General features: G+C 40.1%; 2 protein-coding genes across 7 annotated transcripts; one reads left to right on the top strand and one right to left on the bottom strand.

The window, feature by feature from the left end:
* The first annotated feature begins 20,408 nt into the window (after positions 1-20,408).
* On the top strand, positions 20,409-51,833 carry STK38 (serine/threonine kinase 38). Of its 2 annotated transcripts, none has more exons than XM_020795553.3 (14): positions 20,409-20,714; positions 22,131-22,275; positions 27,184-27,235; positions 27,380-27,502; positions 29,394-29,477; positions 31,884-32,007; positions 34,896-35,050; positions 37,534-37,636; positions 41,016-41,077; positions 42,941-43,058; positions 43,431-43,554; positions 45,289-45,384; positions 45,581-45,675; positions 48,179-51,833. In XM_020795553.3, exons 2-14 carry the CDS (start codon positions 22,145-22,147, stop codon positions 48,307-48,309), a joined length of 1,398 nt encoding a protein of 465 aa, XP_020651212.1. In that variant the 5' UTR covers positions 20,409-20,714; positions 22,131-22,144; the 3' UTR covers positions 48,310-51,833. The 2 variants fall into 2 exon arrangements, with proteins under 2 accessions (XP_020651212.1, XP_020651222.1); XM_020795563.3 differs by having other exon boundaries at positions 20,484-20,596.
* Positions 51,834-52,429: 596 nt separating this feature from the next.
* On the bottom strand, positions 52,430-68,402 carry KCTD20 (potassium channel tetramerization domain containing 20). Of its 5 annotated transcripts, none has more exons than XM_020795592.3 (9): positions 68,118-68,353; positions 66,204-66,307; positions 65,865-66,067; positions 64,428-64,605; positions 62,868-62,970; positions 62,109-62,229; positions 61,756-61,953; positions 58,830-58,940; positions 52,430-57,194 (listed from the first exon to the last, which is right to left on the bottom strand). In XM_020795592.3, the coding sequence occupies exons 3-9, from the start codon at positions 66,013-66,015 to the stop codon at positions 56,902-56,904; spliced, it is 1,155 nt and encodes a 384-aa protein (XP_020651251.3). In that variant the 5' UTR covers positions 66,016-66,067; positions 66,204-66,307; positions 68,118-68,353; the 3' UTR covers positions 52,430-56,901. The 5 variants fall into 5 exon arrangements, with proteins under 5 accessions (XP_020651251.3, XP_072853543.2, XP_020651235.3 ...); XM_072997442.2 differs by having other exon boundaries at positions 68,033-68,294; XM_020795576.3 differs by lacking the exon at positions 66,204-66,307 and having other exon boundaries at positions 68,118-68,402.
* Between the last annotated feature and the right edge of the window lie 3,687 nt (positions 68,403-72,089).

Genomic DNA, 72,089 nt, shown 5'->3' with positions numbered 1-72,089 from the left:
CAGAGTGCAGGACACGCAACAATGGGCTCAAGTTACAGGAAGACAGATTTTGGTTGAATATCAGGAAAAACTTCCTAACTGTTAGAGCAGTACAACAGTGGAATGGGTTACCTTGGGAGTTGGTGAACGCTCTAACACTGGAGGCATTCAAGAAAAACTTAGATAATCACCTGGCAGATGTGCTTTGATTGTATTTCTGCACTGAGCAGGAGGTTGGACTTGATGTCCTTGTAGGCCCCTTTCAACTTCACTTTTCTATGATTCTTTTATTTTATGAATAGGGCAATTCAACAAAGTTGGATTCTGAACTTTATGGATGGTTAAATGATCATGTGTATTTCAAAATGTGGTTTACCCACCTGGGACACATTTGGGAGTTTTCCTTTTTTTTTTTAAATGGTAGGTAAGACCCTGGGCCTCTGTACTAAATGCTGCTTTAAAAGTCCTACTCTTCCGAAGTACAGTATTACTTTCTCTCACACATACACAGAAACATATATAAAGCCTAGCCTGAAGAAGAGTCCTGCAGAACTCAAAAGCTCACTTGATTTTGATATTTTAGTAGTCTCATAAAACTTTTTCTTCCCCGCCCCTTGATTTCTATTATGTTAGAAATGGCATGACTTAAACCTGTCTTAAAATCATTCTATCATTCTATCAATGCCTAAATTTGTAAAAAAATTTAAACCATTTTTATTTTGTATATTATTTTTTACCTATTGTATCTGGATTTAAAGATGAGTTTGAAAATAATTTCAGGTGCAGTGAACCCTTCCTTCACTCTTCCAATTTCTTTCATAGAAAGAAACAGACACCATAAAGGTAGATTTCTTGTATGGGCAGAGGACTGGAATACATATGGTTTCAAATCCTTTTCAACTTCACAATTTTATTGAAAATTATTATCCTGAAATATTTAAATTTCATATTGGAATGCTAGGCAAAGTACCTCCATTTGTTCCTAGGGAAATGATTATGATGATCATCATCTTAGAACTGCAGTGCTGGAAGAGACTCCATAGATCATCAAGTCCAGCTCCAAGGAGGCACAGTGGGGAATTTAATTCCCAACCTTTGAGTCTGCAGACAGATGCCTAAACCACTGAGCTATCCAGCATGTTTTGCAACACCTCCATTTCCCTTAGGTATGATTTCCAAAGAAAACTTTGGCTTAAAACGAACCACATATCAAGAGCCAAAATAATTTCATCTCAATTGTGTTAAGATAATACCAGCTCCTGTGTACATCTGTTAGTGACTCTGAAATCAAGAAGCTTGCAGTATCATGAGCAAGGACCTACCTTAGCTACAGTGGGGTCTTGACTTAAGAACGGCTTGAGTTAAGAACATTTTGACTTAAGAACTGCTCTCATAGGAAAATATTGACTTGACTTAAGTACTTAGATTTGAGTTAAGAACTGAAAAAAACCCACGTGGGAGGCAGGGAAAGTGCAAAAAGTGAACTTTCAGTTAACTGTTGGCCAGTGAAAAGGGTGCCTGTCTGCTTCCTCACTCCTCCCAGCGTTTAGAGAGTGGATTGGGAGACAGTCTTCAGACTGCCTGGTACTTGTACTGCCTGGACTGTCTTTTCCCTGCCTTCCCTGAACCTTTCTTGACCTAAGAAAAAAAGAAACAAAATATCCCCCTCTAGTGGTCAAAGGCGGAATAGCAGCTTCCCATTAGTTTCTATGGACGGAAAAGAGCAGATACGGATCAAATGGTTTTCAATGCATTCCTATGGGAAGTGCAGATTTGACTTGAGAACTTTTTGACTTGAGAACTGCCTTCCAATACAGATTAAGTTCTTAAGTCAAGACCCCACTGTATGTGCATTAGTTTTCCTGAAGCATCTCCCCCAATGCTAAGGTCATTATCTTCTGAAACCTTATTTGGCCATATACCAAGTGGTATCTTCACCTCTTCATGATGAGGGTGTATGTGTGTGTCAGAGAAGCTGAGAGCAATTCCATCAGGAAGTTAGACTCTATTACGAGCCTGGACTCTTAGCAGGGTCACCCAAGGTGGAATGGTCAAAGTTGAGGCACTAGATTAGAGACATGTTACATTACTTTAAAAAAACTATTTAAATCAGGTTTAGATGGTTTTGAATCAGTATATACAATAAAAACAATTTAAAATATACACAATAAGAGTAGACTATGTCTAGACGGGCGGCATATAAATAAATAAATAAATAAATAAATAAATAAATAAATATTTTTAAAAGGCTGAATATATGACACATGTGAAAGTGTGGATTACCGTAATTTGACAGGGAAATCCTGTTTTTTGGAGTGGCAGCAAGTTTTTTTAAGCCTTCATCACAGGTCAGGGGTTTTTTTAAATGCAGACATGGAATTGATTCATTTAAATCGATTCCCCCAATCCCCCGATTCCTCTGTCTGAGTTAACTTTTAAGTAGCCAGCGGGAGGGAGCCACTTGCCCCTGACAGCCACTTGCCCCTGCTGTTGTTATAGTAACAGTGGAAGGTGAGTGAAAAGCCTGGTCATCAAGGAGCCCCCTGCAGCTCACTCACCCAAACCTTCATCCAGTTCTGGGGTGTGGGGCAGTGTCTCTTCCCTGAGCCAGCAGGCAAACCCCGGAACCGGTGGATGGAAGGCAGTTGGGCAAAACGCTACTGCTATCTCTGTCTTCTGCCGTCCAGCTAGCCAGTTTCAGCTGTGTGTGTACATGTTTTGTTTTCCTTCTTGGTAAGCAAGGTCAGTTTAAACCTGTGCATCTGCATCTTCCTTTGCCCCAGCTGTGGGCATGTGCAGAATGTTGCTTTGTGCATTTGTGGCATGTGTTCGCCACCCATTGCCTCCAGTCTCTCTTGCACGTGTCAGGATTCACAAGGTGCCCCTGTGCACACGAGAAAGCTTTTCTAGTACCAGCTTGCTTGGCTGTTTCCTTTTGCACTTCCCAGGTTACACACACATACACACCTGCCTGCTACTCTGCTCTGAGTTCTAGCCTTGGGTTGGAGATAGAGAACACATGTGTGGTAAGGGTATCCCCTTTGAAAACACAATATTTTTGCAAGGGAACACAAACTGTGATTCAAACACCATCTGGCTCTGGGTCAATTTAACTCAATTCCATTTGCACTGACACATATTTCAAATTATTGTTTTAATGTAACCTCTCCCTAAGATGCACCTAACCTCTTCAGGAGTAATGTCCACATTGGCAGAACAAAACCATGGTAATCATGGTGGTGGAGGTGGAGAAACATCTGGCGGGAAAATACCAGGCAGCAGTGGTTTGCAGGTGATGCTGGCAGAGGATCTTTCGCAGATAACGTAGGTGACACTCGAGCTAACTCTTATTAGTATTTCACAGAAAAAAGGAGTGGGGAACCACCGCTGAACCTTTCTTATCTTGAAAATCCTATGATGAGACAGACCAAAATGAAATAGGAAAATGAGACTCCCATGTCAGAAAGCACTCAATCAGCTCCTGGAAAAGAACAAGAAAAGTAGACATTGCATTATTTCTAATGAAGCAACTAGATCAAAGACAAAAGGAAAGCTAGTGATTGATGTGCACAATGCAAAAAGAAAGACCAATGCTGCTCAACCCATACAAATGGAAAATGTCATGTGAGAAGAACAAATCAAGGTAAACACAAAACTATAAAGCAAGTAACAGAATGTTTAAACATTAAAGTACTTCGTGTGAGCAACAACAAAGTGTTTTTCTCAGGTAATGACAAATTCAGAAGAAATGCAGTGGCTCTAATAGGCAAGATGGAGCACAGGCATGTAGGGGCTATAGTGCAATGTCTGACCAAATAATATCCCTCAAACATTAGGGAAAACCATATTGAAAGCAAATCAATTAGAGACATGTTACAGGACAATAAAAAATAATTTTACACAATGTTCTTTGTGGTCAGACTCAACTCTTAATCTCTGATATCCAGAAAATAAAGGCGCTACTAATGGCAACAAAGACCCTGAATTTTAAAAAGGAAAAAAAAAAGACACCCACGAAACACCTTTACTGTACATCATTTTATACTGCTTATCCATGGGATAGTTTCCTATTATTTTAATAATAATTGTGTGTTGACATCAATTCCGACTTACGGTTCTAGCTGGACCAGTATGTTGTTGTTGCTGTTTAGCCATTTAGTCAAGTCTGACTCTTCATGACCCCATGGACCAGAGCACGCCAGGGCCTCCTGTCTTCCACTGCCTCCCGGGTCAAATTCATGTTGGTAGCTTCGGTGACACTGTCCACCCACCTCATTTTCTGTCGTCCCCTTCTCCTCTTGCCTCCCAACATCAGGGTCTTTTCCAGGGAGTCCTCTCTCCTCATGAGATGCCAAAGTACTGGAGCCTCGGCTTTAGGATCTGTCCTTCCAGTGAGCACTCAGGGTTGATTTCCTTTAGAACTGATAGGTTTGCCATGCCAGGGACTCTCAAGAGTCTCCTCCAGCACCACAATTCAAAAGCATCAATTCTTCGGCCATCAGCCTTCTTTATGGTCCAGCTCCCACTTCCATAAATCACTAGTGGAAAAACCGTAGCTTTGACTATGCGGACTTTTGTCGGCAAGGAGACGTCTCTGCTTTTTAAGATGCTGTCGAGGTTTGTCATCGCTTTCCTCCCAAGGAACAGGCGTCCTTTAATTTGTGACTGCTGTCACTATCTGCAGTCATCATGGAGCCCAAGAAAGTAAAGTCTGTCACTGCCTCAAGATCTTCCCCTTCTATTTGCAAGGAGGTGATGGGACCAGTGGCCATGATCTTAGTTTTGTTTTTGTTTCTTTGATGTTGAGCTTCAGACCATTTTTTGCGCTCTCCTCTTTCACCCTCATTAAGAGATTCTTTAATTCCTCCTCACTTTCTGCCATCAGAGTGGTATCATCTGCATATCGGAGGTTGTTGATATTTCTTTCGGCAATCTTAATTCTGGTTTGGGATTCCTCCAATCTGACCTTTTGCATGATGTATTCTGCATATAAGTTAAATAAGCCAGGATACAACATACAGCATTGTCATACTCCTTTCCCAATTGTGAACCAATCAGTTGTTCCATATCCAGTTCTAAATGTTGATTCCTGTCCTACATATAGATTTCTCAGGAGACATATAAGGTGGTCAGGCACTCCCATTTTTTTGAGTACTTGCCATAGTTTGATGTAGTCCACACAGTCAAAGGCTTTTGCATAGTCAATGAAGCAGAAGTAGATGTTTTTCTGGAACTCTCTGGCTTTCTCCACCGCTGTGCGATGAGGTTTTTGCGATCGCTGTTGTGATCGCAAAACGATGTGTCTATGGGGAAAATCCGCTTTACGATGATAGGTTCCCTGCTTCGGGAACTGATTTTTCACTTAACGACGATCAAAACAGCTGATCGTTGGGTTTCCAAAATGGCTCCCCGCTGTGTTAGGGACGGATTCTTCGCTCTACAGGGAGCAGAACATGGCCGCCCTATGGAGGATCTTCGCTTTATGATGAGGTATTTCGCCTATTAGAATGCATTTATCGGTTTCTAATGCATTCTAATGGGCTTTTTACTTTCGCTTGATGATGATTTTGCTCTACAGCGATTTTGCTGGAATGGATTAACGTCGTCAAGCAAGGCACCACTTATGAGAAGAACATCTTTCTTTGGTGTAAGTTCTAGAACAGGGGTCTCAAACATGCAGCCCGGGGGCCATTTGCGGCCCGCCGGATGATAGTTTGTGGCCCCCGCCTTGCCTGCCCCCCCCGAAGCACCCACGCATCCTCTGCTGTCAAGAGTTAAAAAAAGCTTTGCCTCGCTCACTGGCTCCCAAGACAGCGCCTCTTGCACCCTCCATCCGGAACTGCAGCCAGCCAGCCTGCCTGTTTGCCGGCTGGCAGGCTGCAGTTCCGGATGGAGGGTGCAAGAGGCACTGTCTTGGGGGATAGCCGACGAGCGAGGCGCACTGCCGGCCCTTTTCCCCCCGAGCACTCGAACCGCCGCCGAGTGATGCCTGAGAGCGGAGCTCACTCCTGGCGCATCCTCGAAGAGCACCTCCAAGCCGCCAACAGCAGGTGCTGCCACCTCTTCCAGGGAAGCAACTCTCTGGCTCTCTTTCTCGGCACCCCCAACACCAGCTCCGCCAACGGCTGCTTCAGCACCTGGCGGTGCTTCCTCCTCCTCCTCCTCCTGCTGCTGCTTCAGCTGCCTCGGCTCTGGAGGCTGCCTGGACTTGCCTCACAAAGTTTGCTCCTCTGTCGTGGTGGGGGTAGCTGCTGCTGCTGAGTGTGCCTTTTTATGAGGAGGGCTCTCAGAGGAAGGTTGCTGAACATGTGTGTGTGTGTGTGTGTGTGTGTGTGTGTTTAATTCAGTTTAATTTCGCGGGTACTGATGGGGGCTTTTCTCCTTTGGGAAGGCGATTCTGTGAGGGCTTCCATTTAAATTTTAAGTCATGCCTTCCCCCCGCTAGGCGGTCGCCGGTGCTCCCTCCCTTCTCTGCTTCTTCGTCCTGCTGCTGCTGTTGGGGATGGTAGTGAAGAAGGAGCTGGAGGGGGTCATGGCTGGCAACAAGGGCACACCCAGCCTCTCCCTTCAGCGGCCCCCAGGTAAATTGAGTTTGAGACCCCTGTTCTAGAAGGTGCTGTAGGTCTTCACAGAATTGGTCAATTTCAGCCTCTTCAACATCGGTGGTTGGTGCATAAACTTGGATTACTGTGATGTTGAAAGGTCTGTCTTGGATTCGTATTGAAATCATTCTATCATTTTTGAGATTGTGTCCCAATACAGCTTTTCCCACTCTTTTGTTGACTATAAGGGCTACTCCGTTTCTTCTATGGGATTCTTGCCCACAATAGTAGATATGATAGTGATTTGAATTGAATTCTCCCATTCCCATCCATTTTAGTTCATGGACGCCCAGGATGTCAATGTTTATTCTTGCCATGTCCTGTTCGACCACATCCAGCTTACCAAGGTTCATAAATCTTACATTCCAGGTTCCTATGCAGCATTTTTCTTTGCAGCATCAGACTTTCCTTTCACTTCCAGGCATGTCCACAACTGAGCGTCCTTTCGGCTTTGGCCCAACCACTTCATTAGCTCTGGAGCTACTTGTCCTTGTCCTCCGCTCTTCCTCAGTAGTATGTTGGATGCCTTCTGACCTGAGGGTCCCATCTTCCAGCATCATATCTTTCAGCCTTTTGTTTTGTTCATGGGGTTTTCTTGGCAAAGATACTGGAGTGGCTTGCCAATTCCTGCTCCAGGTGGATCGTGTTTAGTCAGAACTCTCCATATGACCTGCCTGTCTTGGGTGTCCCTGCATGGCATAACCCATAGCTTCTCTGAATTACTCAAGCCCCTTCACCACGACAAGGCAGCAATCCGTGAAGGGGGACCAGTATAGTATACAGGGAAAAATACAACAAGGATTTCAGAAATAATAAGTGTTTTTTGTTGTTTTTGTTGTTGTTTTTTGTCATGTGACACAAACTTAAGTTTAGGAACACAGGCCCTCTCTTTTGCCTGGCTGTTGGGGACTCCAATAAGGAATCAGTACAGTCTGAAGTATTTGTAATTTTTCTGCTATAATGACTGAAAATGCAGGAGACAGAACTGATCTAGGTAGAGAGCCTTGTTCAATAAAAAAGTTCTTTTAATACAACTTCTCAAATGCGCTGGAATGGAGTAGTCATGGCAGTGGACTCTGTTCATGGTAGAATTCTTTAAGCGGTAATTCAATGAGTATATTTTAATATTGGTGGCTGATAGTCACTTCCTCTGATGAATGTAATAATAGTTCTTACGACAGTGCTAGTTGCCACTCAATTAAATGCCCATTAAATGCAGGCAGAGATAAAGGCGAAAAGTGAATTAGAACAGATGTTTCTGCCTTGACTTTGGCTAGCACTTATTAGTCCAGGAACTTGTAACTAGGAAGGTTTGCTGTCATGGAGAGAGAGTTTTCTTAAACTTTATGTGTATCCTGGAAACTAAAGAAGCCACAACAGTACCAATTTACCAACTTTTATTTAAATGTTTAATTGGTTACAGTTTAATTGGTGACCTTTTCAGTAAATAGCTCTTATGCTAGCAATTGAAAATCAGGCTACAAAGCTAGAGGTGAACAGTTAAGAAATGTAACCATCCAAAATAAGTAATCCTTGACAACAGATGGTACAATGAAGAATTAGTTTTGTTAATATATAAATATTTGGTTACAGAATGATAGGGTTTGATTGGGGTTATTTATTTGCTAATATTAATATAATTTGTTCGGGTACTTCTGTGGCTCAGGGACTAGTTTGGACTAATTTTTAAAGAATTATGCAAGATCAGTGGGAAAAAATATGGACGTATCCTGTAGTTATGGAACTACAAACAGTCCCCTGTGACTAATATTTTTGTGATTAAAGCCTTGATGGATTTCTGCAGCTCTATAGGCATAATGGGATACCCAATGTAGTGTAGTGGTTAGTGTGAGGGACTAGGTCTCTGGAGACCAGGTTTTGAATGTCCACTCAGCCATGGAAAGTCACAGGGGGAGTGGAACTAGTAAAACCACTCCTTAAATAACTCACCTTGAAAGCCCTATTAGGGTTGCTATAAATTGGTTTTGACCTGATGGCACATAACAACAACATAGGAATAATGAGGATAGGATGCATCCTTTAAGATGGTGAATGAGAAACAAGGTAGAAAGGTGGCCATTTTCCTTTTGGCTAAAATATTACCACAGCACATGGGAAGACCTCTCAACTAAAAGTATTGAAACATGACTTTATATCTGAGCTGTCTGTCTTTGAAATAATTTTGAGTACTCACGATCAGATACAGTGGTGCCTCACTTAACAAGTGCACTGTTTAACGACGAATCTGCATAGCGACACGTTTTTTGCGATTGCTAATGCGATCGCATTGCGTTGTTTAGATAGGCTAAACATTGCATTGCGATGATCGGTAAGCGTTTCGCTTACCGATCTTTGCATTGCGATGTTTAGAAAACAGCTGATCGGTGGTTCCAAAATGGCCACCGGGTGCAGAAAATGGCTGCCCGCAGCGTTTTCGCGCCCTGCCCTCACTTACCGGGCAGCGAAAATGGCGGCTGGATGAGGGAATCTTCGCTTACCAGTGAGTTTTCCCCAATAGGAACACATTAAACGGAGTTTAATGCGTTCCTATGGGTCCCCCCCGCATAGCGACAAATCCGGATAGTGACGTTAATCCTGGAACGGATTATCGTCGCTATGCGGGGCACTGTTTTCAAGTATTCTGCATTAATGTGCAGTATACATAGCTTTAGATCTTACTTCCTTTATATTTGTGGGTTGTTTTCCTTCATTTTCTTATGGTGTTTTATAGGATCTTTGTACATTCTTTACAAGCCACCAGACATTCCAGGCTCTACAGTATTTTCAAATTTATTTCAGTTCTCTCTTACATTGTATGTATTCTACCCGAGTTCTTGAAAAATGACATTAGAATTACTGTTCATATTCTAGACTGTTACTGTTCATTCTCAGAGCCAGTCTTGCAATTAAAGATGGTATGGCAGAAGTCAGGAATGGCTCCAGAGGGCATGGGGGAGGCATGCAGCTTTTCAACCCTCCACTGATGATGACCTGCTGGGCAATCCAGCCCTACCCTGATCCTGAAGAGGTTCTGGCAGAGGAAGCAGCAGGCAGAGGCAGGATGAACTTAGGGGACACAGGCACTTGCAGTGGCCCAGCATTACTGGCCCTCCTTGAAGGGTGACAACTGGTTGGGGTCAGTGTGGAAAACTAGGCCCCACGCTTAGAGATTATGTCAGCCAAGGGCCTGAAACTTGGGCCATGTTGAGAACTGCAAGCATCCAGGGGTGGGGGTGCTAGTTAACTCAGCCCCCTTGCAAACTGACAGGATGGGAAAATTTTAAGCCCAACCATCCTTTGCTATAGGGTTGTCTTAAATCCAGAAAACCTGGAGTCCCTTTATTGGAGGAAATATGGGGTATAAATGAATGAATGAATGAATGAATGAATGAAAAACTGCTAGAACTAGGACTATGCTCTACCTACCCAATCTCTGGTGAAAATCTAGATGAGAAAAGTGGGCTCAAACCCACATCCTGTTCAAATGCCTAGCCCAAATGTGTCTATATGAGAGACATTTTTGCAGTCCTATACCTATTCTATTTTGCCGTGCTCCATCTCTGTGTATTTCTGTTACTTGCAACACATGCTATTTATCTGTACTACATCCAAGGGGAAAACTACTTGTACAGTAGTAAGACACCATAACTTTGTGCCAGAATGATATTCTGGCGAAGTTTACAAGTTGACTTTATGTTGAAAAACAATCAGTGACAAGAGTTGTTTACATTTTAACTGGCCGTATTTAACTATTGAAAATAACTTGTAATCAAATTGTTAAAATTTATTTATTTATTTATTTAATATTTATTTAATATTTATTTATTTATAATTAATTTACAATGGCTAAATAAGGTTAATTACAAAGCAATTAATGAATTGATTTCATAAAATTAATTTTCTTAATGCTTTTAATGTTGCCAAATTAAAATTCATTAGCAATTTAATGACCTGCTTCACAAGTCTGTTATGAGGATAAAAACTGGAAGAACTTTGCAATCTATTGTAATTTCCTTAGAAAAAAGGTGGGATGGCTAAGAAATCCAGGATATGTGACAAACAACCAAATAAACTTTGAACAGTTTATAGTGTTATCATGTTAGCACTAAAATTAACATTTCTGAGCCCTGCTTCAGCCGCACACTCTGTATTTAACGTACTATAACGTTCACCTGTCAGTTGTGTGGGAGGTCAATGTACAGAAAGTTCCTTTACAAGCTCTCAACAGAAAATATATTATGGTTTATCCTCTCACATATCAAGAGCTGTAGTTCTGAATCTAGCACCAAGGATTAAGACTTGATGAGTCTGGATTCAAATTCAGGCCTGTTTAGTGAAATCTACGAGATTAGTACAAATGGGGAAATGGTTTAATGTTTCTACAGTATTTCCTTTTGTACTTTTCCTTCCAAGCTATTTACCTAAAGCAACATAATTAAAAGATTGATTTTAGATAACAACTCAAACACTTTCCTTTTGATATCTTTCTATATGATCCCTTTGTGTAATGTCACATTCTGCTGTGCTGCTATTGATTCACAGCATCATTGTGTAATGTTATGATTCTGCAAAAGTGGCAGGATCACTGTCACAAGATGAGCAATATTTCAACTATAAGAGGTGATAGTTACTTAATCATCAGCAGGACAGTAAACTTTGTCATCCAAGGTTTATCATTTTCAGAAAAAGCATGAATTTAATTTTTACAGGAAAAGGTGTTCGTCACAAGTGTGATGCTCAGCTCAGTTCTGCTCTATTGTTAATGTGGTTCCAGAGGAACTATAAAAGAAGGTGGGGTGGATACTTACTGCCATTGCAGCAGGAGTTTCACTAGAATTCTACTAGCAACCAGGAATACTCCAGTTGTTCACCTTTACTATATTCCAGTAGAAAGACAAATAGTAAGTATTTTTCATTTGAGTACAATACCTACTAGTTAAATCTAAAAAATATTATTTCAACTAGTATTTAATTAAAATATTTCCCTACTGTAGGTAAATATGAAAGGATATGGCATATTGCAAAGAATTTGTGACTACACTGTACGAGTGTATTATATCTTTCAGTGTATAACTTAAGTGTATTTGTGAAAAACCAGTTGTAATTCAAATTGCCATATTTACTTCCATTTCCAAAAGCATGCCATCTCATACTTTATGCCATCGGTTTCAAACTGTATTTTAATGTAAGTGAATACGGCACAAATATAATTGTGAAAGAAACACCTGGAATGCTTTCTTAAAATGATTTTTTCTCTTCTTTCACATCATTGTATATATATCGTCTTTGAAAATATAAATAAAAGTTATGATGGAATAGGACTTTCACACATTTATATATAGCACCTTCCAGGACGTATCATACTTTTTTTGTTTTCAGCAGTCCACATTAAGGAGCAAGGATTAATATTTTAAGTTATATGTTAGCTTAATCTCCCAGCATTATTTAATTTTACTTACTTCAATGTAACTAGAATATGATATAGCTTTATTTCAGCACCTATCATTATGTCTTTTTGAATAGTCTGCAAAACAGAAGATGCTTTTGACCCAAGGATGTCTACAATCAGTGAAAGTTTTGTCCATTTTTCTTCTTGCTTGTTTTGCAGCTTGTCAAGAAACTGAAAAGTAAGTCTTATTTTCACATGTTAACAAGCATTATTTGAAAAGGATGGGGCTTGTACAGTTATGCCTTGTTTTTCAGATGCAGAATTTACTGATAAAATGACTACTTGCAGAAATATATTAGCAGCTGTATCTCATTCAACTGCCCATCAATTTAGCTTTTTCACACATTAGGTAAAAAATAAAGTGATTTCTGGTTGTTGTGGGTTTTTCGGGCTTCTTGGCCGTGTTCTGAAGGTGGTTCTTCCTAACGTTTCGCCAGTCTCTGTGGCCAGCATCTTCAGAGGACAGGAGTAGCATCTTCAGAGGACAGGAGTAGCACTACTGTCCTCTGAAGATGCTGGCCACAGAGACTGGTGAAACGTTAGGAAGAACCACCTTCAGAACACGGCCAAGAAGCCCGAAAAACCCACAACAACCATTAGATCCCAGCCGTGAAAGCCTTCGCGAATACAAAGTGATTTCTCTCTCATGATTTATTGGGCATTTATTGGGCAAAATCCTGTTGCATAACATCATGCCAGCATAACCTGGTTGCCAGAAACATGTAATTTAAATTAATGGAAAGATTCCTATCTTTCCCCTTCGAGTTCTGAAGCTCCCTAGAGCTCCCTTTTGCCCTGGGGAAACCTTTGGGAGCATCAGGTTTGTGGGACGGAGACTGCTTTGGTCACCTTGGTAGACAACCTGTGCAAGGAACTGGACAGGTAGAGTGTGTCCCTGTTGGTTCTGCTGTACCTTTCAGTGGCTTTCAATACCATCAGCCACGATGTTCTTCTGACCCATCCATCTGGGATGGGACGTGAATGCAACACGATGCCTCTGGTCCTTCTTCTAGCAGAGAACAAAGGTGGTGGTGTTGGGGGACTCCCCTGGGCACTGGCCTGTGGTGTCTCTCTGGGTTCTGTTTTGTCCCATATGCTATTTAACACCTACATGAAAGCACTGGGACAGGTTGTCAAGAGTTTTGGGTTTCAGTGTCCCTAGTATGCAGATGAGACTGAACTATATCTCTCTTCACCATCTAAATCCGAGGAAGTTGTTCTGGCTCTAGAGCAGTGCCTGGTATCAGTAATGGGCTGGATTAGGGTGAATAAACTGAAACATAAACTAAACAAGACAGAGGTGCTCCTGGTCAGTCAAAAGGCAGATCAAGGAAGAAGGATGCACCTTGTGCCAGGCGGAGTTGCACTCCCTTTGAAAACACAGGTGCACAGTTTGAGGGTGTTCCTGGATTCATCTCCGAGCCTGGATGCCCAGGTTTTGGCCACGGCCAGGAGTGCATTTGCACAATTAAAACTAGTGTGCCAGCTGCACCTATTTCTGCAGAGGTCCAATCTGGCCACAGCGACACATGCCTTATTTACAGTATATCCCAGCTGGATTACTGTAAGAGGCTCTACATGGGGCTGCCTCTGGAAAGTGTCTTGATGTTGCATTTGTTTACCATCTTTTAGTGTTATATTTGTTTAATCCTTTTTAGCATTTATGAATAAATAAAATATTAGTTTAAAAATGCTGTCAGTGGAAATATATATTGGGAAAATGGCTGACGGAGGGAGCCTTGGGAAAAAAATGGTGTTAGCAAGACATACTAAAATAAGAAATATCTTTGCAACTGCATGAAGGGGGACACATTAAATGAAGTGTCCTATAGATGTTTGCCTGGATGTGTTCTCCTGAACTGAAGACTATATTCCAGAGTAAGAGCATGCAGAGCTCTAGCCTCACAATGTAATCTTGTATATATCTATGCAAAGTGCATTCCACTAAATTCTATGGAAAATCCTCTTAGGTAACTGTGTACAAGGTTGTAAAATTAAATTGAAAAATGTGCAATTGACTTGTAGGATTACATTCCAATTAAATAGAGAAGAAGGTCTAGTGGACACTGAATGGGATGGCAGTGACATACTGTATTCTTATTAGATTATTTGGGGTATGTCATTTTTATATTGATTAACTGAGTTCTAGGGAAAAAAATACTGCATGTGCCAGCCCTTCTAGGGATCCAGTTCAGATCCAAAGAATAGTTGGCTAGTATTTTATAGCAGACAGTCACGTAAGTCAGAAGGAACTTGATGGCACTTAACAACATCCTAAGAAAAAGTCTCTGGTGTACTGAGAATACAGGCTTTGCTGAACAGTGACTATATTTCTGCTCCTCAATAGTATTGGCTTTCTGTGTTTCAGTAAAAGAGCAGTGACAGAACACCAGCTCCTGAATGACCGAGGGAGGGCCCTTCAAGGATTAAAGCGACTGATGTGGCTTCACAATGCCATGACGGGAGTGCACACAGCCACTGACAGAGGGCGCATATCCCGGGCCCATATTATGTGGACCTCACCCAACAGCCAAGACCTTTCTGAATTCTATGATAGCATGGATAGGGAAGAGACACCAGACATGATGAAACAACTTTTACTGGAACAGCTGGAGAAGGAGTCGCCATTCGCTGTGCTAAGGAAAATAAATGTATTGCAATATCTAAAGAATGTAAAAGGTAGGCAGGACATGAAAGATCTTTCTGATTTATTTCATGTTGGAGACCAAGATAGCAAAAGAGCTCTTAGTGCTGACATATAGACACAACAGGACTTAGTGCAGTGTGTCCCATTACAATGTGCACTGATGTCTTGTGGAGGAGCAAAAATTAAAGTGAATTATAAAGACATTATTATTTGTGCCATTTAGTATTCATGAATGTTAAGAGACCAATATTCTCATCCACATTCTGATGAACTAAAACAAGTAAACAAGGATAACCCTGGTTCTACATTTTCCCTTCTGGAGAACACAAATATTCTATAATGTTGAGCACTCCCAAGGTACACTGTAATTTTTATTAGTTACCACACTCATTGATTCATGTCTTCTGAGTCTCAGACTATCAGATTCAGAGATCTGTAAATCCTGCTGGGGCAAGTGGAAAAGAAGGAAAAACCCCCATCTGCTCATTTCCTGTTTTCCCCTTACAACGTAATTGTATGAATTCCATTATGCTCATTTTCACTATCTCATAAAATATGTGGCTAAACAGGAAAGTAAGTATGCTAGTAGACTGTTATTCAGTTTCCACGTGAAAACATGTACTTCTTGAGCATTCACAGTCCTTTTTGCATGCTTATGTAGTCTTTGTAGTAGACACACATCACTTTAAGACTAAAGGTAGAATACAATACAAGAACAGAAACAGATGTTGCAAATAATTTGTAATTAGAAGTAAAAACATGTTAGCATTGGAAGATCAAGGCTCAGTAATTAAGGAATTACCCTTTCAAATGACAGTATAATATCAGTTTCTGCTGTTATAATGTTATACTGTATGCTTACTCAGAAGTAGGGTCTAGTGCAACTTCCCAGGTGTAAACACCCTTGTGGGCATCACTGGCATCATCCTAACTTTCCTTGGACAGCTGTTAAGGGGGATTAAGACTGCTCTGCCCATGGTAAAGTCAAATCAACATATTCTAGCTTAAGAAAGACATGGAATGAAAAGCAATCAATGCAAGCCATTGATCATATGTTTGAATGAACACATGAAAGACTATACAGAGATAGTATGATCCACATGGTGGAAAGCACAAAGGGTTATCAGAAGTGTTTATGAAATTATGTAGTTAAGAATTCATGAAGTGAAAGATGTCTCTTATTGGCTATAATATTGGGAACCATGGATCTAGTGTGGAACGGCAGGATGGGGATGCAGACTATTTAATTAAAACCTGAAAACAGTGAGAACATTTGTTATCTGTTGAATTTAGACTACTAATTTAGGTTCTACACAAGCACTGATACCATTATAAGTTGCAGTCAACTCTTTGCCACTTGTCTAAATATAAACCAGCAGTATATTTTCTTGAAATCCCAAAGCGAAGGGGTGGGGGCAGTACAAATCTTAGCAGGACAGCACCAATTGCACAGATAGTTAACTGAAAATCAGGAACAATGCTATACTTATCTTTACTGCACATGCTGAGGCAACCACTACAAAAATATCTGCAGTGGTTCAGATCATGTAGTTCTATCCAGAGAAAAATTACAGGAGACTGCATGGTTTGCTTACAGTTGGTGCCTGGGTATCAGCTTGTAAAGCCACTGCACAGGTTTGTGTTTTGGGGAACATTTCCTGAGTGGTCTTATGAGCTGACCTGGAGTAATATTTTTTCCTTTTTTCCTTTTTTTTTTTTTGCTTTCCCCCCTCTTTTTATGTTAAATATTTTTGTATTTTTCCTATTCACTGTCTGAAAGCTATCCAGATGGATGGCTCTAGTATTAATGTTCCTTTTTATTATGGGTAAAGACAGTGGATTCCTTTCTCAGTTCTCAATATATTTCAAAACAAATTACAGACCTAAACTGGTTCAGGAAAATCATACAGATCCTGAGTCATATCATCCTTGATATGGTTACTGTACTAGTGAATAAATCCCCTTAAACACAGTCAGGATGTCATGTATAAGGTACTAACAATGTTTTAATTTAATAATGGAAAATATACAAAGCCATCTTCACACATTTCAAGAGAGTAATAAAGAGTGCAAACATAGTTTATTTGCCACTAATATGTAAGAATAATCTGTTTCATGTGTCCAGATAAACTGACATTATAAGTGCTATATACACAAACACACATATCCTACGTAGAAATGTAGTACTGCTATATATATTTTAAGACAGTATAAGAAATATCAGTGTACCTACAAATGTAACACTTATGTTAAAATAATCTTCTGAGAATGATTACATGAAAATAGATGTGTATTACTGCTCTCATGCAATGGTTTATTTTAAGCAAGTTCGGTGTTCTCAGTGTCATGGAATATATAGACTTGCATTTTTCGCATGGAATGTACCAAAATGTTATATTTCATTTATCACAGACATTTAAATAAAAATAAAGCAAGATTACATTTTGTTAATAGATACATATGGGAAGTGAAGTCAACGTCACTATGGAAATGTGCTTGAAAGGAGACAACACTGTGTGCCTTGATAACAAGGACAAAATAAATGGCTTCCACTGATATGTATGATTTTGTTGCCCTTTTAGCTCCATGGCAATGATTTACTGTAGTTGTATTTAGAATAGAGGTGTGCAGATTTGTATTGTTTGACTAAAACTCCCAGAATTCGCTAGAAGGCAAAGGAATTCTGGGAGTGGCAATCCAAAAACAAATCTGCACACCTCTAACTTAGAAGCAAAATTGGATTCTTCATCCAAATGACTTCTTGTTTAAATCAAGAGTACTAGAAGCTGTATGGCACCACACAGAAAGAAGCAAAGAACAGATGAAATCCTCTTATTGAGTAACTTAAAACATCAATACTAATTGCTTTAAAATAATTTACTATATACCTTGTATGTCTAGTCTAATAGTTATTTGAAAAGTAAGTGCTTCAATGAACAAAATGTAACATTTTAATTTTTGAATTGGTTTTACTATAAGATACTGTAGGATTACAGTATCTGCTGGGGATTGGTTCCAAGCCCTTCCCTGTGGATGCTGAAAAACGTGGAAGTATTGAATGCTACACATTGTGTGGTGGTCGTTGGATCCCCTAGTGGCCAGTTCTGATAAATACAGTACACCCTAGAAATACGTACTGTATAAATATGTATTTCTTGGTGTTTTTTACTTAATATTTTCAGGCAGTGGATAAGTGAAGCAGTGGATACCGATCCCGCGGATGGGGAGATCCTATGATATGTTTGGCTCTACGTTTAGCATACACATAGGTTACCACTATATTTGTGAGAACCAGCCATCTAGAATCAAAATTTGACAGGACAGTTTAGTAACTATTGACTGTAGTGTCTAGATCTATCTGAAGAACCATAAGCTGCCCACAGCCAGTTTAGTGCTTGTCTTCTTCAAATCACACAAGAATATGACATCAGGCCTGCTAATCAAGACCAGTAACATTATCAAATCATATGCTAATTCTTCAATTATCCAAATAATGACCATCCAAAGAATCCTTTTCTCATGGAAGGAGGCTCATTATAGCAAAGAGAATTACTTTCCTTCCTTCTCCTGGAGATGCCATCTTGTTTCAATGAACTGCATAACTGAACTCATTGGATGCACAGCTCAATGTGATGCAGGGGTTTGACCATGTCAGAGAAACTGAGAGCAATGCCATCAGGAGGCCAGACTCCATAGGAATCTGGATCTTAGCAGGGTCATCCAAAGTAGCATAGTCACAGCTGGGATACCAGACTAAGATGCATCCACCCTCCTCAGAAATTACAGTCCCATCAGGCAGAAGGGAATTGATTGTTGCAATGATGATGGAGTCAGAAAGATAAAGGGCAGCTATTGGCCAACAACAGTGGAAGGTGACAATGGCAGAGGATCTTTTCAGATAACTAATGACAACCAGCTTTTGTTAGTACTTCCTAGAAGAAGTAGTAAATGACTTTTAAACATTTCTTATCTTGAAAAGTCTTATGATAAGCCGATCCAAAAAGATACCAGAGCTAGTGCTGGCAAATGAGACTCCCAGGTCAGAAACCACTTAATCAGCTCTTGGGAAAGAACAAAAGACAAGGAGAAATAGCATTGCTGCTAATGAGGCAACTAGATCAAAGACAAAAGGAAAGTTAATGACTCATGTGCACTGATAAAAAAAGAAAGACAAATACTGTACAACACATACAAGTAGAAAATGTAATGTGAGAAGAATAAATCAAGGTAAACGTGAAACTAAATAAAACAGAACATTTACACATTAAAGTATTTGGGGTGAAAAAACTAAATTGGATTGGAAAAGACCATTTTTTCAGTCATATAATTACAAAGTGCTTTATTCTGCCAATGACAAGATCAGAAGGAATTGTGACTTCTAATACTAAGGCAAGATTTAGCACAAGCAGTGAGGGGGTGTAATGCAAGCTCTTACTAAATAATACCAGATTTCTTAGGAAAACTGTATGATGCTGAAACAGAAGAAATTGAAAGCTTTTGTGACAGTGTCCAGGAAGAAATTGATCACACAAACCAAAGGATGATATATTGAATCTCACGTGATTAGAATACTAACAAATAAAGAAAAGAAAACAATGGCTTGCAGACAGGGAAATATTCAATAAGCATACCAATTCCCAAGAAAGGAGATGCCTAAGGGTATCGTAAATATAGGACCATTGCATTAATTGCCATGTAAGCAGTTTTTGCAGCAATTTTTTTTACTGTGCACAGAGCAAGAAATGCCCAATATTTAAAATGGATTCAGAAAACAAAGATGTACAGTACTAGAGATCAATATTATGAGCATTATTATTTATATGCCACATTTCTCCCAACAAGGAACCCATAGCAGCTCATAGAGATCATTGCGCATATGTGGCAGCTACTGATCCCCAGAGGGGATGGAAGAAAAGAGGAGAGATAAGAAGAGGAGGGGGGAAAAGAAAAAGGGGATCAGCTGTTGGTGTGGAAAGCCTCTCTGAAAAGCAACGTCTTTAATTGTTTCCTAAATGTCCATAGGGAGGGGTCCTCTAAAAGTTGGTTCTATAAAGCTGGAGCTACCGCTAAGAAGGCCCTACCTCTTGTAGAGGATTTATGGGCCTCCCTCCACCCGAGGAGCCTCAGCTGGGATGATCTTGTGAGTGGAGCAGATGACCTTAAGGAAAACAGCTTTAAACTCTCTCTCACACACAACCCGCCCGCCCAGGCACAGTCACTCAATCTAAACGTGTGTTTTTGGAGGTGTGCAGCTTCTGAAGAATAAAAAAAAACAAATTTAGTCTCAAAGGTGTTACAAGGACTTGTGATTTCTCTTAGTGTTGCACTGTCTCAACGAATTAACTGAAGCGGACATCTAAGTAAAGACTTATAGGTCAGTCTCCTACTCTAAACAACCACGTAACGAGACTCTTAAAAACAGTAAATATAAATAAAGCTTCAGATTCAGCCCCACTGAACTCAAGAGTAAACTGAAATCTAGCGTCCTGCACTCCCGGAGAGAGGAACGAGCGCTCTATAACTAAAGAAATACACGCTTCCGTGCAATTCTGCGCGGGATCGGGCTACCCTCCCCGCCTTGGGTCGAAAACGACTTTTTCTCAACTTCCTTGTAGGCAGATGAGCCGCCCAGAAAAGAACACGGCGCTCTCGCCGACTCCTAAAAGCGCATGAACCACTTACGCATGCGCAGTGCTTGAGGCTCGGCAAAAGAAAGCAGCCTCTCTCCTGCTGCTCCAAAGAAGCGAGGCAGCTTCGCCTCCACTGGGAAGGCGGAGCTGGAGGCGGGGAGGGCTCTTGCGCATGCGGGCTGGGCCAGGCTTTCTAGTAGGCGCTTGTCCCGTCAGAGGCTCCGGGTTTTCGGGGGGTTTGTTTTGTTTTTTGATGAAGGGAATGAGGGGGAGGAAGGACAGACCTAAGGTAGGCCTCTGGAAACTGCTCCTCGCTCGTGCTCGGGCCCCGGGAAGTAATTAAGCAGCGAGTTTTTGGTGTTTTGCTCACTGGTTACCCCCTTCCTGAGGTGAAAAGGGGGGCCCTGGTAAGTTATTCTTGTCCCCCCCCCTCAGACTCTCCCTCCACGTTTCCTGTCGCTTTCTCCCTCTCTCAAGCTGAAAGCTCTCCCTCTATTTCCATCGTCGTTTTCCCCCCCCTCGCCCCACAGCCGGCTTCACTCCTTCCCGGCCGCCCCCGCCACATGCCAGGCTTCCCTGCCCGAGGCAGGAGCTCCTGTCCCGGCCATTCAGTCGCACAAAGCCTTCAGGTGCTCCCGAGCCCCCTCCCCTTTCCCCCCTTTCATTTTCTCATCACCCCCATTTCCATTGCCACTTAGTTTTTAATGTGACTGGCACCTTCTGGCCTCTTGTTTTCTTTCTCTTCATAACTTTTTGTGTGGGAAATGGACCACATTATGCGATAAAGTCATTAATGCTTTTTCTGCAGGAAGCCCTAGTGCCTTTGTGAGAGTTGCTGCCAAGTTAATGTGCATTGGATCACAGCCCTGATTGCTAAGGGGTGTGTGTGTTTAATGTCCTCCAGTCTCCAAAAGAAGGAATTTTGTCGAGTTTTTTTACAGGGTGATTTGGTTTTTTAGTATAATTTTTTTTGACAGCTACCTCTGCTAAAAAGGAAAGGTGATTGGTTTTGTGCCTTAGAGGAAAATGTGATCTGATGTAAATTATTTCAAAGAAGGGTGCAGTTGTATTTATGAGGCCATATGAACATAGGATGCCTTTTACATAGAACTGTTTAAAAATGTCTAACTAACTTTCATTGGGTTCATTTGAAGAAAAATTCCAATTAAATGGGGCAAACCCTTAAAAGCAACTACACATAAATGTGTTTTAGGCTGACTAGTTGCATTATGTTAGAAGCAGCATGATAAGAGACTCAGGGATTTTATTTCTGCTGTTAGTCAAGTTACTGTAATTGTTAGGCAGCAATTCTATGTAAGCGTTATTAATTAATTTATTTATTTATTTATTTATTTTATACCCCGCCTATCTGGTCATTGCAACCACATTTTGGCTTAATTCTAAGTGACCCAGAGGGTTGAGTTGTAAAGCTGTCAGTAATGAAAGAAAGTTCCATTAATATCAGAACTTTAAAATGCTTTAAGGTATGTTACCTGGAAGTGCAATTGTTTAAACCACGTTGGCAGTATTTTAAAAGACTTACATTGGAAATATATGGGAGGTAATGTATATCTTATAACCTGTAGATGTGAATTGGAGGTGTACTACTCACCACATTCATTTCCTCCTTTTCATAACATATGTACAAAAACAGGAAGTTTGACTTGTACAATTATTTCGTAACATTATGGTCTGCTGCTGCATTAGGAGCTTCCACTTTGGACCACTCTATGCAAAACTGTGTTTGTTTAACTTTTAATGATGTCGCTTAGAATTTTGTTCAGGGGTGAAATGATAAAATATTTTATTTTAATTTTACCTAGCCTTACCAGAAACTATGGCAATGACTGGTCCAGCACCTTGCTCATCTATGAGCAACCATACCAAGGAGCGAGTTACAATGACAAAAGTGACATTGGAAAACTTTTACAGTAATCTGATTGCACAGCATGAAGAACGGGAGATGAGGTAAAATTCCAAGAATCGTGAATATGGAGACAGTGCTGTTTTCTTAGTCTCAGATTTTCTTAGTCTCAACTGGAATGCCCTGCTTGTATTGAACTTGTCTTATCCTGGTAGACATTTCAGTCTGTAAAGCTGTGAAACTTTTCAGTCTGTAAATTCACTTGAATCACCTTGTTATAATGCTGTAATATTTCTTGGTTACTTTTTTCTGATGGTGCATTTTAATAAAGGCATCATGCAGCAATTGATTGATGAAAATTAGTAGAACCATTTTTCTTGAATAAAGCTTATTTTTCTGTCTAGTTTGACATTTTCCTTTTATTTCACTGTGTCCATTGTAAACACCAGCATGCATTGCAAAGCACACTTACATCTGTTGAGAATGATATTCAAAAATCAGCTCCACCAAAAATGTCTTAAGGATTGCACTTTTTTATATCTGTGCTCATGAAGTGTTCTGTTGAAGAGGGCATGCTTGGCTTTTTTACATTCAATTTTTAAAAGTCCAGGTAGTTAGGAGTTCTCCAGTGTGAAGTGCAGGTCTGCAGTTCTGTGCCATCTTTACTGTCCTGGAGGCAGTTGGACACCATATGGAGATAGTGGGAAAATCATGGCCATGATTAGATAGAGAAAGTCAGGTGCCTAAAATTGTGATGATTGTAAAGGACTGAAAACAGTAGTGAGGAGAAGTAAAAACCATGTAACAAGTCTGTGGAAAACAAGGGAAGGAGTGAGTGAGTGTGTACTCCTGAAAAAGGGGAAATGAGTGACTTAGAACTTCTTGCTGAGCATGTTGAGCAAGTATATCCTCCATGCCCGTGGTTCTTAACCTTTGTTACTCGGATGTTTTTGAACTGCAACTCCCAGAAACCCCGGCCAGCACAGTTGGTGGTGAAGGCTTCTGGGAGTTGCAGTCCAAAACTCCTGAGTAACCCAAGGTTAAGAACCAGTGCTCCATGCTATGGATGGAGATAAAAGTTCTACAGTACAGTGGTGCCTCGCTTAACGATGTTAATTGGTTCCATAAAAAAATCGTTATGTGAAAACATCGTTAAGTGAAACACCATTTCCCATAGGAATGCATTGAAAACCGGTTAATCCGTTCCAGTTGGAACAGATTAATGCTTGCAATCATTAGCCCACCTCCAAAACCTATGCAAACTTAATTTGGTGTTGTTCTGAATCGTCGTTAATTTTTGGTGATTTTTTTTCTCTCTCATTGAAAAGCATTGGACTGTCCGTCCAATGCTTTTCAATGAGAGAGAGAAAAAATCACCAAAAATTAATGAAGACTCAGAACAACACCAAATTAAGTTTGCATAGGTTTCAGGAGGCGGGCTAACGACTGCAAGCATTTAAAACAGGCTTCAAACAGTTTAAGACACTTTTACAGGAGCGAAAAGGGAGATCGCAAAGAGCTTTAAAAGGGAAACGGAGATCAAAGAGCCCTTTCCCATCTCCCTTTTCGCTCCTGTAAAAGTGTCTTAAGCTGTTTGAAGCCTGTTTTAAATGCTTGCAATCGTTAGCCCACCTCCTGAAACCTATGCAAACTTAATTTGGTGTTGTTCTGAGTCTTCATTAATTTTTGGTGATTTTTTGTTTTCTCATTGAAATGCATTGGACGGACAGTTCAATAGAGTTCAATAAGGGAAAAAGAAAAAATCACCAAAAATTAACAACGACTCAGAACAACACCAAATTAAGTTTGCATAGGTTTCAGGAGGTGGGCTAAGGATTGCAAGCATTTAAAACAGGCTTCAAACAGTTTAAAACACTTTTACAGGAGCGAAAAGGGAGATGGGAAAGGGCTCTTCGATCTCCGTTTCCCTTTTAAAGCTCTTTCCGATCTCCCTTTTCGCTCCTGTAAAAGTGTCTTAAACTGTTTGAAGCCTGTTTTAAATGCTTGCAATCCTTAGCCCACCTCCTGAAACCTATGCAAACTTAATTTGGTGTTGTTCTGAGTCGTTGTTAATTTTTGGTGATTTTTTAAATTCTTCATTGAAAGCCTTTGAACGAACCATTCAAAGGCTTTCAATGGAGAATTTAAAAAATCACCAAAAATTAACAACGACTCAGAACAACACCAAATTAAGTTTGCATAGGTTTCAGGAGGTGGGCTAACGATTGCAAGCATTTAAAACAGGTTCCAAACATTGTAAGACACTTTTACAGGAGCGAAAAAGGGACATCGTTAAGTGAAATTCCCCCATAGAAAACATTGTTAAACGATGGGGGAAATTCCTCAAAGAAACCCATCGCTGTGTGAATTCATCGTTGTATGAAGCAATCGTTGCGCGAGGCACCACTGTACTTCTTTTTGTTTGCCCATACCCATCATGTGACCAGCCATGCCTGCCAATGTTTTGGCTGAGCACCCCACTGTGTTAGCTGTTTTGCATAGGTTCCAATGATACTTTTTCAAACTTCCAGATTTATCCTTTGAAGAAGACACTGTAAGACCACCAACTAGGTAATTGTGCTATTGGGTTCGGGTGAACAAGGTGTATGATCATGGAAGTGATTTGGAAGTGTTGATTTAAATATGAGGAAAAATCAGAGCTGCTTCACTAAGGAGGAGGAGCAAATTGGTAATCTTACCGTGTTTTCCCGAAAATAAGACAGGGTCTTATATTAATTTTGCTCCAAAAACACATTAGGGCTTATTTTCAGGGGATTTTTTTAAAGGTATAACAATGTACAATTTAATGTACAATTCAAATGCAGTCGTGTCATCATCTTCTGGTTGCTGCACAATGGTGGAGAGCAGGTTTGCACTTAACTAGGGCTTATTTTTGGGGTAGGGCTTATATTACGAGTATCCTGGAAAATCATAAGGCTAGGTCTTATTCTCAGGGAAACGGTATAAATTCTTAGCTGTAAGAAACAGTTTGCTGAATCACACCACTAAATCCTTAGCAATTCCATGAGAATGATTATGCAATTCTTTAGAATTTGTAAACCCCACCCAATATTACAGTCTTGGAAACAGTAATTGGAATAACAATCCCTTTCTTTTTCTCTGTGGCCCTTCCTTGCACTGCTTGTTGTAACCAATATGGAGTATTTTTTGTAGGAAAGAGCACCGTGGCACTTAGAGGGCAACATGAGACAGGATACAGAATGATAGTTCTTTTGTAGCTGTCTTTATCAACAGAAAAGTATATCGCTCTCTTGTTTGCCTTTTCTGTATTTAAAGGGCCAGAACAGACAGTTGGCATATGTGCTATAAACCTCTTTTCAACTGGGGGAAAAGTGCTGCATTGGCTGTGTGTTTAGGTTTTTGTCTCTCTTTGCACTGGATAGTTGGCACCCACCTTTGGCAGGCAGGTACATGGTAGACTGCAATACTGTGTTGCATTTCCAGTTGTAGTCATTTTTAGTTTCAGGCTTTTCTCAAAGGACTGTTTAGACAATAGTTGAAAATCTGTGGAGGATTTCAGTGAAAAAATACATAGTCGTACTTAAAAGCTTCTTGGAAAAGATGTGTAATACTGCAGTGTGTAGCCATGTAGGATGTATTTGGATATACTGCCAGTTCACGGTAATAACAGTAAGACCAGCATAGTTGTCTAGTATATTGGATATGTATATCCTAGAATGTGCCCTAAAATTCTCTGCAGATTGTATGGTTCTTTGGAAATCTGACTTACTGAGATGTACTGCTTTAGAAGAATGGTACATTGTATTGACAGGCTCTTATTCAGATGCACCAAATTTATTATTTTCTATGTTCTTCAGAAATTTGTCCAACTGTGTTATGATGATAATTTTCACATTTTTTCCCTCTTACAGTTAAAAGCTCCTTTTAAATTACACTTTTCATTTATCATTAGAGAAATTACTGTATTACAGTTTTAGTTTTCTTATCCTCTTCTATTGAAAAATGCTTTGGAAATGTGATTTTCCTTATCTGCCATTTCATATAAACTGTTTGCCTGAGGAGAGTATATTGTCGAGCTGAGATAGAATCAAGGACAGGGTTTAAATCTCTCTGCTCTGTTGTGGAATATCTGTTAGCTGAGGCTTTGTACTGACAGAGGGTAGAGTTGTATCGAGATGTACCTTAAGTTACAGCAAATTCATTCTTTCTGAAAAAGCTCTGTACTTAAAAAGAATATAGAGTGAAAAGAGTGTGCAATAATATCAGGTTCATTGAGCTAATAGAGCCAGAGAGTGAAGAGGCTGCTCATCCTTTCCATAGGAATTGGTTTTAATTCAAACTATTAGACAACCTGATATTGTTTCACATGTATCATTTCTTAAATGTTGGACTTGGCACAGTCTAGGAGTTCTTCTCCACCCCCACCCCCCAGGACTTGGAAACCCTGTAGGGCTCTATCAAACTTTCTATGTGGCCCTGCAAGTGTCCAGAATGTTTATCAGAGTGTAATTAGAGTTCTGTCTACTTTCCACATTGCATTATCTATACTCGGATATGATAACACCTTGTATTAAGTGGGTCTTAGACATGCTTCTGTAGTTTTCTAGCTGCCTTCTGGGAGCCTCTTTTCACAACAGCCTCATGTTAACCAACACAGCAAGTTGTTTAGTGACAGATCTAAATCAAATCTAAATTTAAGTTCCTAAAATTGTCTGTCCTGCATGTTGCCTGCACATTCTTCTTTGTTTACAAGTAATCAAAAGGTAAATGATCTGTTTGACAAAAGACAAATTATCTTAATATAGTTAGCATATGGCATAAAACATGATACAGAAAAATGTTATACTTATTTCAGAGAATTTTTTAAAAAATGTTTATTCTGCTCAGTATGGTTATTGAATATGAAGCCTTTGAACCTGAAACTTCTCTTCCTAACTTTCTTGATAGCTTTATTAGAGGGTGAAATTGAATGTGGGTAAACATGATATTATAGAAGTTTCCTCATGAACAAAAATATTTCCATTTTTCAGACAAAAGAAGTTAGAAAAAGTGATGGAAGAAGAGGGCTTGAAAGATGAAGAGGTATTGCATATATTTAAAAATTGTTTGTTGTATGTAGCAACTTCCTATTAAATTTGTTTCACTGAACATTTTCTGTGAATAATTATGGTTTTGTTGTTGAATGTTTTTTAAACACTATATTTTTTAATTTTTGAAAAATAACAGAAAAGAATGAGGAGGTCAGCACATGCCCGAAAGGAAACAGAATTTCTGCGCCTAAAAAGAACAAGGCTTGGTTTAGAAGATTTTGAGTCTTTAAAAGTAATAGGCAGAGGAGCATTTGGAGAGGTAAGAGGCCAACAAAGTAATGCTATTAAAAAGGCTGATTTTGGAAAGCCATAAAAACAACAGACTACCAACTCCAGGTTCTGAATCCATCATTCAAATGTTCAGTTATAGTAAGAGAACTGTCATGTCCTATTAAAAAAATGATTTTTTCACCACGTAGCATTTGGCCACACACGTTTATCCTGTGTTGATGCAAACTTATGTGTATCTCACCCTGCCATTTAAATCACTTCTGTAGTTTACACAGAAATGCATAATTATTCCAAGAAGGTGCATTTAAAGTATCCACACATCACAGAGCCTTCCATTGTCCCTCACCTATGCCTACCATTAACCCTTTGGCTGGCATTTAAATCCCTTAATTTAAAAAAAAGTGTTTAACAAGTGAAATAGAACTGAATTGACGAGACATGGTAAGCATCTGATCTAATGCTGTATCCTAGCTATAGTACTAAACCAGGAGCAAAATGTTTTTATAAATACAATTTACAAATGTTATTGTTGTTTTAGTCCTTACCAGAAGCCAGGAAAAAGGAGTGGAGTTCATTCCTGTGCCATGTTCGGCTCTGGGCATCATAAGTGATGTCATCTGGACAAGACCAATAATGGCCCTAGAGCAGAGGTCCCAAACCCCTGGTCCGCGGCCCGGTGCCAGTCCATGGCCTGAGCCAGACCAGGCTGTGGAGGCAGACCTCCCCCCCCGCACTCACACCCGCAGAGCTGATTTGTGCATGCGCGCCTGTACGAGCGTCGCACCACCTTTTGTGCATGTATACAAGCATGCGTGAGCACCGTGCCGCCGTTTGCACATGCATGCGAGCATGAGCGTGCCTGCATGAGTGCTGCACCACTGTATGTGTGTGTGTGCTTGTTCATGCGCGTGTGTGAGAGAGAGCACTTGTTCATGCATGCGCGGGGTGCCCTGCCTTCCCCAACCGGTCCGTGGGGTGAAAAAGGTTGGGGACCCCTGCCCTAGAGGATGAATATGGAACGCGCTGGGGCTTTAAAAAAACAATGCCATAAATAAATAACGCCGCAAGCCCCAAAGGCGCTGGGGCTTTAAAAAACAAACCCAAAAATAAACAACAGAGCAAGCCCCGAAGGTGACCAACGGTTAGCAAATTTGAATTCCCCACCTGGAAGTCCCTGCAAGGGAATCATGCAAGACCCATCAGAAATGGGGGGAAAAACCCCAAAAGCAACCAAACCCCCTAAGATCCATCGGAAATGGGGAGGAAAAAACAACAAACAAACAACCCCCCAAGACCCATCGGAAATGAGAAAAAAAACCCAACAAACCCCCAATACCCATTGGAAATGGGGGAAAAAAACCAACAAACCCCCAAGACCCATCACAGCACAGAAACATAACCTCCCCAGCCCAAAAACACGCTGCAAAAACAGTTTTTTAAAAAGCAGAAAGCAGCACCTTACATTACCAGGCAGCCTCCTCTGATCACACACTCTTTAACTGCTGGGGCGAAAGAGCTACAAAGAAGCAGTGAACTCTAAAAATCAGCTAACAATGTGAATTGTTAAACATGACTTTTGTTGCTTACAACCGATGGCTGAACTGCTGCGTTCTGGTAATTAGCATTCTTTTAAACGTTATCTAAATACATTGGACTGCATCTCAGGCCAGCATCAATGATGTGTATCCTGAGTATATTTTGTCACAACTAATTATGAAGGATGCCACTGTTATGCATATTATCTGTGAAATAAAAATAATAAGTGCCCATTGTTAGAGAGAATTGCTCCCTATGGGATGTGAAGCTAACTGTGCCGAAGTAATATAGAGGCTGGAGGTTGTCTATTTTTTCTAATACCTACTGTTTTTCATAACCAGCAATTCTAACTCAAACAAAGTGGGTTTTCCCGTAACTTCTAGGTACGGCTTGTTCAGAAGAAAGATACGGGACATGTGTATGCAATGAAAATTCTACGCAAAGCAGACATGCTTGAAAAGGAGCAGGTAACTATAGATTATAAATGGTGGCCCTAGTAGATTCTCATTTTTTATTTTTGCCTAATGTGGAATTTGTATTTTGTGCTGGATTTGCAATATAGAATCTAGAATAACCCTGTTTATGGGATGAATTGAAATTCCTGGGAGATAAGATATAAAGTTGTTGGTGCTCATTTATTTATCATCATTGAGTGAATAATTTCAGTTTGGATTTTAACATATGCTTGCTGTTGGGAAATTTTTGAATCTTCATCCTGCTTTGCATCTTAGTCTAAATACATTGGTGCCTCGCAGAACGGGCGCCTCGTAGAGTGATGAATTTGCTCTACGAGGCCTTTTTTGTGATCGCAAATGCGATCGCAAAACGGTGCCCGTATAGGCAGGAAATCGCAGAGCGAAGGTCGGTAAGCTGCTCGCTTACCGACCTTCGCTTTGCGACCCGACAATCAGCTGTTCCGCGGCTTCAAAATGGCCGCCGGAACAGCCGAAAGGGGCCGGGGCGCAGCGTTTTCGCACCCTTGGTAAGCAAGGGGAGGGCGCGAAAACGCTGAGCGCAGCCATTTCGGGGCTTCCGGCAGCGTTTTCGCACCCTCCCCTTGCTTACCAAGGGCACGAAAACGCTGTGCCCTGGCCCCTTTCGGCTGTTCCTGCGGCCATTTTGGACCCGCCGGACAGCTGATCGCAGCCATTTTCGCGCCCTCGTTCTGCGAGGAGAGGGCACAAAAAATGGCTGCTGGCATCGCTGTACGGTAAGTGGCTTTTTTACTTCCGTACAGCGATGTTTCACACAGCGAGGGTTAATCCGGAACGGATTAACCTCGCTGTGCGAGGCACCACTGTATAACATTTAATGTTTGTCGTGCAATAACTGTTCCATATACACTTACTTGGGAGTGAGAGTCTTGTTGAATGTAGCGGGATACATTTTAGTACCCCTGCTAAGGATTGTGTTGTAAGTCTTATGTTACAGCTCAGACATAAAAAAATGTTTTTCCAGTTCAAACTTCTGTGTTTATTCAAGTGAGTATGTGGAGCTGTGGAAGGCAAACTAGGTTCAGAATTTTCCCACGGATTATTGCATTTTTTTTATCACTGCAGCTTTTGAATCCTGTGAATGAATCTAGGTGTGTGTAAATAAAAGCTAGCCACTGAATTGCAGGACTGGCTATTCTTTGTTTCAAAGGTGATGTAAAGGTTATGCTGTATGGCAATTTTTAGAAACTACTTCCCTGTATAGGCATTCTTCCAGCTTATTGTTGAAACAACTCTCCTTACCCTTGTGGATGCAAGTGATATTTAGTTACTTTGAGATTTGTGTAATACTGTCCATTCAAAAAAAAAAAAACACACACACACAATAATAATGAAAAAGTAACCAACAAGATGTAACAACTAATTAAAAAATCAGTGACAGTGTCAATGAATATTCACAACTTAGTAATAAGCGGTAAAAATAGCAACTAAAAAAAGCCTTCACAAATGAAAGTCTTGTTGGAAAAGTGGACGAACAATAATAGAAAAGTGGCAGAGTAGGCTGTGATATAATTCCTGGACTGAGGGAGTTTTACATACCGTATATGCTGCCGTACTAGGCGACGGGCCGTATTAGACGACCCCCCAAAATGCGGCGCCGGGAAGAGGCTTGGGGGGGGTCAGCGGCAGGAGGAGGGGGAGGAGGAGGAAGAGGGAAAGTAGGAGGGGCGGACGCGCGAGCATGCGGCTTCCCTCCCTTCGCCTCCCTGCCTCCCTGCCTTCGTCCCTCCCCGGGGGCGTCAGGAGAAGGAGGAAGAGGGAGAGCGGAGGAGGAGGAGGAGGAGGGAAAGTGGGGGGGCGGACGACGAGTGCGTGGCTTCCCTCCCTTCGCCTCCCTGCCTCGCCGCCTGCCTTCCTCCCCGGCCAGCGCAGCCCCGCATCACTCTCGTGGCGGCGGCGGCGGCAGTTCCTTCCTGGTACCCGGCGTACAAGACTGGCCCCCCACTTGGAGGCATGTTTTGGGGGCCCCAAAACTCGTCTTGTACGCCGGCATATACGGTACTAGGTGCTACTACATAAAAATGCACAGGAGGGCTGCACTAATCTCAGAATGTGTAGACTTGTATGAAAAGAAGCAGTTGTTATTTGTCCTATTCTGCTGAAGGCTTTAAGGTAAAGAAGCAAGACCCTGAATTATACTTAATGGTAACCATGGTGGTGCGTAGGGACTGCATGCAAGTTGGTTGGCGCTTTTTAAACATTAAACAGTGGCAGTGTTGTTGCCCTTATGGAGCTTGCCAGCTCAGATCACTAGTCTTTAAAAATTAGTTGCTTTCTGAAGCCCAGAGGAGTCTGAATACTATTCGCAGATAAATACAAATGAATCTTTTGTTACAAAGTTGCTGTTATTTAAAAATGTGCCTATACATTTCTTTCCAGGTTGGTCATATTCGAGCAGAGCGTGATATCCTAGTAGAGGCAGACAGCTTGTGGGTTGTAAAAATGTTCTATAGCTTTCAGGATAAGGTAAACCTCTACCTAATCATGGAGTTTCTACCTGGAGGTAATTGTTTAAAAGTAACAGGCTACATCTTTTGTTCTGAAACTGACATTTAATACTATTTATCCATGTTGCAGGTTCACTCTATGAGCCCAGATTCTGAGCTGTACCTATACAAGATGCGTATTTATATCATACGAAACTCATTGCTTGGGCAGGGAGTGACATATAAGTTTGTTTTTGCCAAGGGCAGTGCATTTGTCAGGTAGTGTTTCAGAGAGGAGATGTAACTAAAGCATGACTATTTGGGCCAAAAGTCTTGCCAGCTCTACTGCTTAATAGCTACTTCTTCAGAACTATAACAAGACTTCTATTTTCCATTCTTCTTACGCAGTAGCTGTAGAAGTACGTTGAAGATGCTTATACAGAAATTTGGATAAAACTGTGTTTTTTCCACTGTAATTAGAAATGCAAATTCACCTGGTTAAAAAAAAATTTTATAGAATGTGTGAAATTAAAGATATGTTCAGACAAGTCATCCTGCTGTTGTAGTCTACTATAAGTATGGTGTGGTTGTATCTACTTAGTGGCAGTTGCAAAGGTTTTTTAAAAACTATTATTTTTTCAAGAACCAGTATTGATGGCATAAGAACATCATAAACTTATTTGTATAAACTAACCTTCCCCAGCCTTTCGTATTCCATATGTACTGGGCTGTGGAAGGACATATGGTGGCTTCCTGGATAGGAAGAATGGGGAGTTGTAACACATTTGGAAGGTGCCAGTTTGTGGATTGCCTATGTAAACTTATTAGGAAGTAGTTAACTGAGTTCTTATATTCTTATTTGTATTGTCTTTTTTCCTTGATTTTATTGGGTACCAAATGTGCTTTTAAAAGGTTCTGAATGTGGTGGTGGTGATGATTATATTGTGTTGTTAAAAAAACACCAGGCACAGTCAATCAAAACTATAAAAACATTGAATGGTATTATATAACAGATAGAAGTTTTAACCAAAAACGTAAGTATCTGTTAAATGTTCGTGCAGTATGCATGCTGTTCCTAATATTGTCATTTTTTGTAGTTCTGATGGTGTTATTTCTGAGATCTGCAACTGCTTATAATATTCTGTGAAATTTCTTGATATTATTCCCAAAGCCCCAATGACTACAAGGACCACTGAACTGTGTTTCATCCACAAGCGAGATGTTTCAATTGCCAGGTCTCTGTACTTTGTTAGTTTTTCCAATTCTTCAACTCTGGCATCCCTTGGAATTGTAATGTCAACGATCGAGACATTTCTTAACAGCAACAGCAACAACATTGTGCACACAAAAGTTAAAGAACTGACAGAAAGAGAATATATCAAAAGACTGTGGAAAATCTTAAAATCAAAACTAAATGGGGGAAATACAAAGCCATAAACACATGGGCCGTTCCAGTAATTAGATACCCAGCTGGAATAATAGATTTGACTCAAAACGAATTAGAAGAATTGGATCAAAAAACATGGAAACTAATGAACATGCATCACACACTACATCCATAAAGCGATGTGGACAGATTATATTTACCACAAAAAATCAGAGGCCATGGATTACTGCAAATACAGGAGGTAGTAGAGGCAGAAAAAAAGAAGCCTAATTATATCAGTAAAAGCAGAGAAAAATTACTGAAAGCAGTGAACATGGAGAATATTTTGAAAACAACAGAAACAAAGGCTCAATATAAGAAATAACAATTTGAAAATAAATTAAACAGCTGGAAAAATAAACTACTACATGGACAACACCTGAGAAATATTGATTGAAAGTATTATCATAATTTAATATGGGCATGACTAAAACTAGGGAGCCTTAAGAAACTGAAGGCTTGATTTTTGCTACATAAGAACAAGCACTCCAAACCAATGTGGTGAAAGCTTGTGGATGAAACACAGTTCAGTGGTCCTTGTAGTCATTGGGGCTTTGGGAATAATATCAAGGAATTAGTGCTAACAGCAAATGTCAACTCTCCCAAGAAAAAGATGAAACTGTGCCTCACCTCATCTTTGAATGTCCAAAGATTGCACAAACAGATTACAAGGTTAGAGATGATAGAGTAGCAAAGTTAATGCACTGGTCATTATGCAAAAAATATAACTTGCTGGCCTCCATAAACCTGTGAGAATATCAGGTAGAGAAGGTGTAATAAAATGAGGAAGTCAAGATCTTGTGGGATTTCTGGATCCAAATTGAGAGACACTTTGAACTTAACACATCAGACATAGTAGTAATAGAAGGAAGAAATATCCGGATCATTGACATTGGACTTCCAGGGGATGCCAAAGTTGAAAATAAAGAATAGGAAAAACTAACAAAGTACAGAGATCATGGCAATTGAAACATCTTGCCTCTGGAAGAAACATATTTCAGTGGTCCCTGTAATTATCGGGGCTTTGGGAACAATATCAAGAAATTTTACACAGTACAATAGGCAGTTGCAGATCTCAGAAATCACACCATCAGAGCTTTATAATTTTGACTGTGCCTGGTGTTTATAATAATAATAATAATAATAATAATAATAATAATAATAATAATAATAATAATAATAATAATAATAATAATAATAATAATAATAATAAAAAATATACTGTCAAGTCAATTCTGGCTTATGGTGACCCTTTTCAGGGTTTTTCAGGTAGACAGTACTCAGAAGTAGTTTATCAGTCCCTTCTTCTGGGGGCATCCTCGGACTGTGCAACTTACCTAAAGGTACACAGGCTGGCTGTACTCATAGGAGGCACAGTGGGGAATCAAACTCCCAACCTGTAGCTCCACAGCTGGATAGCTAAACCACTTAGCTATCCAGCCAGCTTCTGAACAGAACACACCATGTATTTTTGAATTTAGTCTTAGCTAAAAACTACAGAAAGGAGCTAAATGCAACTTACTGTTTCTGTACATACAGGTGATATGATGACTTTATTAATGAAAAAGGATACTCTGACAGAAGAAGAGACCCAGTTTTATATAGCAGAAACTGTGTTAGCTATAGATTCAATCCATCAACTGGGTTTTATTCACCGTGATATCAAGCCAGATAATCTTCTTTTGGACAGTAAGGTATGCACTTTATGGTATTCTCTGTCTGAGATGAAGTAGGTTGTTTTGTGTCATAGCAGTGTTGTATTTAGTTTGGAAAGTCGTAAAGCAGTAGTTCCCAAACTTTTTTGATTCACAGCTCCCTTTGCTTACTGCCCACTGGCTGTGGCTCCCCAGTACAGTAGGACTGCTGTATCCAGAGGATCAGTACCTGCAATTTCACTTTTCCACTGCTTGGGAAAAAATTAAATAAGATGATGATGATGATGATAATAATAAGAATAAGAATAACCTTCCCAGGGTTGCCAGGACTGGCCACTAGATGCAACCGGAGGCTATGCTATATACAGGTGACTTAAAGCAGTGGTCCCCAACCTTTTTGGAACCATGGACCAGTGGGGGAGCGCCATGCACAGGGGGCAGGAGCTCACGCACACTTGCAGGTGGGCGTCTCACACTCACGGGTGAGTGTGTTGCACTCACGAGGGGGCAGAGATCTGTCTCTGTGGCCCAGTGCTAGGAAGCCCACGGACTGGCACCGGGCCACGGACCGGGAGCTGGGGACACCTGACTTAAAGGAAACGCCGTTGTGGCCTGACTTCTTGCAGAGAAGCAGCTTCTGGAAAAATGGAGAAGCTGCGTTTTTTTGGGGGGATGGGTAGGGGCAGACATGAAAGGCTCCCTTGCAAACAGGAGGGCAGGAAACCCAGTCCTGGGTCAGGATTTCCTCTCTCCACCACGCACAGACACCAGAAAAACTGCAAGTACAATAAGTGCTGTACGATACTTTGGGTGAGAGGGGAGAAGGGAGGGCTACAACAGAGCCCCTGGATAGATTTCCCAGCGTCCCATGGCACCACAGTGCACAGTTTGGGAAACACTGTCTTAATGGCTTGAAATACAAGAGCATTTCTTAAATAGCTGGATGAAGTGAATCTATAATTATCTAAAATTGTTCTGATCCATAAAACTTGCTACTTTAAAATACTGTTTCATAACAATATGTCAGAAGTAATGGATGAGCAGAGAAGAGCAGTAGCTTTTCCTTTCCCATCCTCAGAACAAGAATGTCCAGATTTCCAGACTAGGTTGATATTCCGGGCATTTTTAAATATATACACCAAAGTTTCAGGCGTTGAAAAATTCAATGACAATTCAGTTACATTTGTTTTGAATTAAATGTATTATTCTGATGCCTACTAAACATTAAATAAATAACTACATTCAGGGTTTTCTCATCTGTAGCACTCTGGTTGTGGAATGCCCAGCCCATTATTAATTGTACCCCTCCCTGAGATCTTCTGGTATAAAATGGATTTTGTATGTGTGTTGTGGTTGTCAAGTCAGAAGCAATTTACAAGGAATCCAATAGGGCGTTCAAGTTAAGTGAGATATTTAAGGAGTGGTTTTACCAGTTTCGCTTTCCCAGTGAATTTCCATGGCTGAATGGGGATTTGAACCCTGTTCTCTAGAGTCATAGTCCGTCCCTTTATTCACCACATCACACTATGAATCCATAAAATCGGTTAGAAATGCATAAACTTGATGTCACATGTAGGGTATGGATTTATTTAGATATTTCTGTAAAATTGATTAAGAATACCTAAATAAATTCATATCCTCCATGTGATGTCAAGTTTTCTTCTCATTGGTATAGTATAACACTCTTTTGATGTTTGTTCCTACATTATGTGCCTCATAACTGACTTTATGTGCCTCATAACTGACAGCTAAGAGTTTATTTTTTCAGTTTCTCAATTTTTGCATTCATGATTCTCTGCAGAAAACCAGTATTTGATTACTTCTCTCAGAATTCTCTAAAAACTCCCCAGGAAGAATTCTGAGAATTCCAGCCCACAGAAAACACAGACAGATGCAGTTCCAGCCCACACCAGCTCAGACTTGATTTGATCTAGGATTCCCTTGTTTGTCTTTCAGGCAGTCAAGGGTATCCGTAAAGCTTTCACTCGCCTGGACCTAAGCCTACCTAAAACCTTTCTTCCTGACTCAGGTGTTGCATCCATTTCAAAAAGGAAACTGCTCCAGTGCTTCCTGGGAGGCCTAGGTCTTTGTCGGAAGTGTAGTCTCACTGCCATTAGGTTCTATAGAAAACTTCTATAGAATTTTGCTCCCCACAAAATCCCAGAAAGCACCAGAGTGGTTTCCTTTTTGAGCAGGAAGCAAGACCTTGGGTACAGTCTCGGTCCAAGTAAGTGAAATGTAGGTGTGTGTCTCTCAGAATTCTGTGTGGGGAGTTCTTGGATAATTCTGGGAGTTCGCAAGTTAAAAAAAAAATCAGTGACACACTCTTGATACACAGTTTCCCTTTAGATCATCATATAAATATGCAGCTCTTTAGTGATGCTGTCATAAGGATTAATATCAAATGTTATGCTTTTTCTCCTACTATGAATGTAGGTTATACCCATGTAATCTGAGCATGCTTTTGTGTCCTATTTCCTATTTGGTTTTTTTGGTTTTGGTTTTTTTTCTGTGATGTTTAGGGCCATGTGAAGCTCTCAGATTTTGGTCTCTGCACTGGATTAAAGAAAGCACACAGAACAGAATTCTATAGAAATTTGAGCCACAATCTTCCAAGTGACTTCAGTAAGTAGTGTTATATCAGTATATAACATGTTTTGGGCAATTTGTTGTCTTCACAAAACATGATAAACTCCTCACTTCTATTAATTCCCAAATATTTATGTACAGTGGAGTAATCCTTTTCTCCTTTATTGTTTCTTTACTCTAATTGTTTTATAATTTGTTGTTTTATTTTATTGTATTTTATCTTTGTTGTTGGCCGCCTAGAGTAGTCCACCGTGACTAGATAGGCGGGATATAAATTAAATAAAATAAAATAAATAATAAAATAATCCCTTCAGAAGATCATCTGTTCTCTCTCCAGTCCACTGTTGAGCCTTCCTAGAAGAATATCTGGAAGTTGAGTCATGGCAACTGGACTTCTTTCTTATTAGGTTGAAACATTTCACTATCCAAATAGCTTCTTCAGTCTGAAGAGAGTTGGTAGGAGATCCCTGATATATCCTCTCCTGCCAACTCTCCTCAGACTGAAGAAGCTGCTTGGATGAGTAGCGAAACATTTCAACCTAATAAGAAAGTTGCCGTGACTCAGCTTCCAGATAACCTTACCTGGATGACTGAGAATCTTCACAAATATGTTTCTGAAAGAATGTGTGATAAGACAAACTTGTTCTTTCCTCCTCTGAGACTTGAACATGTATTGTTTATTTTCTTTATTTATTCAAAGCAGTTTAATTGAATTGTTTAGCTAAATGACTTATATAAGATTGGTAGCAATCAAGACGGTCCTGGCCCTGTAATTTTATAACTGAAAAGATGTGACACAAATGAAAAAAGGAATAGAAAAGGAAGATGATGATGATAATCATCATCTTCATCTTGGAAATATAGTTTATCAAATCCAGCTTCTATCAAGAAAGCATAATGGAGATTTGAGCTCCCAACTTCTGGCTCTGCTACCAGATACCTAAACCATTAAAACAAGCAAATAGAGACATCAGTTTTGAACACTGCAGATTTCTTGTGCTGAGCCTGAAAAATATAGTTGAGGAACAGAGGATCCTGTTAGAGCTGGTGTCTCTGCAGAGGTGACCCTGTTTCCTTTGTCTTCCTGTGGCATCAATTGGCATTTTAGTATTTCCAATTAACTTGGATAATCAGGATTGAGAACCAGTTTTGTTAAGATGCTTGCTTTGATTGAAAATACTTGCTTACTATATACCATGTTTCTCCGAAAATAAGACAGGGTCTTATATTAATTTTTGCTCCAAAAAGCGCATTAGGGTCTATTTTCAGGGGATGTTTTATTTTGCAGTCATGTCATCTTTTTCTGGTTGCTGCACAATGCGGCACAATGACGGAGGGTGGAGTTTCACTTATCTGGGACTTATTTTTGGGGTAGGGCTTATATTACAAGCATCCTGAAAAATCATACTAGAGCTTATTTTCAGGGTAGGTCTTATTTTCAGGGAAACAGTATCATTACCTGTGAGATGGTGTCTTAAAAAAAAGAGACTAGTTCTTTTAAATTTGCCTTCTCTTTCTGCTTCCACTTGTATTTTTGTCTCTTTCATTATTCATACAATGCAAATAGGAAAGGAATGTTTTGCTCTTGTTTGTAGTAATCCCTGATTACCTTTTTTTCAAAATTGCTTGACTTACGGTGGAAGAGATAAGTTCTGAATAATAGGTTCTGAGGCTCCCTTGGGTTCTGTGGGACATGAGGGGAGTCTTTTATTTCTAAAAATTGCTGCCACAGCTGATGATAACAGAAGCATTATGCAGTGTAAAGTTGCTCAACAAGATTTCAGCCATTGGTTTGCAGTTAAAACAGAGCTTTTCTGAGATCTTTAGTCATGTAGTAAAAAGGTACTGCCGAATTATATCTGTAGATAAGACACTCCTGCTTATAAGGATATTAAGACAGATTGTTTGTTGAAGTCTAAAGCTACAGTCCTATGCACACTTATTTACACAGATGTTCTCCTGAGTGAAGAGGAATTTCTGGCTAAAAGTATGCAGAATGTACAGAAGGCAGGGGGCATACTGTGCAAAATATTGTTTCTCAGTGAGATGGAATGCCAGTGTTTGTGCTATTAGTGGAGTCATTCATAATTTTGTTAAATACAGTATGACCCATACATGCTCTATGAATGATCTTGGTCATTATAGGGAATAGAAACTTGTACAGTGGTGCCTCGCATAGCGAGGTTAATCCATTCCGGATTAACCTTCGCTGTGCGAAAACATCGCTGTACGGATCAAAGAAAGCCATTGGAACACATTAAACATCGTTTAATGCGTTCCAAATTGGCAGAAAACTCACCGTACAGTGATGTTTTCTGGGTCTGGCAGCCATTTTCGCGCCCTCAGTAAGCAAGGGGAGGGCGCGAAAATGCTGTGCGCGGCCATTTCTGCCGCAGCGAGACCGCGGATCAGCTGTTCGGCGGGTCAAAAATGGCCACCAGAACACCCGAAATGGCCGCGCACAGAGTTTTCGCGCCCTCCCCTCGCTTACCAAGGGCGCGAAAACGCTGCCCGCGGCCATTTCGGGTGTTCCGGCGGCCATTTTTGACCCGCTGAACAGCTGATCCGCGGGTCGCAAAACGAAGGTCGGTAAGCGAAACGCTTACCGACCTTCGCTATGCGAATTTCGCCCATTGGGGCCGAGCGATGCCTTCGCATTAGCGATCCCGGAAGAGGGATCGCTATGCGAATTCATCGCTGTACGGGGTGCTCGTTAAGCGAGGCACCACTGTATATGTATTCCCAGTAATGAATTAGTAGGTGGGCAGAAAGTCCACGATAATAAATACAATAAAAGAGAGAGGAGTATCTAGATACGTAGGAGCTTGATAGGTTCTTTTTGAGACGTAGCCGTAGGGGCAATTGATTTGTATTCCATTGCATTTCTTGGGTTCCTGATTCAGATGCCTTGCACCAGGTATTCTTGGTATATTCCGTTTGCTTTGAGTAAAACTGAATTTAACTATTTTATTTTACTTCTTCAGTCAGTTATTCTAGCCATACAGAATATTGCAAAATGTAGACTGCAAGGGCAATAGTACTAGTCAGAAATATTATTTTTGCCCAAAATTGCAGACAATCAAATGCCTACAGAAAACTGATTGCTACAAGAAAGAAAAACAAAGAAGGAAAAAGAAAGGAAAAGAGGGGAAAAGCAAATTTAAATATGGAGCGGTTTATGAAATGTATGCATTTTATCCTGGACGCACGCCAATCTTTTAAAAAAAGTATTGTCCTTCTCTTTCTTTCTGGTTATGGGGTGGCTGGGGACAGAGAGGACAATGGAGGCCGTAGGAAATAACCAGTTTTCAATTCACTGGTTTGAAAAATGTTGAATTACTTCAAGACAACAGTAAAACAAAGTAACTGAAAATGAAAGAAATCTGCAATATCTGTGCTTTGAATTTATTTTCAGCTTTTCAGAATATGAACTCTAAAAGGAAAGCAGAAACTTGGAAACGAAACAGACGTCAGCTGGTAAGTACTGATATACCAAAGAATTATCGTACATGTTTCTATTGACAGCATGTTTGCCCTTCTATTCAGCCAGAAAGCTTCTCAGTTCAGCTTATATGGGATAGATAGATAAAAAGCAATTCCTGCTTATAGACTCTTGAGATAAAGGTAGAATACAAAAGGTGATGGAAGAGGATAGGAAAACACACACGGGTACTTAGCCTGAATGTAGGGATGATAGAAAGTTCTAGAGTCCTGTCTTTTACTTGACTGCAGCCTTGTAGCAGAGTTCGTGTACTGTTTATACTTTAAATACTAGCTAACTTGACTCTGAAAGAACAGTAACAACAGCAATTGCAGGTGTCTGTTCTTTCCTCTGCTGTTAGGAAAATTCAAATGAATGCTCTGCAGTTAAAAAAGCATGTGAGAGGGACACAGGGCCATGTGAAGCAACCCTACACCCATTGCTAGCAATCTCTGTGGCCATGTGCCTGCCTGCATGACATCAAGTAACTTTACATGTGTACACCTCTTCTGTGGAAAGGGATCCTGGTCCATTCAGGCCCTCTTTTGCATGAAAGGGCACTGTGCCATCAAGAGGCTGGACAAATATGTGGAAAGTGAGCCTACTGTGTGCCTTGATGCATAGAGCAAACACAGAAGAGTCCCTTGTGTTGTTTTATGTACTTCTTCGTTGTGCATGTTGCAGGGAGGGTGTAGGTGAGTAGCCATTGTAGTATTGTGTGGGGAAATGCTAGTGCTGATACTATTTGAGTACCATAACTCAACTTTACACTTCATTTCTCATCTATTTTTAAAATAAGTGTATCACCAGGCACTTGTATAATTGCAGAAAATAATTTTATTCTTAACTTTTCTTAACATTTAATTTTAGGCTCTCTTTTAAAAGTATTGTAGCTAGCATGCTGTACAGTTTTGCTTCAGATAGCTGCTGTCTGATTATGTTAGGAAGCAGTGATGGGGAAAATAGTGTAAATAAAACATGAGTTCATTCTTGCATTCTGTCACTCTTAATTGTTAGAGCTATGACATTTCTACAAGTGTTGAAGACATGGAGACTTATTTTCAGGGAGTAGTTGAAAATCTGAGAACCAAAACATGATAATTAAGAATGAGAGCAGACAAAAGAAAATATTTCTTTACCCAGTGTGTTGTTAGTTTGTGGAACTCCTTGCCACAGGATGTGGTGATCGAATCTGGCCTAGATGCCTTTAAAAGGGTATTGGACAGATTTCTGGAGGAAAAGTCACAGCCATGATGGGGATGCATAATCTCCAGGCTTAAAAGGATATTACCTGAAAATGCCAGATGCAGGGGAGGGGTATCAGGAGACAGGTATCTAGTTGTCTCGTGTGCTCCCAGAGGCATCTGATGGGGCCACTGTGAGATACAGGAAGCTGGAATAGATGGGCCCTTGGCTTGATCCAACAGGGCTCTTCTTATGTACTTAATGTGAAATGTGTTCTGTAATTTGGTGCATAAAATTGCACTAGATAGCATTTTTTTTCTTTAAACTTTTCTCCATCCATCTAGTTGTCAGGCCACTACTCTGGGCACCTTACAATAACATAACGTAAATATGTAATAAAGCTACAGTAATAAACTAATAAAACATCACACAAAACCAAATCTTTAGAAACAAAATAAGATGGTGGCAAAATAGTGACAGTTATTCCAAAATTTACGGAGTATAGGTGATCTGAAACCAAGTTAGACTGAGGTAAAGCTCTGAAAGGCCTGCATGGACAACCACATTTTGAGTTGTTATCTGAAGCTAAGGAGGGAAGAGATTTTTCTGTATTGTCGGGTTGTTTGTTCACAGATAAAATATTTTGTAAAAAATGGCACATTATTCGATTTCAGGCCTTCTCTACTGTGGGAACTCCAGATTATATTGCTCCAGAGGTCTTCATGCAGACAGGCTACAACAAACTTTGTGACTGGTGGTCACTTGGGGTCATCATGTATGAAATGCTGATTGGTAGGGAATAATATTTTAATTTTTTTAATTTTCAAACTTAATAAGCTTATGGTTTTTTCCTCTTTCTGTGTCTTCTTGAACCTGTGTGTATGTGTGTTCTGTGCCGTCAGATTGGAACTGACTTACAGCAACCCTAATAGGGCTCTCAGAAAGTGGTTTTACCAGTTCCACTCCTCTAGTGAGTTTCCATGGCCAAGCAGCAATTCGAACCCTGTTCTCTAGACTCCTAGTGCATCATTCTATCTGCTACATCTCATTGGGAATGTGCAGTGGTAGTCTTGAACCTAGATCATAGTTTAAGACAATGAGAGTTGGAAGCTAGATATAACTTTCATTAGTCACTGTTCATGACCTCTGTAACTTATTTCTCAGGTTACCCACCTTTCTGTTCAGAGACTCCTCAAGAAACATACAAGAAAGTGATGAATTGGAAAGAGACCCTTATATTCCCTCCTGAAGTTCCAATCTCTGAGAGAGCCAAAGATCTTATTCTAAGGTACAAGTTCAGTAATTATGTCTATCAGTACTGTACGTCTTAGAGCATGGGGTAATTGACATCTCTTTGTGTTTTCATAATGCAGGCTTCAAAACCTTTTAGCATTCCATCTGCAATAGTTGAGTCTGTCATTATCATAAAATCATAGAATAGTGAAGTTGGAAGGGGCCTATAAGGCCATCAAGTCCAACCCCCTGTTCGATGCAGGAATACAAATCAAAGCAAATCTGCAAATGATTGTCTAAGTTTCTCTTGAATGCATGCAGTGCATTATATGAACTTTTAAAATATTTTATGACTTCTATATTTTAACAAGTGACCAAATAGCACACTGTCATTTGGAATGAATGCTCATGTTACCTTTAAATGGTATAACAAAGCAACCTATAGTTGTTTCTGTTCTTTTCCTATATATTTAATTTGAGCCCATGGTCTACTCTAACTCTTCAGTCAACCAGACCACCATTGCCATTTTATATACAAATTCACAGAGGATAAGACTACTAAATGGCTGCTAGTAACAATGGCCATATATTATATCTATTATTTATATTTGGCAGAACGCCTCTCTCCTACCAAATAGCTACCTGTCCCACACAATCGTTGCAGTCCTTGTTGTTAAAAATAGCAATACCCAAGGAGGCCAAAAACATCAACTCTAGGAACCGAGCTTTCACAGTCGTAATCCCTTCCCTCTGGAACAACCTTCGTACAGAGGTTTGCTAGGCACCATCCCTCTCAGTTTTTAAGATGCTAATTAATAAACTGCCTTCTGCTAGTGTGAATATTGTCTTGAGATGTTCAAATTAAAACCTATGTGTGTATTTTTATTTAAAGGTAGTTTTAGCTAACAACAGAGTTTATTTTATTTTATTGTATTTATTGCATTTATTTTATAGTGTATGAAATCATCTCTAGCATCAGAAGCAATACACCTCTTTATGTCAACAGACATGGTGCTGTTGAACTTACCTTTTGTTTATGGCTTCTGATTAGCTGTTGTGAGAATGGAGTGCTAGATAGGCCTTTGGTCTAATCCAGGAGGGCTGAGTTCTTACAGTGGGCTCCAGACATGTTGGAGGCCCTGGAATTTCACTTGTTCTTCCTCCTGCTTCATGACCAGCTGCATGAATTGAGATCTTTCCCTCAATGTTTTCAGTGTTTTGCTGAGGGCTAAGCAGAGGAAAGCCATTCTTCCTTCCATTAAGCTTTGCATAGCATCGATACAGTCTCAAGCAAATGGAAACTTGTTGGAGACAATTGGGTGGGGGTTACTTTATGTTGTACTTCCTGGAAGTGCATGGAAAAAACAGCATTATTTGACATGCCTGGAAGTCTGGTACAAAGATTCTAGGTTTGTTCCATTACTTTTCTGTAAGATGTGGAGGAGTTAGAGGACATATGATCTTTCATGCTGCAAACATCTGATAGATAATAGAGGTAACAATTTCTATGGTCTTTCAGTCTTCTGAGGTACTATGAGATCCTATCCCTAATTCTGGTTCAGCTGGAATTTCGTTGAATATAATATGTGACACAACAGCTGGACGATATATCCAGTAACAACATCAGCACTGATGGCTGGATTTTTTTTTAGAGCACTGGAGGCTTGCTGTAGGAACAGTTCCACTTCTTTTGAATTGTAGACTGCCAGGAGTTCCTTTCCCCACTGAGTAATTTACTGTATTACGTTCCTATGTTTGAACCCTTTGTGCTCACTTTCTTTCTCAACAGATTTTGCTGTGAATGGGAACACCGAATTGGTGCTTCAGGTGTTGAAGAGATTAAAACAAACCCCTTTTTTGAAGGAGTTGATTGGGAGCATATCAGGTACAACATCCTTTTCTTCTCTGGTAGTATTATTTTATTTCCATTCCAACAGTTTAGTACATGAGAAAGAAGATCAGACAGTGAGGGTTTGTGAAATTGGAGGATCAGAAACAGACATAACCTTGATTTGAGATTGAATTTATGATTTCTTTCCCTTTAAGTCCAATCAAGACTGATTTATTTATTTTTCACCCAGGGAGAGACCAGCTGCAATATCCATAGAAATAAAAAGTATTGATGACACATCCAACTTTGATGAATTTCCAGAATCTGATATTCTTAAACCAGCAGGTAAATGTTTCCTTTTTTTAGTCTTTAAAAAAAATCTGATTTTGGTATAGAACCTGTTAAGGAGTGACATCTTGGATTTCACATTTCAATAATTCTCCCTCTACTTCAGAGCTACAAGTCAAAAATCTAAAATAGTTCAGTATGCTTTCAAATTAATATACGTTGATGGATTGGATTCAGAGAACAGCATGGTGGCTGTGAGCTGCTGGAAACTGATTTCCTGTTTGTGAGAACTGCCATCATCTGAGTTTTGAGGACCATCTTCTGCCTCCCCTTCTCCCACACCATGGTCTAGTCAATCCATCATGGTTCCCTTAACATTGATGGGACCATTTTTGCATGGTGAAGGTGTGACGCTTGGGGAGATGGGAGTAGATTCCTAAGCTTCTAGTAAGTGTACCTTTCTCTGGATCCCACCCAGTAAATGTGAGCGAAATCAACTTAGTTTAATTGTAGCCACAGTGCATCATGCTCAGATGTCAAACTTTTTTTCTTCTTTTGACTTGGTGAAACAATTTCCCTTTTGTTGATTGCCAATTTTTCAGTGTGTGTTTAGATAAGATAGTGCAAGTTGAAACAGTTTTGGAAGTGACACAGGATTTGCTTTGGGGTAAAATAAACCCTCTACAATGTAGTTAAAGATGTTTTTACAATGTTTTTATGAGGAAGCTACTGGAGAAGCAAATCTCAACTGCATGTTTATATGCTATTCATGGTCTGTAATGTCATAGAGATAACATCAGTTCTCCTGTGTCAGTCTGTGCACATCGTAACAATGCATGTTGGAGCTACATAGGAGTATATAATTCAGGGGTATCCAACCTTTCACCTTCCCTGGGCCACATTAGAAGATGAAAAATTGGTTTGGGCCGCACATAAAATAAAATAACAGTAATGATACCTGATCATCAAAAAAAACCCATAGAAAACATAGTTAACATATTAAACTTTCTTGCTACTGTTCAGAGTGTTTATATTGCCAGGTTCGGCTTTGTGCTGTATTTATCGCAAACCACCCAGGGTAGGAGGGCTTCAACACGCATTGGGAGCGCAGTAAATAAATAATTAAAGAAACTTATTTATTTCTGGGATGGAAAAAAGAACTGGGGAGGGACGACAATGCCCAGAAACACGCACACACGCACACAGACCCCTGCAGCAGCTGCTGGGGAACTTGGGAGTTGTAATCCCACTGCATCAACTTTCTCAGCCTCTGCTTCAGGATCACACCAACAGCAACTCAACCAAACCAAGGATGATGCTCTTGGTAAGGGGGGGAGGTTTCCTCAACCTTTGGGGGGGTGCTCTCCAACGCCTCCTTCCTCACCAAAGGGTCCCCCTCCCACCAAATGGTGCTTTTTCGAGAGCCTCCCTCCTGGGTCGAGGCCACGGTTTCCCAATGGGCGCGCATCCCCAAACCAACCCATCCTCTCCCAGTTGGTTTGGGGGGGTACCTCCTTCTAAGAGCCTCTCTCAGCTCCCTGTTTTCCCACTCCGCCCCACCCGCTTCTTGCTTCCTTCCCCCCGAAGTGGTTTTCCACCTCCAAAAAGGCATCCTTTCCCACCATAAAGCCGGGGGGAGGCGGCCGTGCACCCCTTCCCCCAAGAGGGATCTCCGGGTGCACCCTGGCAAGCCCAGCCCGGCCGGCCTTCGCACGGAACATCCATCCCGCCTCTGCCCCCGCACATCCAACACACTTACACACACACTCGGAAAAGCGGCCCCAAACTTTGTGAGGATGTTTTCCCCCCCCTCCAGGCAACCCCCCTCGTCCCCAAACCACAAGCTCGCTGCGATCGCCTGGCGCCGACGGGAGCTCCACGTGTCGGGCAGATTCCCACGTGCGGTGGGAGGGAAGCGAGTCAGGGCCGGGGGTGGGGGGCAGACTCGCCTCCAAGACCCGAACAACTACTGTACTTGGATCGCACCGGTTGACAAGATCAAAACAGAGAGAGAGAGTAGGTAGAGGGAAAAGGTGTTCCTCCACTTACCTGGTGGTGCCCTGCGCGCACGGGCTCCGTGGGCCAGCGGATGGCGGGGCGCAGAAGTAGCACGCACACCTGGAACCTCACGGGGCACCTGGAGAGCGGCAGCCGCTCAGCCGTCACGGGATTTAAAGCCCGGCTGGAGTTTCTTTTCCTTGGCCTTGGTGGCGGCCCAGCCTATGGCGGTGTGCCTCAGAAATTACAACAGGCCTTGCGCTCCGGCCCCCTGGGGTGGGGAGGGGCGGAGTGGATCTGCCAGGGAGGCCCTGGCTTGGAAATGGTTGCTGGCTGCCTCCCCTTGCCGGGAACTGCAACTCCCAGCATTTTAAAAAATAAAAAATTGCACTGGGCTGCATTATGAGCCAACCTGGGCCGCCCGCGGGCCGCGGGTTGGACTAGCCTGATATAATTGGACTTAGGGTTTTTTTCTATTTTACCTGGCAGTTCTTGAATAGTGTCAGCAAAAAATTATATGTTGATCCTTCATCTGATTTTTTTATATGTTGTTTTTTAACAGTCACCACAAGTAACCATCCAGAGTCAGACTACAAGAATAAAGATTGGGTCTTTATCAATTACACCTACAAACGTTTTGAAGGCCTGACAGCGCGAGGGGCAATACCATCCTATATGAAAGCAGGAAAATAGTGACTCATGCTGGACCTATTTCTGGGCTGTCGTTCTTGTTTAGTGACTCAGTTTTTTCCTACTGCTGTTTAAAAGCTTTACCTGAAGGCTGTGAAATCTTGAAAGTGATGCAGGATAATATTTTATACACTCTGTTTACATTACAATGGATTCATCTATAGAAGATTTACATAAGCTCTGCTTGTCTGCATTTATGGATTTTATTATGGATTCTGGCTTCAGTTGAAACTCTTAAGACTGTTACTTCATCAAAAGGAGGAGAGAGCTACTTTTTTTTGTACTAATTTCACAATGCATAGCATACGTTTGTTTTCCCTCTGTGTTCTGCCTTAAAGGTGTTGTGTAAAATTACAACACTGCTCTAAGGGCTACAACTTAGTATAGGAAACAGCAATAACTTGTATGGTCCAATTCTCAGTAACTTATCTAAAAGAGGGAACCACCTGTATTGCCTTAATGGTCACTCTAGTATTCTATACTTTGTTCAAAAGCATTTTGCGTAGCATATTTTCAATCCAGCAATAGCTTCAAAAGCTGCTGCACTTTATTGTTGGTACTGGAATAGTGGACATAATGTATTAAGATTTTTTTCTTTCTTAATTTTGGATTTGTGGAACATTATTCTTTCTATAAGCATTGTCAGAACATGGGTGTGTATGTGTGATCTCTTGAAAAAAAATCATTTTTATGTAGTATTTATGTTACCAGATAAAGCAGATCACCAGTAATAACAGTAGTAGCACATCATAAATAATGCTGTAAGGAGGCTTGTCCTTGTTGATTCTTTAGTAACTAAAGGGAAGGATTCTCTCCTCATCCCCTCTCTTCTTTCCTCTCTTCATGTCTTTGGCTAATCAAAGCAAGTTGCTACAGTGAGAAATTGGTAGTAAGGTTTTAATTCATAACATTATTTATTTCAAAGCTTCATGCTTCTGAAACTTGGAAGCTTAAAGCTCTTTAGTGCCTTTGGAACATTTCAAGTAGAGAACTCCTAGCATAACAAACTTGATAGTCAAAACGTTTACACATTGTTCATTCCACAGATTGAACTTTGCTTTTGTCATTAGATATCATGGATACTATTATAGATTGTCCACATGAACCTCTGCCTTTTCAGTCTCTACATAATGTACCACACTATTATTTTGTATTACATATACCATTACAACAAGCAAGCATGACCTTTGAAAAAGACAGAATGATTTGTTCAGATTATAAGCTCAAAACGGGGCTACCTTCTGTGGGAAGAAATCTAATTCAATTGGATCAAAAACAAACAAAATCCAACTCACATTTTGTTTTTGAATGAAGATGAAAGGTACATTTGGTCCTTATTAGACGATTCAGTAAAAACACAAAGCTTTTTTAAAAAAAATGCCATGGCACTTTTCCATGTTGGTATGCTAGAGAGCAGCACAAAAGCAACTAAGGCTAAAAGCATCACAAGTGTTTAGATTAAAATTTAGGGACCAAGACTTGGCTGTTGCAATTTGGAAGGCACTTCTTAAACATCAATGTTATCTCTGCCTTTAGGAGATCTGATGGAGCCTGCGGTGATATGACAATGACAATGGATCAGCCATATTAAATATATACAGTACATGATATTCCATTGTAGTTCAGCTGTGTCATTATCTCACTGGCATGTGTGGGATTGATTCTCCAAGATATTAATAATTGTACAGCACTGAGTGCTTGTTTTTGTACTGAAGTGTCCCTAATACCTCCCCGCCCCGATAAATAGGTCTTGTATAGTAATCCAGTATGTTTTATATTTTTTTCTGTCTTGCTATTTCATGAATTCTTACTGTCTGCATTTCCACTCTTCTAAATCCTTAGATCATACCATTTAAGCAGTTTTTTTTAAATATAGAACTATACAGGAGCTTCACTGAGGGGAAACAGTTAAATATATTAAATATATTGTGTATAGCCTTTGTCTAAGAAATGTATTTAGAAAGAAGGGAGTAACTCTTATTCCTGATTTCATGAACTCTTTGTGCCTAGCTTTACTTTTTCTGGAGTCCTAATGACGTGTCTTACCTAGGTGGGGCTATAATTTTCTAGCTGTATAATTATGCGTTTAAAGTTAAATTTCTGGTGTTTGCTGGATATTGAAAATATGTAGCACATATTGCTGGTGCTTATAAAGCCTTAAAGATAAAACTCTAGAAGGCCTCATTGCCCCCTCATTGCCCAGAGAGCTGCACAGCCCATAACTTGCACAAAAGGGAAAAAACGTTTTTGTATGCCTCTTCTTGAATGTCCTTCTGCATTACATTTGTGTAGCAAAGCATCTCGGTGCCACATTATGACATTTTTGATGCAAGAATTATATATGTGGATAAGTTGAATTAGAATACAAGACATGATTGTCTTTTACCATTAAGAATTTCTGGGGGATCTACTTGATCTGAGAAAGAGCAGGTTGTACAAACAAGAGTCTAATATTGAGTTTTCAGCTTCTGCAGCAGCCAGAGTCTCACTTGCCAGATACCACCTTGTATGCATGATTGTAGTGAAGAGATGCTACTCACAAAGAGAACTATGTGTGAAAAGGCTTATGAAAACTAGATCTCTCTGTGTGGCAACTTAAAACATCAGTCTGATTGGTCTTCACATTTCACATACAAGTGTAGTAATTTAGATTTATTTGGCTTTTTTTTTAATATTAAAGCCATAAGTGTTTATCAAGCAGACTATTTTATAGATCTGATGTTGACATTCTGTTAACTACAGTTGGAGTAATTTACAAGTTATATTTTCTTTTTTCCATTTTCACCACAGTTAAACATTCAGGACATGAAGGTAAACTAAGGTTCCCATTTAAGTAGGATTTGAAACTTTTATTTAAATTAAGTTTAAACAAGAAGGCTAGTAAGCCTTAATTACCTTTAATGTCAGGACCATTGTTAATACTTGCCCACCATTCAGGCTAGTAGGAGAGCCTAATACGTACTATAATCTCTATTTTGCTCCCAGATTCTTGTGGCTAGCTCTGTCATTCTACACCAGCACACAGTAGATGAATGGGGAAAGGTCACTATTTTTACAGGATATCACACTTCATTCTTTTGAAAGCAGTTTCGGCTGTAATAGCCAGTTACATACTTAGTGATTATGAAAGTTTATATTTTGCTGTGAAGACAAATGGCTGAAGTATTAAGTAATGCTGATTCTCTTTGCTGTACCCCAAATGTTGCAATGTTAAGACTTTTTGCATGTAGGTATGTGGTAAGGGGGAGATAAACCTCCTGGCTGAGATTAATATAAGCAGTGCTGCCGGTGGTGTGACTCCTAGTAGAGTACTACACCTAGGTACTGATTAACCAATGTGCCTGGTTTATGTCTTATTCTGACAGATGAAAGCAGATTTTATATTAGCATTCAGTTGTTACTAATTGCAATACACAATTTGGTATACTTTGTCTTTAGGTTTTGTGTGAAGACAGACTTTTTATGGAACAATCTTTGCATTCTAAACTGTTCAAGATTTCTTTTGAATAAATGTAGTTTTCCTAATACTTTGGATGTTCTTTGAATTGAAAAAAAGTTATCTACAGATTACCATGAAGCAAACTTCAAGTAAATTTGCGTCAAGACATATTTGGTAAGTATATTGATTGCATGCACCAGAGTGATAAAGAACAAATTCACTTATTCCAGTTTCAGAATTTACATTTTTGGAAAAAGAAAGATAACTACAGCTAAACAGCACTTGGTGTTAGGCAAGAAATAAAAGTATTGGGTGATGATGTGGGGAAGACTGGCAGGTATGTGGGAATCCTTTAATTTTCACATTGCCACCAAAAAAATCCTTTTTGTTTTTTTAAAAAAGGAAGTTCATAACTCATCCATATTCATCCTCAACCTACTTTGCTGTAACATGACCTGTCCTTGGAGCTGATGTACACAGGGGGGTCGGGTGTGCCTCACAAGAAGATACGAGTGGATATGGGTTGATGGCACAAGTACAATATGCAGAGATAAGTATTTTGGGAAACTCAAATTTTCTGTGTCCTTAACAATACTGAAATGGTGCCTTCTTTACTTTATCCTGCCCCCACTGTCATCATGAGAAGAATAAATGCCAGAAATAGATTTACAAGCATTAAGAAAATCAGATCAAAAGAACTTTATTGAAGCATATGAATATATAAAGCATGTAAACAACATGCTGTTAGTGCAGGAGTTATGATTGTATAGACATGGAATATTGAACTAGTTTTTTACTAAGACTTGTGGAAGAAGTGCAAATATGATTCACCCACCCACCAGATAGTTCATTTGCCTTAAAGTTCAGTAAATTTTGATACAGTATTGGATACAAAACCCCTCTAGCAGTATTTAACAAGTGCATCGTATTTCTATGGAAAAGCAACAAGTGTTTTGATCTTTCATGTACAATACTTTCGAATGTTTAGTTGTCAACTAGATAACCAGATCAGTATATCTTTAGTAGTCATCTTGGCTTTATTTAACAAAGTCCTGTTCAGCTTAATGTGAAACAGGTATATCAGTTGTTCCTTGTATTTGAAGTTCAAGCACTTACAATTTAAGTCTTTGTTCACACAGTCCTATTTTAACAGCTGCTTCACATTTTATGTGTACATTGGGTTGATTCCAAACTTAAACCAATTCAAATCAGTTTACACAAGATGACCCTTTAAGTGTAGCACAAATCATTAAATGTGCTGTACCTACCTATATTTGCTGTAACAAATATAAAACATGAAGATGGGTAGACATAAAATTATTATATCTAGGGTTCACAACAGATAATGTAAGAATATTGTAGTGTGCCTAGGTAGACATTGTAAGAATATTATAGTACCTAGGCTTCTCAATATGAATTTATTTGTTGTTGTTACATCTTCAAGTTGGAGTCAACTTCCAGCAACCTTAATAGGGCTTTCAAGGTAGATGAAATATTTAAGAAGTGGTCTTACCAATTCCACACCCCCATGAGTTTCTATGCCTGAGTGGGGAATCAAACCAGGGCCTCCCGAGTCCTAGTCTGTCACTCTGTCCATTACACTACACCGAATCTCATGAATTTATTTAGCAATTTATATTTGAATATCTGCTCTTGCTGTTCAAGAGATCAATGGCAAACACAATTCCTGTGTAACATTTTTATGCAAGCTATAATGTACATTCATGCCTATGCCTGCTTGTAAAAACTTACCGAAATTCTCACTGGCTCCACAGAATTAATTTCCGCAAAAGAAAACTTAAAGCCGGTTTTAACCTTAGTTTACTTTTATGTTTTAAAATTAGGCCTCAAACGTACTTTTTTGAGAGCAAACCCTCACTTACATGAGACTAGCAGTGCTATTGTCTAAGCATACCACGCTTAGCCCAATCTGGGTTTACTTTGAATTTAATATTGGAAGTGTTCATGTGCAGTAATTTTGTTTGCTTCTTTTAAACATTAACGCCTCCCTGTAAGTGTCCCTACTAGACACAGACAGCCATTTGTCTTCAAAACGCCCAGTGGCATAGCAGACCACCTCAGCTTGTTGACAGCACCACAGACAATGACAGTTACCCTTTTGTATGCTTTTGAAAAAATGTCTGTAGGCACTTTTGTGAAAGTATCACTGGATTTTTACAACTAGACTGGGATCCAAGTATTACCAAGTCCTTGGCTCTCCCAGTAAAAGAAGCTTCATAGAGGTAAAACTATAGTCCCACTTGAACACTTTTCTGAGAAGAAGCCCAGTGACTCCAGTGAGCCTTATTTCTGATGAAGCACAAACAGGCTTGCGCTGTAAGTCTGTTTATCTTAATTTTTCAATAGTGTGTCCCTATAAAGGTCCATCAGTCTTCCTTAAAAATAAAGATTAATTGAAAGTGCAGTGGGTGAACCACAAAACTCCAATATCATCTGACTGAAGGTAAGAGTAGCTTCAAGCAATTCCTCTTTCCCAGAAAGCATAAAATTGCCCTTTCTCACTCTGCAAAACTATCTGTAGTATCTGGCAGACCAAGCTGATTGATTCCCTCACCGTGATCCCAAATAAATGATGTTCTGAAATTGCAGAAACACAGGGGCTCAAAGGCACTAACTTCAAAGAAGTACAATAATTAATTTAGGGTGCTGATGGTTGCAAAGTCCTCTGCATTATCAGTTTTATGTACAGCAGACGTATCTGTCTTAAGTTGGTGGAAGGGAAGACTTTAAAGAGATATAGGTAAAGGTTCCCCTTGACATTTAGTCAGTCGTGTCCAACTCTAGGGAACGGTGCTCATCCCCGTTTCCAAGCCGTAGAGCCAGCGTTTGTCCAAAGACAGTTTCCGTTGTTACGTGGCCAGCGCGACTATCTAGACACAGAATGACGTTACCTTCCCACTGAGGTGGTACATATTTATGTACTCGCATTTGATAGGTTGGCGAGGAGCTGGGACAAAGCAACGGGAGCTCACTACGTTGCGTGGATTCGATCTTATGCCTGCTGGTCTTCTGAACCTGCAGCACAGAGGCTTCTGTGGTTTAACCCGCAGTAAACTTTCTCCCCAAAAAAGGATTCTTTGTTTGAATGTCTCTATCAGAAAACATTATTTTTCTGGTTTACATATAAGGGGCAAAATCATTCTTAATCATCAGCTTTAAAAGCTGTTTGCTATGACATAATGAAGTGGCATAATTGTAGTGCAGAACTGGTGGGTGACTTCTCTCTTTACACTTATAAAAGAGTCAGTTCACATAGTCCCCAAGGCTGTTGAGATAATCTTCATAAATGTACCACTGAACTTGCCTTTTTCACTGAAGGTATCCACCAGAAAGCTCCCTATCAATGGAAAGCTAGCATAGTCAGATGATCCTGCTTTCCTTTCATAGGAAACTCTAATACAGTATTAGAGTACATTTAGATTTTCATATTGGATTTCCCCATGTGCTTTCTGAAATAATACTGTTTCCTGACCAGGTCAAATCTTCAGTGTTGGCTAACAAGCAGTATGGAAGCAACACAGTCATCAATCTGCTTTTTGGACAACAGGACCCTCCTGAAGTAGCTGTATGCATGCTGTACAAAAGCATAGAATGATTACCAAGGCTCTGCTGTTGAAATGGTGAACTTTTGCAATGCAATTGCAGCGCCACCCTTTGTGCTATGCAACCCTTTTAGAGGATCAAGGAATCAGTTCCCTAACTAGAGAAAAAAAAAGGACCTAGCTTTTGTTTTTGTTTTTCACAAAGCCTGTGGTTTTAACCATGTGCTGTAGGTTTAACACATTTGAACCATGGAACCGTTAGAAGAAATAACAGATTACAGATGCAACATGTCAATATAGCTATTCCTCTTAGTTTGATGTCTGCAAATCAAGAACTTTGACATTTCATCTGATCCAGATTTAACATTCTGTGCTGAAATTCTTTAACTATTGCATATCTATGTAAACACGTACGTACATATAAATACATATAGTATATGGACAAAAATAACTGTCCTGAATTGAAAATGCAGCATTTTGTGGTTGTGCAGGTTGGCATTTGGTTTCTTGAAGAGTACTGTCTTTATCCCAAAGAAAGAGCAGTTTGCATATTAAGTAGGAAACTGTGTGAGCGATGTTCCTCCCATGCTCAAAATCTCTCATGTTTAAGCCATCATGCCAGTCTGTGTGCACTTCCACACCTGCATTTTCCTTTTCTCTGCAGCAGCTCCCTGAGATAAAGAAGCAGTTTATAGAGTTGGCATATGAGCCGCTGGGGGGAAAAAAGGAAATGAAGAATCATGCTAAACTGCATGTGCTCTCAGTGTGTGGGGTGCATTCCACCTCACTGAAAACAGCCACAGTGTTGGATGCAGAGCACTGCATGCATGCTCTCGACCACAGTTTCTCAACCTTGGGAACATCCCCATATGTTCTTGGACTAAAATTCCCAGAAGCCTTCACTGCTAGCTATGCTGGCTAGGATTTTTGGCAGTTGCAGTCCAAGAACATCTGGGGACCCAAGGTTGGGAACTGCTGCTCTAGAGGAACAAGATCAGGAAGGCATTCTTTGGGATTCCTTCTTGCTGATGTCCTTAAGCCTCCTGAAAATCTGTTTGAAAGGCTGGGGATTCTTTGCAGCTGGATGAAAGGCAACAAGGGGCTGTAGGGGGTAAGACAGTGGCTCGGTTACCCTCTTTCACTGGACCCGGGGGCTTTCTGTGAACCCAAGAGAGGCTTTCGTTCTTGGAATGGGCACTCCACATACAACTTACTGTCTTTTGTTCTTGCTGATAATGATATTACTATTATAGAGGAATTGGTCACACTGCAAATTAAGACAGTGTCTTTTTATGACTGGGTAATTTCTTCTAAAAGAAATTTCTTCTAATTCCATTGCCAGAAACATGACCTTTTTTTTGTGGGATGAAAGGTATAACTGAGTCTCAGTCCATGTCATTTTGGAAGGATGCTTGGGAGTGCTCAGCAGAAGATAATGATAACATTTGTCCTCCCTGCTTGAAGAGACTGCATTTAGAGAGCAGAACTACTTTAGAACAGAACAGCTTGTAAAGAAGCTGAAGGCAGGCTGCCCTGGGGATTCAGTCCTGATCTAGCGCATACACAAAAATCTATTTGCAGGTAGCCAGAGTATTAATCTGGGAGAACGTCAGGATCCATTTGGGAAAATGGAGCATTTAGTCGGTCAAGTTCATCCACCTGGGGAGGATGATGTAGTGGCATCTCCTGATCTTCTGCCACATCCTCACCCACCATGACAAGGTTTGTTAGAGATTTGCTTCTCACACACTGGAAATCAACGTGTCGGCTCTTCCCCTCCTCCTTTTCCCAAGACATCTGGATGAATGGGCGTTGCACATAGTTATAGATGACCTCCGAGCGTCCTCCAGGCCTCCTTTTCACTTTCTCTTTACAGGTGGGATAACCTGAAACAATTATTTTAGCATCATTGTCTTCATGGGCCACTTCCAACCTCTGTTAGCAGCCCTATCATTTCTTTCACAAAGCAAGAGTGCTTCAACAATCTAGACACACCAACAGTCTAGACGTATCACTTCATTCATTAGTTGCTTTTGGGTTTGCCAAAAAGATTACAGTAAAAAAGTATACCAAATTAAATTGCAAACTACTTCTAGACAATAAAGCCACTAGAAGCCCTCTGTAAATAAAAGGGTGTTTATCTTTTGCCAAAGAGAGTACAAGGATGATGACAAGAAAGCCTCTTTTTTGTGGGATGCCACAAAATTAAAGTGAAGGTTCTTTCTCTGTGATCATTATCCACCTCACTGCTGGCATTAGAGGGAGCCTAAGCAAGACCTCAGAAACTTGTTTTTCACAGCCAGGCACATTCATATAGGAAATGTGACCTTTCAAACAACACTGGTTCTAAGCTGTTTAAGGCTTGGTGGATCTTGGTGCAGAAACACCTACTAGCATGAGCCAGGTGTTCTCTCTCCTATTTTGTCCAAATGCTATCCTTACAATATAGACATTTCAATTCTTCCCAAACTGCAGCTTTTGAAATGATGGATAGCTACTCTCTGAGGACTTGATTTTTAGTGGTAAAGAAAGGTGAAGAGATCAAAGACAAAACCAAGGCTGAAATATTGTTGCTTAGTGTAGTAAGTTGCAACTCGAGTAGGTGCAGGGATTTAGTGAGTCAACTCCTCTGTTAAGCTCCATGGATTCAAAAGAGCCTACCTGGGTTGCAACTAGACATGGGCACTTCATATTCATTTCCATGGAATTCCACCCAATCCCTCCCCCAAGAACCAGTTCTGAGTAACACTTACCAGGCTCCACACAGTGGCGGGGCTCCTTCCAGGATTGGCATGATGACAATGGAGCCAAGCACCGCATGGAGCCCAGTAAGTGGCCGGGCCAGTTCAGGGGGGGGGGATTGGGAAATAAGTTCAAAGTGCTTATGTCTAGTTGCAACTTATTAGGCTAAGCAGTAGGATTTTCAGCCAGTGTTGATTTTCTTGCTTCCTTGCCCTAAACTGTACACATCGAGGCAGTCCTACCCTTAATGCAAGTGAGACAGTCACTTCAGGGTAGGGAGTACTACTGAAGTTTGGAAAACAGAGCTCTATCTCTGAATGCCAGCCTCTCTTCTTTATGTACCCCAAAGCTAACCTACTGCTCTCAGGTATGGTGGAGGATACAGCTACACGGCCAGGGGTGAACCGAGATTCACTAAGTCAGCTTGATCCCTGTACATGGCATGGTGTAAAGGTGGTCCTATCTGGTTATTTCTTTCAGATACCAAAAGTCTTTGATAAGCCTTTAGGGATGGAGGCAGGCCAGCAAATTACTTTTAAGCCACGTGGCAAGGCCAAGAATGGGACTCCTGATTTTCTGGTGGAAGGGAAGAAAAGCCACGGGGATGGACCCTGCCACACCTTTAAAGGTTGCCTCATTCCCATGCAACACACCTACCAAACATATGATGTTTTACAGGCCCAGCTCCTACCACAACTAGTACATAGGAACTTCTGAATGGAAACGTCTGCTAATTCCTTCTCTAAAAGTTTAAATGATGTAGGAAAAACAACACTTGCCTTCAATGCCAATTCGAATATTTTTCAGGCCACGTTCTTTCAACACAGTTTTTGCAACATCCCGGTTCTCAATGTACTTGAAAAATCTGTAGAGCTTAGAGCTATACAGGACTTAGGAGTTGGAGAAAGAAGTCATCGTTAATCATCTACAAAAAAATAGACCTTTTGATAATATTAAGAGAAGTAAAGGTTAACTGTCTAGCAACATATTTAAAAAGTGAAAAGTTAAAATTTACAGGCTATTAATTATTCAAACAAAAGCACATAAAAGATTTTTGGAACGTCTTTCAAACAAGGGGAATATGAGGAATAGACATTACATAAATACAGTGGGGTCTCGACTTACGAACTTAATCCGTATTGGAAGGCAGTTCTCAAGTCGAAAAATTCTTAAGTCGAATCTGCATTTCCCATAGGAATGCATTGAAAACCATTTAATCCGTATCTGCTCTTTTCGTCCATAGAAACTAATGGGAAGCTGCTATTCCGCCTTCTGCCACTAGAGGGGGATAATTTTTTCTTTTTTCCTTTTAACCTAAGATGACTTAGCTTTTAAAAAAAGGGGGGAAAAGAGTTCGTAACTCGAATCTAAGTTCGTAAGTTGAGTCCATATATTCCTACGACAGCGGTTCGTAAGTCGAAACATTCGTATGTCGAGCCGTTCGTAAGTCGAGACCCCACTGTAAAGGGAGAGATACGCAACACCATGCAGAGCATATGAAAATGTTGCTTTTTATAAATAATTATATACAGAATAACTGGTCAGTTTATTGTTACATGCCTCATTCCAGAAATTGTCCTTAGACATAAATGCTGTTCTGCATAGCAAATTTGATTGCTGAAATCTTGTTCCTTTGTTACACATCTGGAAGGCAAACAGCATAATATTCAGTAAGTTCTAGCTGGCAATTAATAAGTCATTGCTGTGATTCTCAGGGTGGCGGGACCTGCTGGCTTGGCATACACTCAGAAATCCCAGTGGGGGCCTCATTAGTTGCCAGCTAGAAAAGTATACTATTTGCCTTCTGCATCCATGACAAAGCAACAGGATTTCAGCCACTGTATACAAGGAAAAAAAGGTTGCATCAGAAACATGCTTAAGTATGTCTTGGATTATGGCTGAAAATGGGCACATATTCCTATGATGGAGACAGTGTATCATGCAGACATGTTTGTCACTAGTGACTTCATTAGAAACATCTGTGACACATGAACAGCTATATTCAACAAAATAGTCACAACAAGAATTGTTGCTTCCGAAATATCTGCATGTTACTCAAAGCCAAATGCTTATGTCATGAGACATCAAGACTAGGATGAATTTTACTTTTAATTTGAATGAATATAATGACACGCTGAAGCCATCCATGGATCTCAGAGCAGCAAATGGCCACTGTTCAGTCATGGTTGGCTTCAACATGTCATAGTATTCATTATTTCCAAAATTAAGTTTCCATCATGTATGGGGCAGATGATGTGATTATTCTGCAACAAGGGAAGCCGACTTCATCTCAATCAACATATGAGCCCAAACTCTACCTTTTTTTAAAAAATGAACACATTATTGTATTGAAATGCCTTGAGGGCATAATCTTGCATTTTGCTACAAATACTATATTGCAGTGAACAAGACCCTTGACATGGCAATTCTTGGCTTGCAGAGGACCAAAAAAAATCCCAACAGGTTTCTTTCCCCTGGAAATTTTACATCCTTTATAATGTCATGGAACAGAACAAGACTGTCTGAAAATATGTGACAATAAACACTAAGATTCTATAGACCACATTCTATAGACCACCCAACCTTTTTGGAACTGTTGGAGGGCTGTATGTGTACAGGAGGGCGGGGGCAACCCCCGCGCTTGCAGATTGGTGTGGCACACTTGCCATGCCCACCCATGAGCGCACCATATGCACCCGCTCACCTGCGGATAAGTGCAAGCACACCACGCCCACCATGCGTGTGTGGGGGTTGCAGGAGATCTGTCTCCGCAGCCTGCTCCTGCAAAGCCCAAAGACTGACACCGGGGCATGGACCAGGGGTTGGGGACCTCTGCTATAGACTGTGTGGTTAATTAACCATTTATTTTGTTTATTACAATTGATATTTCATATATTTGTATCTTTATTTTATCTCGGTTTTAATATGATAATGCCCCATGTATATCATGTAGTATGTATTTTTAATTTTTTTTATAATATAAAAATTTTATGTATGGATGAATATATGTAGTGGCTGAAATCCTCTTGCACAAGTTGCATCTGTGGAAGGGTGATGTCACCAGCAGGGAAATTTTCAGCAGTTAAAAACCTGTCCCTTCTTGCCCGCACCTCATCTGACTTGGGAAGAATCCTTTTCATCACATGGGAGCAGTGGAACAGGAGGAGGAAACCTTTAACTACTGATAGTCAACCCTTGCTGCAACATTACATAGAAGCAATTTTGGTAATTAAAGCTTCATCCTTCCATTCCTGCTGCTCCCAAAGCTTCTATGGGATGAAACAGATGACTCGCAAGTCAGACTAGCAAGGAGAAAGAAAGGGGAAAATCTTTACTTGCCAAAACTCTCCCTATGCCACTGATTTCATAATCCTTTTTCATTTGTAACTTATGCAAGAGGATTTCAGCCAGTATATACTCACACACAGTATAGAATATAGAAAGACTCCTGTATCCACGGGATCAGTATCCACAGTTCACTTAGCTGCAGTTTGCTGCAGCCTTATATCCAATATACAAGGATGACCCCTTGTGGCCTTTGTCATGCAACCCTCACAGATGCATATAGGATTCCCTCATATGCATGGTTTCAGGCATCCACAGTAGATTGTGGAACTGATCCCCTATGGATATGGGGTTACTACTGTATATAGTGAATATGTGGTATGTATTTATGTATCCTGTGCATGTTTGCTGATCACTTACTTTGAGAGTATTCTTCTCCCATTGGAGGCGGATAGTCTTCATCCCAGTCCACTATGTCTTCTTCAGTTAACACAACAATGTGACACTCACGTTCTCCTTTCTTGGCGCTGTTCACCATTATCGGTAGTATTAGCTCTTCCAGATAACAGTCAAATTGCTTGTGAGCCCCATCATTGGATAGTTCATGTAATAATGCACCTAACAAGAAACATGTCATACTTGAGTCCTCTATATAGTACTTGGAAAAAATAGGCCTACTGTATCTCTATCAATGTCAAATTCTGACCTGAAAATATAGTATATACCAAAAAAAGTTTAATATGTAGAGCAATTATAAGTTTTGTTACACTTACTTAAATCTTGACACTTGATTGTGTTGAAGTCAAAGTTGATGCAAAGATAGTCACATGTGTCACTAAGATCAGGAATAGAAATCCCATCAGGACAATTAATGATTCCAGTTGTGTAATAATCCTGAAAACATAAATGGTGAAGCATGTCATCTTATAATAAATATTGTACTTATTTAAATCACTTGTATCCTCTTCTTCAAAACATTCAAAATCAGATACCCGGGCCTCTGAAGCCATCTCTCATCCACTAATTCAGTCTACACACACTAGTTCCCTCCAGATGTGTTAGAAACCAACTTCCATCATTCTCAGATAGCAAGGCTAATGGGCAGGCTGGCTAAAGGCGATGGGAAGTATACCCAACTGATCTAGAGGACATAATATTGAGGAAGGCTTCAATGTTTTCTAAGTTTTAAAGTTGTTATAGATATTCATGCATCCTCAATTCATTCTATGTTACTTTACAAATTCAACATTCTTTATTAGATTCATAATCTTTCAAACACCATGAATGACAGACATAATGGGCAGGGAAAGAATAACAATAATTAGACATACAAAATCCAACAACTCATGATATAAATGACACACGTTATCTTAAAAGTAGGAAGGGGAAGAAAACAAGAAATTCTGAGATGTATAAACAGAATGGAAAATACTGTATTAATAAGCTTAAATGTTCTTTTGAACGTTTAAGGGAAGAGTAAGAACATTATAGGAGGAAGAAGGCTGCTTTTCTAACTTTGTGGACTTCCTCACCAGTACAGCCCTGAAGACAGTAGAGCTGATTCCTTCTGCAATTTCATATTCACCCTTCTCATTTGGCCGAGTGAAATTATATTCTCGCCCTGGTCCAAACATTCTGAAAAGGAAAAAAAGGTGTCCATAAATGTGTCTCAGAAATCCATGGCTGACACACTGAAATTAATAGGAAATAGCACTATGAGCAGGTGAAGATCTAATGATCTAAATATTGGCAAGCTGTTTCTTGAGAATGCTGCACTTAATTATATTAAAGTATTTATAATACTTTATGTAGAAAGCATTCCATATCAGAAATTTCAGAGTGGTGGGCAACTGAAATATAGCAGATAGGAGATGCTCATCTTAAATTAAAAGTCTTCAGTACAAACCAAAAACAGAGAAGAGTAAGTGCATAGTTAACCTCAGTTGGAGGGGTATTCTGCCAACTGGGAGCCAGTTCGCATAAGTTCTTATTCCTATGGACTCCAGTCAGGCTTCACATCCATGTAGAACCACCAAGAGACCCTCTTCATGAAACCTCAGCAGGGTAAATGGGGAGGAGGAATGTCCTCAGATATCCTGGTCTTATGATGGTTAGGGCTTTGGATTGATTGATTTATTTCTTTATACAGTATACCGCCAGGGCCACTCTAGGTGGGTTATAGCAGATAAACAAAATAATAAAATGATACATACATAAAATAATAATAATACAATTGGGGCACAAATCATATATCATAAAGTGCAGTAAAAACAAATACAATACAATAAATTGCAATTAAAAGCATAAAATATAAAAGACAAGAGGCATGGCAGTGTGATAGATGATGCTTTAGCAAAACACTATTGTATCATACAGCTGTTTGTTCAGGGAAGGCCTGTTTAAATAGCCAGGTTTTTAACAGCTTCCTAAATGTTCCCAGTGAAGGGGCCAGGCGGACATCAGGCGGAAGAGAGTTCCATAGTTGTGGAGCTACCGCAGAGAAGGGCTGATTTCTAGTAGTCGTTTTCCAGGCCTCTCTCGGGGTCAGAACTCTCAACCGCCCTGCCTGGGATGATCTTATAGGGTGGGCAGATCTAATTGGAAGGAGGCGCTTGGCCAGATATCAAGGTCCCAAACTGTTTAAGGCCTTATAGATTAGTACCATTGCCTTGACACTGGTAAGGAGGCGAACAAGCAGCCAGTGTAAGGTGGCCAGGATGGGAGATATGTTGGTATTTTCTAACCCCACCCAGCAATCTGGCCGCCACGTTCTGGACCCATTGCAATCTCCGTAGCAGTTCCAAGGGCAGCCCCACATAGCGGGCATTGCAGTAGTCTAATCTCGAGACTATCACCGCATGAACCAGCATGGTCAGGAACCCGGTGTCAAGGTAGAGGCACAGCTGGGTGACCCGCTTTAGGTGGAAATAAGCAGAACGGACCACAGACGCTACCTGTGATGCCACTGATAGCGCTGTTATGAACACTTCCAGTCAGGAGACAGATGTCACTTTAGGCAACAACTAAACAGGCACACAGTTCTCAAGGACCATTTGAAGCCTAAAAAATATTGAGCCAACAAGGCTGCTTACCTCCCCAACATTGTATCAGGATGAGCGGTGAAAATCTGGGGATTTACAACAAATCTTGTACCATCTACAACAAGAGTCACTTTCTCTGGTGCCTGGCTTTGTGCCCCGTTGTTCATGCTGCTGAACGTATTCCCAAACTGCTCTTGACAAGAATAGTTGTCTTGATTCCTTTTACCTCCTGCATGGAAGAAAATGCTTTTCACTTCTTCAAGAGCATTAGAACACTGAGGACTCGCTGAGTGAGAAGAATATCTGCACTCTGTGTCTAAACATAGCAGACCACAAAGAGCAAAGCATAATTCCTTACTGTAAAAACAAATAAGCACTTCATCTATAACAAATAAGTAACAGTATGATACCAGGAGATGAGACGTTGCAGACATGGTAGCTCACAGAGATCTCTTGAAAAGGTTGTGGTTCATTAACATTTCCAAAAAGGCAGAAAGTCCATAGGCCCCAAACACAAAATGGTACAATGTGTGAGGTGTGGGGAGGAAAACTGGAGGTGGAAGAGACCAGGGAACCAAAAGACTACAAGACAGACAGAATCCCTGGGAGCAGCATGCGGCCAGTGTTACAACCCAAGGCTCTGTTTAACCCTTGATTCATGGTCCTGATCATGATTCAGTCAGTGCTATTTACACGTAAGAAAAGAATTCTGCAATACCATGGCAACACACTTAATTTAATCATAGAATGGTAAACCAGGATCCTGGCAAATCTTGGCTCACCATGAATGAGCAAGGTCCTTGTGTACACAATCTGTTTACTTCTCCTTGGCTCCTCCCTCTCTCACAAATAACTAAACAAATCAGAAATGACATCACAATGCAAGATCCTGGCTTCTGCTGCTTCCAAACAAGCCAGAATTCTTATACCATAGTTTATGATCTTTCTTAGCTTGTACAGAGCACAGCAAGCCAGGATCCCCAGTTCAGATGGCATATTTAAAGTAGGATGAGACAAAGTTACTCTTGTGGATTGTTTTATTTATAACCGTATTCTTGCCAGGTTATATTTTATTTTGCTGTAAGCTACCCAGAATAGTGCACTGCACTAATGGGCTGGTAGGTTAAACAAACAAACAAACAAACAAACAAATCAATCTATCGTTTACACAGTACCCTAGTCAGTATAGCCAGTTGCCATGTTGCCTGCTGCTGTACTAATAATAATGTTTAAAAAGTCACTTTTCTCACCTCTGTATTAACCAAACATTTCTGGTCTCATTTGTTTAGCCATATGCAGGACAAGCCAGTTGAGATAAACAGGCTGCATGCACCAGAATGCAGCACACACACGATAAACCAGGATTCACCATATGTTGGTTTATGGTTCAGTGTAAATAGGACCATTGTTTAGTTTTGCCACAAAACAGATACACAGAACTAGGCTGCATATTATACATCCTGTAGCAAATGTCCATGACGTTCTTACCCTTATTTCTGAATAATGAAGAAGTGCTAACTGTCTGGCTGCCCTGTTTCCAGTTGCTTTCTTCCAGATCTTGGAAATTACTAGTTACATCTTCAGTCAAATGAGAAGATTCTTGATTGCTTGGTCTTTCCATTCTATTGGCACGATTCATATTCCTTTAAGGTTTCTGTAATTCAAACTGACTGACTGACAGGTGAAAGATCCTACATGTAAGAGAAAGTAGAAGAAATTTTTCAGCTTAATCTTTCTTAGAATGTACTCCGCATCCCTGTCCAATGGAATGTGAGTCTCTTACACCAAAGGGACTTGAATTCCCAAACAGAAATGCAAACCTCTTACCTTAAGCTTCTACCACTGTTCCCACTCAATGGTGTACACTTCAGCTATGAACATCACTAATTGGGAATCATGGATCTTTTCCTTGGCACTGCTCTATCAAACACCTGATGGTCAAGAAGATTATAGTGCTGAAAAAGGCTTAAAAAAAACCCTCAGTAGAGTTAGAGATAATAACTATAGCTACAAAACAAAGGAGAGCTAGTGTGGTTTAGTGGGTAGAGTGAGGGGCCAGGTTCAAATCCTTTATTGGTCATGGAAACTCACTTTGGGATGGCGCTCCTCAAATACTGTATCTCACATCCTCTGAAAACCCTCTGAGGGTCATTGTAAGTCAGATGCAACCTGATATTACATTACACCCCAGAGACTAAGCTATGATCTAGGAAGTTCCAGTTCAATATCTCATTTTTCATCATGAAGTCACATAGCTGTATCCTTTGACCTGAACCCAGTTCATTCAGGTCTTCATCTAATAGCCTTGTTTGGGTCCTCCTCTTCCACTGTTCTAGATAAAGCAAGCGGTTACGCCAAAGAGCCCTTCCAGTGATTGCCCCTTCTATATTTCAGAATTTCCTCCCCTGGAAATTCTGTTTGGCACCATCAGTCTTTGGATTGTCAGCATATCATGAAGACATTGCTGATCTTGTAGACATTTAGAAATATGGTATATTGAATATGACCACCACAGCACAATTTCCTCTGCATTAGTTTACTGGTTTGGGGAAGGGGTTGTTTTGATTTTAGGATTTACATTGCTTTTGCTATTAACATAGCATTTCTTTTTGATATAGAGTGCCTTAACAAGTGTTATTATGGCTGAAGGGAAGAAAAGTGGGACATACTGTACATATTTTAAAATAAATCAAGGAAAAGGGCTATTCTAGGAGTAGCCATTGGTTCATGTTATTATTGCAACTAATTGTTCAAATTAATACTCCTTTCAGCTTATTACTGCAACTATTGTTCAAAATTATAAACTGTGTTTAACACAAAACCAAAATAGCACAATATGCTGCTTATATACTGCCTACACATTGTCTGCATAATATGCAACAAAACAGGATCAAATTGATGAAAATGGTCTGACAGATCAGGTATAATTTCTTAAAACGTGATGCTTTTTAGTAACTATGTTGGAAACAACATTACATAACAGCGAAATAGGTGTTATTTATATGTATGTAAAAATAAGTATCTAAAAATCAAAATATTTATCTAAAGTTACATAAAGTATGTATCTAAAAATAAGTTCAAAATATAAACACAGACAGTTGCCATTCCTAGGACAATCACAGTACAACAACACAAACTATAACCTTAAAAGCCTTTTTAAAAAATATTGAGCAAAGGTAACAAGGAAATTCAGCATTGTGACCTTGGAACTGTGAGAAATACTGTAAACCATATTTTGTTACCTTGGACCCAACCTCCAACAACTTCCCATAAGCTTCAGTTTTAACAAAGGATTACTGGAAATTGAGCACAATAGTTCCTGCTGCCTGCTCTTGCTCCTGCTTCCGGCAGGTCTTAAAAGGCCTACAGTAAACTACTGCACACACGAAAAGATGATTTCCTTCAAACCTAAAATCCTGTAGGATTTTAAACAAAATACTCCAAAGCAATGATTCTGTTTTCACACCCAGCCTTCCTTTATAACAATGGGCGGTCTCCCGGTTATTAAAAATGGAAATTTTGAGAATTTACCCGGCTACTTTTAACACCTCTTAATTGTACGACCTGCCTTTGAAGTACCTGAATCCTCACACGTTTTCTCTTCCAAATTATCATCATATACATATATATGCATGGAAAACTTCAGAAACACTGACCTAATTAATATCACATTCTGTCGCCAGGATCAAGTTTCAGTCGAGAGCTACATTTTTGCAGAGAAAGGGCATCTTCCGGACTTACCTCCATTCAGCAAATGGTCCCAGCTGAGAACAACAATCGGGAAATCCTGAAATTTTTCCTGCAAGAAAAAATATGGAGAAATCGAAAGAGCAGAAAAGCTGACAGTTAAAATTGTTTGTGCTTTTGGCGACCAAGTAATCTCCACCCCCATCTAAACCGAGAGGATGATTCATGCACGTATTTCAAAGTAAGAGTCCCTGCCCAGCCAGCACGTATAAAGTCAAGTGCGAGACCATGCCTTTACACAGGAAGACCTGGATCCTGTTGGATTATTGGCACAGTAAATGGATTTACCCCGGGTATCTAAGAAATACATCTCTGAACAACTCCACTTTTACTCCCCACCCCAGCCCCTAGGATTGCTCTGTTAACCCTTCTCTGACGCAACATGATTAGACTTAAATATTTTATTAAACCACGCTGGAAATCAAAGGAGAATTTGACCCCAGTATTCCGTGAAAGAGAGCAGAATTTCTTAATCGCCACCCCAACATTCGTTTCCTACCAGGTCAGTTTAAGTGCACTGCCTGAAATAATTGCTCTGAGAGAAATTTCATGTGTGACTTAATCAAATGCATTGAGCATGTGTACATTTCCCTATATGCAGAGGCAAAAAGGAGCCGCCGCCATCAATCAGGGCTTCTTTAGGAACTGCATGTGGGAGTCATTCTCTCAGAAAATCCGTATTTCATGAATAAGCTATGAAGATACTTTCAGGGTATTTTATGTGAGGGAAAGGATGACCAATCTATAGTTTCAATAATACACCAATCAGAAATAGGTGGAATTCCAGAGTAACCAATCAGAGGTTAGATAGAGCCCATCAGCATCTCTTTTCCTAAATGGTTAATAGCTGGTTTTTAAAATGTAGTTTATGTTCTTTCATAAGATCTTTCTAAATTCCTGAGGAATCCTATCCTGGCTATTGTTGTCTTCTCTACTACTTGATGTAACCAAGAATTTCAGAAGGTTAGAATTGGGGTGGCCGTGATGAGTCCTTCTTTGCAGAAGACAATCTTCTATTGCACTGGTTCTTAATCTTGGGTTACTCAGGAGTTTCGGACTGCAACTCCCAGAAGCCTTCACCACCAGCTGTCCTGACTGGGGTTTCTGGGAGTTGCAGTTCAAAAGCATCCGAGTAACAAAGGTTAAGAACCACTGTTCTATTGCAGTAGTTCTTAACCTTTGTTACTCGGATGCTTTTGAACTGCAACTCCCAGAAACCCCAGTCAGCACAGCTGGTGGTGAAGGCTTCTGGGAGTTGCAGTCCAAAACTCCTGAGTAACCCAAGGTTAAGAACCAGTGTTCTATTGGAAAGGCTGGAAGCTCTTCTCCAGGGATCCTCACATCAAAAGACCTAACCAGTCCGAAGGCAGATGAAAAATAAAGAAACATAGGAAGAACATCACCCACTGGCAATTAGTACCTGGGCAAAGCCTGTCTTTGCCACTAAAATGGAAGATGATGTATTTTGATTTAAATGATATTGATTATTTCTCACTTCCAACCATTCACATAAATTAACATGTTAATTTTATGTAAATTAGTTTCCTCTTTTTGGTGACACATTTCCTCAGTCACTGTGTGTGTATGTTTGTGTGCGTGCGTGTGTAAATGCATGTGTGTGCATGCATACGTGTGCAAGAGAGAGACAGACAGTGCATTAGCTTCTTTTGTGGCTTTCCTATAATCTCTCTCTCTCTTTCCTTCTTCATATCTGTCTGTCTAACCATGTCAGAAAAATATAAATTATTCAAATAGTGTGCCTTTTAATTGGTTAATCCGGTGAATATGTCTCTGTACTGTCATATAATGAGTGAATCTTTATGAAATATGGAAATCCTGAACTGTCACATAGATGAGCAAGTGGGTTCTAGATCAAATCAAGCCTGAACTATCCCAAGAGGCAGAAATGTGAAGCTGAGGCTGTCCTACTTTGGGCACATCATGAGAAAGCAGGATTCTCAGGAAGTGACAATTATGCTGGGAAAGGTAGAAAGCAGCAGGAAAAGAGGAAGATGAAATATGAGATGGATTTACTCCCTAAAGGAACCACAAGCTTGAGTTGATAAGAGCTGAGCAGGGCAGTTGAGGATAGAATATGTTGAACATCTCTCATCCGTAGGGTTGCCATAAGTCAGAAGTGACTTGATGACACATAACAACAAAATAATTGTTGGTTGGGAACAACACTGGTTAAACTGCAGTACTGCAGTTAAACCTCTGCTCACAACCTGAATTTGATCGCAGTGGGTTCAGGTAGGAGGCTTAGCCTTCCATCCTTCTGAGGTTGGCAAAATGAGTACCCAGGTTGCAGGATGGGGGTGAAGAGGAGAAAACAAGTTGTTCCTTTCATAATTATGTTGCAAACTGCCTAGAGAGTACCCTAACACTTTGGGGCAGTATTTAAGTCAAAACAACAACAACAACAGAAATGGAATAAGAACAATGGAGTAACACCATTCAGGTATGAATTTTTTTAAAAAATTATTACTGTAGTTGCATGAATGCCTTGCCTTTATTCCAATGAACTCAAAGCACTACAAATTATTATTATTATTATTATTATTATTATTATTATTATTATTATTATTATTATTATTATTATTATTATTATTATTATTATTATTATTATTATTATTATTATTATTATTATTATTATTATTTAAAAAAACAGTTAAAAACTTGGCTATTTAAGCAGGCTTTCCCTCCAGTCAGCTAAGTCTTTTATTTTTTCTTTCTCTCTTCTTATTCTATTTTGCTAACTTTTATTCCAATTGTATTAATATATTAATTGTATTTTATGATTATTTATATTTTATATTGTCCTATTTTATGTTGTAAGCCACCCCGAGTAGACATGGTCTAGAGGGGCGGGGGTATAAATTTAATAAATAAATAAATAAATAAATAAATAAATAAATAAATAAATAAATACATACATACATACATACATACATACATACATACATACATACATACATAAATAATAATAATAATAATAATAATAATAATAATAATAATAATAATAATAATAATAATAATAATAATAATAATAATAATAATAATAATAATAATAATAATAATAATTATTATTATTATTATTATTATTATTATTATTAGTAGTAGTAGTAGTAGTAGTAGTAGTAGTAGTAGTAGTAGTAGTAGTAGTAGTAGTAATTTTATTTATATGCCACATTTCTACAACAAGGGACCCAAATCGGCTCACAACCTTAAAATTCACACAATTAAAAACACAATAAGTTAAATATTAAAAAACAAATGAAACAATATATGATTTAAAATTAAATTAAAAGATTAAAATGTTTAAACATGGAAAAGATAAAAATTATCTGATAAAATGGGGTTCAGTTGTAATTGTTAAAAGCCTGCCTGAAGAGATGGATCTTTAGCTTTTTTTCAGAAGGGTAACAGGGAAGGGGCCACCCTGATCTCCTGAGGGAGAGCTTTCCACAGCCTGGGAGCTGCCACAGAGAAGGCCCTCTCCCGTGTCCCCATCAGCTGCGCTTGAGCTGGCAGTGGGACCGAGAGGAGGGCCTCCTCTGCTGATCTTAATCACCGAGAAGGCACATACAGGGAGAAACGGTCCTTTAGGTAGACTGGACCCAAGCTGTATAGGGCTTTATAGGTAATGACCAGCACTTTGAATTGGGCCCAGAAATGGACTGGTAGCCAGTGAAGCTCTTGTAGCAGGTGTGTTATATGCTCCCTATGGCTGGCCCCAGTCAGTAGTCTGGCTCCAGAGTTTTTCACCAGCTGAAGTTTCCAAACCGACTTCAAAGGCAGCCCCACATAGAGTGTGTTACAGTAATCCAAATGGGATGTAACTAAGGCATGTGTCACTGTAGCTAAATCCAACATCTAAAGGAACCGGTGCAGCTGGTGCACCAGCTTTAGCTGTGCAAATGCACTCCTGGCCACCACCGAGACCTGGGCATCTAAGCTTAGGGA

This window comes from Pogona vitticeps, chromosome 4, assembly GCF_051106095.1.
Source record: "Pogona vitticeps strain Pit_001003342236 chromosome 4, PviZW2.1, whole genome shotgun sequence".
Lineage (NCBI taxonomy): Eukaryota > Metazoa > Chordata > Lepidosauria > Squamata > Agamidae > Pogona > Pogona vitticeps.
This window is presented reverse-complemented; position numbering and strand designations above follow the sequence as displayed.

Coding starts and splice junctions, on each gene's coding strand:
- STK38 (XM_020795553.3), top strand. CDS start 22,145: ATGGCAATGACTGGTCCAGCACCTTGCTCATCTATGAGCAACCATACC. Junction 27,236..27,379: donor AGGGCTTGAAAGATGAAGAG/GTATTGCATATA, acceptor GAAAAATAACAG/AAAAGAATGAGGAGGTCAGC. Junction 35,051..37,533: donor ATCTTCTTTTGGACAGTAAG/GTATGCACTTTA, acceptor TGTGATGTTTAG/GGCCATGTGAAGCTCTCAGA.
- KCTD20 (XM_020795576.3), bottom strand. CDS start 66,015: ATGAATCGTGCCAATAGAATGGAAAGACCAAGCAATCAAGAATCTTCT. Junction 62,971..64,427: donor CCTGATACAATGTTGGGGAG/GTAAGCAGCCTT, acceptor TTTCCTTTTCAG/AATGTTTGGACCAGGGCGAG. Junction 62,230..62,867: donor CTGTCTTCAGGGCTGTACTG/GTGAGGAAGTCC, acceptor TTATGTTTTCAG/GATTATTACACAACTGGAAT.